Source organism: Peromyscus leucopus, chromosome 10, assembly GCF_004664715.2.
Source record: "Peromyscus leucopus breed LL Stock chromosome 10, UCI_PerLeu_2.1, whole genome shotgun sequence".
Classification (NCBI taxonomy): domain Eukaryota; kingdom Metazoa; phylum Chordata; class Mammalia; order Rodentia; family Cricetidae; genus Peromyscus; species Peromyscus leucopus.
In genome coordinates, this window is record NC_051071.1 from 15,010,182 (window position 1) to 15,082,005 (window position 71,824).

General features: G+C 43.5%; 1 protein-coding gene across 3 annotated transcripts; it reads left to right on the forward strand.

The window, feature by feature from the left end:
• Positions 1–734: 734 nt before the first annotated feature.
• Actr2 (actin related protein 2) lies at positions 735–55,905 on the forward strand. Of its 3 annotated transcripts, none has more exons than XM_037208963.1 (10): positions 735–861; positions 14,860–14,970; positions 17,087–17,101; positions 21,500–21,715; positions 24,203–24,275; positions 36,027–36,162; positions 36,651–36,801; positions 38,855–39,000; positions 45,488–45,620; positions 53,804–55,905. In XM_037208963.1, the coding sequence occupies exons 1-10, from the start codon at positions 814–816 to the stop codon at positions 53,972–53,974; spliced, it is 1,200 nt and encodes a 399-aa protein (XP_037064858.1). In that variant the 5' UTR covers positions 735–813; the 3' UTR covers positions 53,975–55,905. The 3 variants fall into 3 exon arrangements, with proteins under 3 accessions (XP_037064858.1, XP_028740371.1, XP_028740370.1); XM_028884537.2 differs by having other exon boundaries at positions 779–861; positions 36,027–36,161; positions 36,647–36,801; positions 53,804–55,317; XM_028884538.2 differs by lacking the exon at positions 17,087–17,101 and having other exon boundaries at positions 36,027–36,161; positions 36,647–36,801.
• Positions 55,906–71,824: the final 15,919 nt, after the last annotated feature.

A 71,824-nucleotide genomic window follows, 5' to 3' on the forward strand; every position in this document is an offset into this window, starting at 1 on the left:
CGCCACCACCGTCTGGCTAAATGAAAGTCTTACTCTTTTTTCTTTCGTTTTGACAGGGTCTCACTATATAGCTCTAAGCTGGCCCGGAACTCGCTATGTAGACCAGGTTGGCCTCCTGGGATTAAAGCCACCACGCCCGGCTTGGAGTTGTTTGATTTCAAAACTGAGACTCCTAAGTTGCGTGCGTGCACATTTTAGTTTATTTTTTTAAAAAAGAGGTGCGCGTGGCACTTGTCCCAGTTTCTAAGGGAGGCTACCGAGGGTCACGAATTTGAGGCCAGCATCTGGCAACATAGCGAGTTCCTGTTTGAAAAAAAGGAAGTGGGAAGCGGTGAAGCCGAAACAACGAAAGCATCCCGGTGGGCTGCAACCGGAGGTATGGAATAAACGCAAGGTTTGAAACAGGGGTGGGCGTCTCCGCCAAGGCCTAGGGGCAATGACACATCCCGCCTCGGGCCCTCCAGGTGGCTTTCGGTCTCCCCAGCCGGCTGCTCCACCCCTCCCCACGGCACACCTGCGCTCCTTCACCGGCCGGCCTCGACTGCAGGCGGCCAGGCCGCGCCCTGGGTCCCGAGACACCTGGGACCGAGCCACCGCCCCGCACGCCGGGCGCAGCGCCGGAAGCAGAGCGCGGCAAGAGGGCGCGCCAGAGCCGGCCAATGCTCATTGGCCTTCTCGGCTGCCAATCACCACTCGCTCGGCGGAGCGGCGGGCAGACGGAGACTTCCGGCGTGGGAGGAGCGACGGGCCGAGGGCGGGGCCTCGTGGAGGAGGAAGCAGGCCAAGCCGGGCGGCGGCTCTCCAAGGCGAACCATGGACAGCCAGGGCAGGAAGGTGGTGGTGTGCGACAACGGCACTGGGGTAAGAGCCGGCGGGGTGGCCGCGAGTATGTGCGGGGTGCGCGTGGACCCTCGGCTGCGGGGCTGCGCTGCGGGGGCGCGGGCGGGCGAGCGGGCGGGTTCTCGGGGGGCGCTCGCTGGGGGCGCGGGCGGGCGGGCGGACCGGCGGGCGCTCGCCGTAGTCGCGGGTGGGCTGGTGGCCCGGAGCTAGGTGGTCCTCAGTGCACCCGAAAGCGGCGAGGCCGCTCCCCATACGCCCCCGGGCGTCCGCCCCCGCCCCGCGCCCCGAGAACCGTGACCCTGCGTGGGTCTGGGTGGGGGTGGGCCCGGTTCCTGGGTGGTGAGAGGTCTCCATTTCGGAGCCTCGCCTGTGTCCATACAAGACCCAGCGGCCTTCCTCTTCCTGTGTAGCTGAAGATGCCGAATGCGAGGCAGGAAACGGGTTCCGCAGAGAAAAGGGGAAGTGCTGTCAGGCCCTGGGCCGCGGCCCTCGCTCTCGGCTTCCCGGCTGCCCCAGGAGAGTGTGTGGGCTGTCCTTGTCGCCTGTGGTTTGGAGGGACGGTGGGCAGCTCCAGCTTCACCCTTTGCTCTGCATGCAACCCCTCATAGATCGTCGTTTCCGTGGGAAGACCTAGGATCTCTCCAGTTAATTCTAGTGGGAAGTGAATCAGTTCTGGTGCCTCCTCCCTGCCTTCCTCCCCCCCCCCCCCCCCCCCCGTCAGTGCAGGATACAGACCTTAGTCTTAAAGATCCTAAAATTGTCCAAATCAGACTAAAGCGCTGATTTAGAACCTATTTGCAAGTGGTTTCTTTCTGTCCTTGTTTAAAAATGTGTTCGGAGCATCATTTCCCAATTTTGAAGATGGAAATGTTTCTTTTGAATGAATTCTTTGGTGGTTTCTAACTATTTTAGCGTTGCAACAGTTTGTGACTTTTCTCTGCCACAAATGTGACAATACGAATTAAAGATTTTACTTGAACTATCGCTTTGGAAGCCAGGTTGTTGAGGGGGGTAAGGACCTGATACTCACTGCCATTCTACTGCCCTTGATTGAATTTATTACAGACTTTGACAATTGTTGTACAAGCTTCATTTAAGCTAAGTTAAAATTGGACTAGAATAGAATAAGTATTGTAATACAGAGGGACATCCTTACCACTGCTGTGGTGATATGCCTAAGATTTAGAAACATAAAAGTTTTTAAGCAAACCCATTTATGTGTCTTCATTAAAGATATTTATGTTTGCAGACTTCATGTAGGGATACATAAAATGCATTTCATATTCTTTGAGATAAAGGATAAAGCAGTGAGGAAAGTTAGGTAGAGTTTCATAAAGCTTCTAAATTATCAGGAGAAAGATTTTTTAAACAAAGCATGTATTGTTACATTCTATTTAAACTAAATTATAAACATTTAAACTTTTCTAAAATTCTTATTTAAAAAAGTGCTCATTTAAAAAAAATACTACTTTGGGCTGCGTGGTGGTGGTGCCGGCTGCGAATGCTTTTAATCCCAGCTCTTGAGAGGCAGAGGCCGGTGGATCTCTGAGTTTAAGGCCAGCCTGGTCTACAGAGTGAGTTCCAGGATAGCCAAGACTACACAGAGAAACCCTGTCTTGAACACACCCCCCCCCCAAAAAAAAAAAATTGCTATTTGGTACCAGAGAGATGGCTCAGCAGTTAAGAGCACTTGTCAATCTTGCAGAGGACCCAGTTTGATTCCCATCATCTTGCATGGCAGCTTACAGCCTTCTGTAACTCTAGTTCCAGGGCATCCAGTGCCCTCTTCTGGCTTCCGTGGGTACTAGGCACATGTAGGGTACACATGCAAATATGCAAGTAAAACACACATACACCTAAAATAGAAACAAGTCTTTAAAATGCTGTTAAAAGGACTGCCATGCTGGCATAGTCTTTTTATGCCAGCACTTGGGAGGCAGAATGGCTACATAGTGAGACTCCCCTACTTTTTTTAAATCCTGTTCATTTGGGCAAAAAGATCAGTTACTATGGAATAAATGAAGGGAAAAACATTTTATATTTGGTATTACTCTTGTAGTTATTAATAAACTTTATCCATATTTTTTGTAGATATTGATGGCTATGAATGAAAGAGCTTTGATACTCATATCCATTCATATATAGCTCTGACTTAAATCATATCATAGTTAGGAATGTTTGGTGTTTCTAAAAAAAAAAAGTGAGGACTAAGAGCTGCTTAGAATCTGTTTTCTTAACTACTTATTCTTCTGAGTTCTTGGTTTTATTTAGGTACCTGAAGTTACGGTAATGTCTTTACAATTAAATATTAAAGAAGACATTAAGATTTGGGTTTTTTTTTTGTTTTGTTTTTAAATCATGGCAAAGGGGCTAAGCACCTGTCCTTGAAGCCCTAGAACCCACATAAAGCTGGGACCATAATTCCAGTGCTTCTGCCATAAGGTAGGAGACAGAGAAGGGAGAACCTCTAAAAGCTTTTGAACTAGCTGGCGCTGTGTATGCAACAGTGGACAAGAAAAGAGCCAAAGATGAGGGCACGTGTGTGATGTCCTCTGATGTCCACATGTGCACCATAGCATGCATCCACACATGAACCCTCGTGCACACCGTACACTCGAGAAACTAGAGACTGGAGATGTTAGTGCATAAGCTAGAGTGCTTGCCTGATGTTTGAGAAACCTGGGGGTCCATCTCCAGCACCACACAAACCAAATGTGGCATATACCTATAATCCCTGCACATGGGAGGTGGTTGCAGAAGTATCTTAAATCATTAATCAATGGTGGCTTCATTTACCTTTGTATACTTTAGATTTTAAAATGCAATCTATTTGAGAAGTTGTTTTTTTTTTTTTTTTTTTTTTTTTTTTTTAATGATGTTGGGGATTGAACCCAAGGATTTGGACACGGGAAGTAAATGTTCTTTCTGAGGTGTCCCCAACCCTAAAAAGTTAAATAAAAAAAATATTTTTAAAAGATTTGTTATATTTTTGTGTGCATAGGTGTTTTGCCTGCATGTGTGTATGTGCACCATATGTGTGTCTGGTGCCCGAGGGGGTTGGATCCTCTGGTACCAGACTCTTGGATAATTATGAGGCACCTTGTGCGTACTGGGAATCAAACCTAGATCCTTTGCAAGAACAAGTGGTCTTGACTACATATCTCCAGCCAGAAGATATTAAAATTTTAATCCCTCTCACAGACGCATAATTGGATGTTGGAAGTATAGATGTGTTCTTTTGATCACATGCTAAATGCTAGGCCTGCTCTATTTTCCCATTACCTACAACTAGACCCTTGTCTCAGTAGCCCAGAGAAGGAAACCTGCTTTCTAGAATAGGGCTTCTGAAAGTAGCCATTTGGGCAAAAGTCAGGATACCTCTTTACCTGTGAGATTTGATTCCTTTCAAATTGAGTCCAGGTTCCTGGTGTTAATATATGGTGTTACTAAACTTCAATATAAACTCACCAACAGTGACATCATTCCCCAACAAAATGCAGATTTCCCAAGTGACTTCTGTGTTGCTGGCATAATCCTTAATAAAGTTGAATGGTTAGACATAGACATTTATAGTGCTAGAAGAATGTTATATTTAAAATTCACCTTTCTAATTGATTGTCGTCTGTTTTTATCAGGCTTCTGCTAACTTATATGTTGGATTTAGGAATATTTTAAGTAAAAACAAAACAAGAATTTCACTGGGTGGTGGTGGCACACGCCTTTAACCAGGCAGATCTCTGTGAGTTCGAGGCCAGCCTGGTCTACAGAGTGAGATCCAGAACAGGCACCAAAACTACACAGAGAAACCGTCTCGAAAAACCAAAACCAAACAAACAAGAACTTGAGTTTTGCCTTGTGAAAGGCAGTAGTCTTACAGAACAACCATGGCCTCAAATAAGAATGGCCACTGTGAAGTTAAAATATAAGCACCACCAATTATTAAGGGGAAAATACAAAACAAATGAGCTCAAAGGGGAGGTTAGAAATCCCAGTGAGTGTGATAGAGCATGCCTGTAACTCCAGTGCTTGGGGTGGAGAGGCGGAAGGATCAGGAATTCAAGTTCAGCCTGGGCCACATGAGGCCTTGTCTCAAAAGACAAGAAAATCCTGCTGGGTGCCACTTCCAGCTCTTGGGAGACTAAAGCAGGAAAATCCCCAATTCAAGGCTAGCCTGGTCTACATAGTGATACCCTGTCTGCAGGGGCCCAGGAATCATTACATAAGAGGTGGTGGATGGAGGAGCCCAAGGCAGTGGGTGACCACAAGGAAACAGTACTGCTGGACACCAGGACTCAGCAGTGTGATAGCATGCACAAGACTCATGCAAACCAGGCCAGATTCCTGCGTCCCACTCCAGCCAAGCAGACCGACAGACTGTTTTCTCTAATAATATAGCCCCTGAGAAGTCAGCCCCACTCCCATAGAAGGCTATGTACCCAAGTATATTTGGACATACTTGCCTTGGTGGAAAACAAAGACAGAGTTGAGTGGGAAGGGAGGGGGTGTTGACCTGGGGGCAGCACGGTGAATATGGCCAAAACATGTTTACAAAACTCTCAAAAAACTAATAAAATATTTAAAAATAAAATAAAAATGTTTTTGAATCTTTTTGTTAGTTTTGCTTTAGAGGCAGGTTTCTCTGTGTGTAGCCCTGATTGTCCTGGAATTTGCTCTGTAAACCAGGCTGGCCTTGAACTCACAGAGGTCTGCCTGCTTCAGCCTCCTGCCTGCTGGGATTAAAGGCATGTGTCACACTGCCCAGCTTTGAATCTTTTTTAAGGAAAAGGTTGCTTTGATATCAAATGTAGACAGATCTTTTGTTCATTTTGCCTTAAGGAACACTGTGCCTCTTAACTATTTGATGACTCAGGAGGAAGTAGAGAGCCTGCTTAAACCACAGTGCTACAAGGAAGAAACTATATATGGTCAAATCTGTTCTTAACACAGCCTGTTGCACACAGAACTGTCACCAGCCTTAAAATGATGGACATGCAGGAGGAATGTCACTGATTAAAGTGATACCAAAAGAGTAGCATAGAAAAGGATATTTTCTTTGTATTTTGTTATATCATGGCTCTTTAATATATTTTTTTTTTTTAAGTTTAGCTTGCCTATTAATTTTACGTTGCTGAATTGGATTGTTTTCATATTATTGGAGCCTAATGCATTCAAATTTGAAATAATGTGGAACAGTATGGTTTTTACTGTATTGATGGAATGTCTTGTGCCTTTAGAAATGCTGGCACTGGACTCCCAAGACAACATCTGCAGCCACCAAGCTACTGCTTAGGCAGGAAGAGTGGGTAGGTGGCGGTGTCTGTTTTTGAAAGAAGGGTCTGGAGTCTGGGCTGGCCTCCAGCTTGCCACATAGCTGGGGACAGCCTTGAACTTCTGTCCTTCCTCCACCTCTCATGTGCCACTGTGCCTGGTTTATGGGCTGGGAAACCAACTCAAGGCTTAGTGCATGGTAGGTGAGCACTGTGCTGTCTGAGCTACATCCCCACCCCCAGGAATAGTTTCTTACTAAGTATTTACTCCCCCCCCACCCCCTATTTGTAGTAGCTTTAATTTGAAGTCTGATTTTCCTCCTCCCTCTACCTTCCTCCTCCCTCTTCCCTCTTCCCTCCTTCTTCCTCCTCCCGCTTTTGGTAAAGTGGTGATAGTGGTTTAGAATGGTTGTTTCTGCAGTTCAGGGCTCTCATTTTTGTCTTCTGGGGTACTTGGAAAAGGTTTCCTTGCTTAAAGTATATGGAGAACTTGAAGGGCCCTTGAGCTGACCAGCAGGTGAAGGTGCTTGTTGCCAACCTGAGAACCTATAGAGAAGGGGAACAATGTACCAGGGGACTCATGTGTGCACACACAGTTTTTAAAATGTAGTTTAATTTTTTAAAATCATTTTTATTATTTAAAAAATTTTTAATTGTTTTATGTTTATGGGTGTCACTGGCATGCCTGATGCCCATGGAAGTCAAAAGAGGGCATCAGATCACCTGGAATTGTAGTTACAGACAGTTGTGAGCTGCCACATGGGTGCTGGGAATTATTGAACCCTAGTCTTCTAGGAAAAGCAGCTAGTCTTTTCTTTTCTTTTTTTTTTTTTAAATTTTATCTACATTTATTTTATGTTGAATTTATCCCTGTGCCATAAGTTTTTGTATCTTAAGTTTCTTCTTGAATATCTTTTTTCTTTTTTGTTTTTTTGAGACAGGGTTTCTCTGTGTAGCTTTGTGCCTGTCCTGGAACTCACTCTGTAGCCCAGGCAGGCCTCGAACTCACAGAGATCCGCTTGCCTCTGCCTCTGCCTCCTGAGTGCTGGGATTAAAGGCATGTGCCGCCGCCGCCGCCGCCACCGCCGCCGCCGCCGCCACCACCACCACCACCACCACCACCCCCCCCCAGCTCTGGGTTATCTTTTTCTTCTGGCTTTAGAAAATTTGTTTCTTTTCAGTGAGGAGCATTTCAGTTTGACAAAAGGACCTCATGTATGGGTTAATCTGGCCATGAGCTCTGTAGCTAGTGCTTTTAACTCCAGCCCCTAAAAAGAATTTTAAGATATGAACATCTGCACAGTTGTAATCAGAAGACGTTGATGTGACCTGACCCTTTCCTTTGCTATTGTGTATATGTGTGAGTGGCAGGGAGACCAGTCAACCTTAGCATTCTCCTCCCTGTACCAGGATTTACTTTACCCCTTCTCGGGGTCCTCTTCCCTTTGTTGTAGCCTTCCCCTTTGTGTAGATTAGCCTTCTAGTCATACTTGTTTCTTTGGTAGCGCTGGCATTCCAGCCCACTGTCTTGTGCATGCTAAGCAAGCTCTGTACTACTGAGCTGTATCTCTAACCAGCTTCTAATTTTCTTCGAAACTGTTTATACCCATATGAGTGAGCGTTTCATCGTGATTAATGGGGAATTCTGTATCTGTTAATTTTAGGGTTTTGCTGTTGTTTTGATTATCCTTGTTGAAAACCTTGTTGGCCTTGAACTAAGATCTTGCTCCTCAGAGTGCTGTCTCTAAAGGCCTGCACCTCTTTATCTGGCCTTCATTAAGGTTAAACATAAGATTTTTGTATTCAAATAGTATTTTAGTTTTGTACATTCAAAATGTCTGTGGAAATTATGACAGGAGGCTGATGATAATGACAGACTTTATACTAAAATTTATATGGTGGAGATATGATGGGAATATTTTCTGTGAGTTTTTTTTTATTATTTCAGCTTAGTTATCGGTTAAGCTGGGTTTTGACTAGAGGATAGAAATGTTATGATTTAGGAGAATCGTGTGAGAGATTTTATACACACATACACACACACACACACACACACACACACACACATATACACACACACGAGGAGGGGAGTGTAGCTCAAGTTGGCTTAGAACTTGCGGTCTTTCTGCCTCAGCCTCTAGAGTGTTAGGACTACAGGCATGAACTGCCACACCTAGCAGAGGCTATTTCTTTCTTCTGTGGTAATTGTTCCCCCAAGTCTTTCTAGGTCACATTAATCAATAATTTGAGTTGACATATGGGAACATGAAGGAGTGTTCCTGAATTCTATTTAACATTCCTTTGGGATGAACCTTATACTCTGAATTTCATTTCTCAACCACTGTCAGATGAGCAAGGAGAGTATCTGATTACAAGGTCTTCGGACCATACTGACATGTGCCTTCAGAGGTAACCCAAGAGGAATTGTGTTTTTATTTAAGACAGAAATCTTACTATGAATAAAGCTTTGGTTGGCCTGGCACTCGCTGTGTAGCTCAGGCTGGCCTACAAGCATGTGCTGTTATACCAACTTCTACAGTAATATGCTTTTACAAATGTGTAGCTATACCTAAAAAATGCTCAACAGTGAGCTAACTAGGATTAACCTTTGTGAGTATGGAACAAAACATCTAAATAGTATGATTTACTTAGGCTCTGAAAGCATATATAGACAGAGATAATAGGAATTAAGGTGGTGCTAGGGAGCTGAAATTCTTAGTTTTAGACATTTTTCGTAATTACCTTTAATTACTTTAAATTATAATTTTAACATATTTGTGAGGTTCTGTTCAAAAAGACTAAGTTCTGGATAGCAGAATGTTCTAGGCTATTTATAATCAAATAGGATTCATCATTGTTTCCAAAAGGGCTGCTGTAGAGACAGTGAAGGTGTTCGTATTTTGGCAGGATTGATGTAAGCTCACATTACAGGTTTGTAGAGGTCAGAGGACCACAAGCAAGAAGTTCTCTCCTTCCACCTTGTGGGTCCCAGGAATTAAACTCAGGTCATTAGCAAGTGCCCTTACCTTACCCACTGAACCATCTTGTGGGCCAGGACATTGATATATTCTATGCACCTTTGGGAAGGAGAACCCTTACATTCTGCTGGTGGGAATGAAAATTAGTCAAGCTCCTTTGGAAATTGATATGGAGACTCCTCCCAAGACTATGAATACCCACAGCTGAAGAGAGGGACTTACTGGTAAGTCCTTGCCTTGCAAGCATGAGGAGCTGAGTTCAGTCTAGAGCCCATGCTCTAGACTGTAATCCCAGCGCTGTGGAGGCAGAGGCCAGCCAGGCCAGTGAGCCCATCTCAAAGAAGGTGGGTATTTCTGTTTGTTTGTTTGTTTGTTTGTTTGTTTAGTTGTTATTGGCAGGTGGTTTGAGACAGGCTTGCTCTCTGTACAGCTTTGGCTGTCCTGGGACTGACTTTGTAGACAAGGCTGGCTGGCCTCAAACTCAGAGAGATCTGTCTGCCTCTGCCTCCCAAGTGCTGAGATTAAAGGCATGTGCCACTGTGCCTGGCTAAGGTGGACATTTCTGAGGATGACACTGGAGGTTACCCTATGGTTTGCATGTATGTATATGGGCACATGCACACACTTGTTTTCAAAAGATTCAAAATAAAACTAGGCTGGGCAGTGGTGGCACACGCCTTTAATCCCAGCACTGGGAGGCAGAGACAGGCAGATCTCTGAGTTCAAGGCCAGCTAGGGCCATACAGAGAAACCCTGTTTTGAAAAAACTAGGAAAAAAAAAAAAAAAGAAAAAAGAACTAAACTATCAAATGACATAGTTATACCAACTACTCTTGAGTATTTACCCAAATTATGTCATTTGCAGGGAAATGGATGCAACCATAGACCATATTAAGTGAAGAAGACTCGATAAAGACCATGTTTTCTGTCATTTGTGGATCATAGACATTTTAAAATAGATACTCAAAATCATTTTTTTAAAGATTTGTTTATTTATTATATATACACAGTATTATTCTGCCTGCATGCATGCCTGCATGCCAGAAGAGGGCACCAGGTCTCATTATAGATGGTTGTGAGCCACCATGTGGTTGCTGAGAATTGAACTCAGGACCTCTGGAAGAGCAGCCAGTGCTCTTAACCTCTGAGCCATCTCTCCAGCCCCCCAATTCCACCCCCCCCCCGAGACTGTGTAGCTTTGTGCCTGTCCTGGATCTCGCTCTGTAGACCAGGCTGGCCTCGAACTCACAGAGATCCGCCTGGCTCTGCCTCTGAGTGCTGGGATTAAAGGTGTGCGCCACCACTGCCCCGTCATTTTTTTTTTTTAGGGTGTCATGAAAGTAGAGGTGAAACTGAGCCAACAGAGGGCACTAGGAGGAGGAAGAAAAGGGAGAGACGGGGAGGAGGGTGTGGTTTGTGAACCCACGATTACACATTCAGTATATACCAGGATAGTTTCTTCTGTTGATCTTTAGAGTTTTCTTCCGTTGGCTTGAGTTAGAGTGTTAGGATACAGCACAGACTGCCCTTGGACTTGTAAATAATCTTGCCTGAGCTTTCCAGGTGCAAGTGTATGTTGCCAGACCTGGCTTTCTGTCCACCTTTGTACTGTTACTAATGTGCATCACTTCAAGTACTCTTTCACCTTAGTTCTTCTAAAAGTGTATGGTCCCTGATGCCACAGAACAGTAGACTTTCTGTAGGGAATTGATTCACCCCATCCCCCTGTGTATCTCTATCTCCTTCCTCTTCTTTTTTTTACCCCCCCCCCACTCGTGTAGTTGTTCATAATGTAGTATAATATTTGTATATGACCTTAAGTCTATTCCCTAACTCAATGCTGTCATAGTTGTTTATGGTTTTGCGCCAGGGTCTCATGCAGTTCGGGCTGGCCTCAAATTCCATATGTTAAGTTTGGCCAGCTAAGGCTGGCCTTGAACACCTGTCCTACCACCACCTCCAGAGTCCGAGGATTACAGGAGTGTACCATCAGTGCACAGCCCTAACACAACTTAAACCTTGTCTAAAGAGTTATTTCCTAGTGTTTAGGGAGGAGTGGTAAGGTGAAAGGTGCTTTTAGATATGATTTAGACATTTTTATTGTATTTATTTGTGAATGGAGGGGCGTGCACACGCCACAGCATCTATGTAGAGTTCAGAGGACAGCGATGTGGGAGTTGATTCTTTCTACAGTGTGGATTCTGAAGATTGAATTTAGGTCGTCAGGTTGGGCAACAAGTGCATTTACCTCCTAAGGCATCACATTGGTCCTGCTTCAGATATTTTGATCTATGATTAGTTGAGTCCATGGATGGATAGGGAACCCACCAGCTATATTTGTATTTTAAAATAATCATAATCTCATGCTTGTAAATGAACGGTTCTTTCAATACTTACCAGTCATTTAATGTGTACCTCTTATATGTGTACCTCTGTTACAGGCATTCTCAGTAAACACAAAAATCCTTGTAATTTAGCATGCATTGGATGAAGACCGTACTAATGTTGTGGAGATTTTGATAGTATTTCCATTTATTTATTTATTTTTATTTTATGTGCATTGGTGTTTTGCCTGCATGTATGTCTGTGTGAGGGTGTTAGATCTTGGAGTTATAGACAGTTGTGAGCTGCCATGTGGATGCTAGGAATTGAACCCAAGTCCTCTGGAAAAGCAGTGCCCTTAACCACTGAGCCAGCTTTCCAGCCCCCAGCATTTCCTTTTTTTTTTTTTTTTTTTTTTTTTTTTTTTTGTTTTTCGAGACAGGGTTTCTCTGTGTAGTTTTGGTGCCTTTCCTGGAACTCACTCTGTAGACCAGGCTGGCCTCGAACTCACAGAGATCCACCCGCCTCTGCCTCCCGAGTGCTGGGATTAAAGGCGTGCGCCACCACCGCCCGGCCTGCATTTCCTTTCTTCCTGTATATTAGTTATTTTTCTGGTCATTGGACCAGTGCCTCATCAAAGTAACTTAAAAGAGGATGGGCTTCTTTTGGCTCATGGTTTAGAAGGTAATTCTGCCCATGGTGTCAGGAAGGCATGATGGCAGGATCAGTTCCTGTTTATGGCAGAGGGAATGTGAGGTGCTTGCTCATATTTTGGTAGACGAGGAAGTGGGGGGAGAGAGATGTAGCCAGAAGTAGGACTGAGTTCTAACTGCTAAAACCTGCCTCTCATAACCCACTTCCTTCCTGGGTCCTACCTATTAGAATACATGTCTACCTAAAGAGACCACCAGCTGGGGGCCAAGTGTTCAACCGCGTCCTCAAACGTAACGTCCTCCTATCTGAAAGTTTTACTTACCTTTTCCTCGAGACATCTACTTTTCAAACAGTCTTAATGAGCCCCGGCTGACCTGGAAATTGCTGTTGACCAGGGTGGCCTTGAACTTGTAGACCTCCTGTCTGCTTCCTTTGTGCTTAGATTACAAGCGTGCACCGCCATACCTTGGTGCAGTGTCTGCTCTTAAAAAATATATTGAGTGCTGTAGCTCAGAGGTAGAGCATTTGCCTAACATGTCTAAGGTCCTGTATCTCAAAAAAAGGAGGAAGAGATTCCTCATCAGGCATGGTGACACATGCCTGTAATCATAACACATGAATCACCACACCCAGTTTTCCATTTTAGGTTTTAGTGTGGTTTCTAAATCTCCTAAACTACAAAGTTTCTTATGTGTGAAATGAAAGAATCATTAGAATCACTGATGTAGTCCTTGGAGAAGGTCTTACTTGAATATGAAATAGTTACCTGGTATTACTAAATATTAAAATGAAAATAACTAATGACAATTTTACATGTGAAAATACACACGATGTTAGTCCAGATATCATTTTTTTCCCCCCCGGGTTTTTTTTTTTTTTTTTTGGTTTTTGGAAAATGAGGTTGCTTAAATGAGTGGATATTTAAAAGCCTGGTTTCGGGCTGGGGATGTGGTTCAGTGGTAAAACACTTACCTAGCACACACAAGCCCCTCTGTTCTATCCCTAGCACTTTAAAAAAGTAAAACAAATCAGCCTTTTATGGGCTAGAGAAACTGCTCAGCAGTTAAGAGCACTGGTTGCTCCTGTAGAGGACCCAGGTTCAATTCCCAGCACCTCACAGCTGTCTGTAACTCCATTTCCGGGGGAGCTGATACTCTCATACAAACGTACTTGTAGGCAAGATACCAATGCACATGAAATAAAAATACATAAATTTTAAAAGCCTGCTTTCGAATCAGAGCTGCTTTTGTTGTTTGTTTTATTTTTGTTTGTTCCAGACAGGGTTTCTCTGTGTAGCCCTTGGCTGTCCTGGAGCTCACTCTGTAGACCAGGCTGGCCTCCAACTCAGAAGTCCACCTGTCTCTGCTGCTGGAATGCTGGGATTAAAGGTGTGCACCACCACTGCCAGGCTGAATCGAAGCTTTTATTGTGTTCATTTTCTATCATTTCTCCTTTAAAAATTCCTTAGCATTTGTTGAGTGGATGTGTCCATTTCCAGAGACTTCCTGGGTGAGCACTGTGCGCTGAAGCTTCCTTCAGACATCAAGCTCCAGCGTCAATCACTCAGTTTAGCTCCCTGCTTGAGCACCTTACCTTCTGGGGACACTTAGGCCCTAAGGAAGCAATTACCCCAAAACTAAATATGAACTCTGTTCTAAATAGTTTTAAGTCAGCTTGCCATAAGCTAGTCAGCTGAGAGGAGGGAACCTCAATTAAGAAAATGCCTCTAGGTGGGTGGTGGTGGATGCCTTCAATTCTAGCACTCAGAAAGCAGAGTCAGGTGGATCTCTATGAGTTCCAGGCCAGCCTGGTCTACAGAGAGAGTTCCAGGACAGCCAGGGCTACATAGAGAAACCATGTTCGGAAACAAGCAAACAAAAAAGAGAAAAAGAGATGCCTTTTTAAGATTGGGTTGTGGGCAGGCCTGTGGGGCATTTCATAATTAGTAATCGGTGGGGGAGAGCCAGTCCATTGTGGGTGGTGCCACCCGGGGGTGGTTCTGAGGTCTATAAGAAAGCAGGGGAAGCCGGGCGGTGGTGGCACACGCCTTTAATCCCAGCACTCTGGAGGCAGAGGCAGGCGGATCTCTGTGAGTTCGAGGCCAGCCTGGTCTACAGAGTGATTTCCAGGACAGGCTCCAAAAGCTACACAGAGAAACCCTGTCTTGGGGAGAAAAAAAAAAAAAAAAGAAAGAAAGAAAAAAAGAAAAGGAAGTAAGCAGCTGAGCAGCTGAGCAAGCCTTGAGAAACAAGCCCATATTAGCACTCCTCCATGGTCTCTGCATCAGCTCCTGCCTCCAGGTTCCAGTCCTGTTTGAGTTCCTGTCCTGACTTCCCTCAGTGATGGACTGTGATGTGGGAATGTAAGCCACATCAACCCTTTCCTCCCCAAGTTGCTTTGGTCATGGTGTTTGATCACAGCAATAGCAACACTAACTAAGACAAGGTCTGAGAGTACTTGGTACTTGGGAGAACTTAAAGAGATGGCATGAGGAATAGAATGGGTGACCACTTTGGATGGTTTGAAAGCAAAGTGATGTTTTCTGATACTCCTTTTTTTTTTTTTTTTTTTTTTTTGGTTTTTCGAGACAGGGTTTCTCTGCGTAGCTTTGCGCCTTTCCTGGAACTCGCTTTGGAGACCAGGCTGGCCTCGAACTCACAGAGATCCACCTGCCTCTGCCTCCCGAGTGCTGGGGTTAAAGGCGTGCGCCACCACCGCCCGGCCTGATACTCCTTTTAAATCACTGTAGTAAATGCTTGGATACTAACACTAACCCACTCATTTCTGTTTCCTTCCAGTTTGTGAAGTGTGGATATGCAGGCTCTAACTTTCCGGAACACATCTTCCCAGCTTTGGTTGGAAGACCTATTATCAGATCAACCACCAAAGTGGGAAACATTGAAATCAAGGTAATGTTTTATTCATTGTTAAATAACCATGAGGGTGTGTGAGGTGATCGTTGAATTAAATAGTGTAAAGTAAAATGTCAGGAAAAGCAAAGAAGAGAACAGAATTTCTTGTAATTTTAATGTATAGTAACACCTCAACAAAGGCAAAAAAAAACCCTGAAGTTAATTTTATCTTTTTGTTTATGTATAGCATGGTGCCATTATGATATGGAGTATAAAAAACATTAGCTTTAGAATTATGTACAAAATTGATATATATTAGTGCCTATGCCGTCTTAGTGTCTCTGAGACGTGGGGCTTTTCTGACCTCCTACTTTTTTTTTTTTTTTTTTTTTTGGTTTTTCGAGACAGGGTTTCTCTGTGCAGCTTTGCGCCTTTCCTGGAGCTCACTTGGTAGCCCAGGCTGGCCTCGAACTCACAGAGATCCTCCTGGCTCTGCCTCCCAAGTGCTGGGATTAAAGGCGTGCGCCACCAACGCCCGGCCAGTGACCTCCTACTTTTTCATGCAGTCAGTCAGGAAAATCCAGAAGTCTAGGCCTGGTTCCTCTTCTTCCCATTACAGTTGATTTTCATAATGTGCGGGAAGAAACCAGGCAGCTCCTTATTTGGTCTTAACACTTTGTCTTTCCGTAATGGAAGAGGGGACAAGTTGTCATTAGCCAATACTTTACATGAGAGGCTCAACAAATTTTCTTCCACTGAGCTAGAAATCAAGCAGGAGTCACATTATTTTATAAGAAATAGACTAATTAAAAGATCATGAATTGACTACATTCTTAAGATAGATAGGGTCCAGATTATAAAAAACAGTAGAATTTAGGGGCTTTTTTAGTGAGGCTTTTCTTTCTTTCTTTTTTTTAATAGTTAACACTGTTTGGTCCTGTTTGGACAGTCTTTGTCAAGACTCAGGGTGTATATCTTTGGGATATTTGTTTGAGGTACTGAGAAAAGTGATGGATGTAATAGACGATAGAAATAAATTACTGTGTTCTAGGTCTCAACTGTGGGAGCTTGAGAACTGAGTTACATAATAAATAAAAATACACATGGAAACGTAGATTCTGTGGGTTTTTTTTTTTTTTTAAAAAAAAAAAAATAAAAGTGAATTCTGGCCTTTGGTAGGTTTCCAAAACCAAGTAGTTCACTCAGTATGAGACATTTTAGGAAAGGCTTTGCAGGGAAATTTTGTCAGATTCCTTTTTCTCTTTTCATAAATTTTCATTCTGATTGAATTTTATCTTTTTTATTTTTATTTTTTTGGAGACAAGGTCTTACTGTGTATCCTTGGCTGGCCTTGAACTCAGAGAGAGCATGCTTCTGCCTCCAAGTGTAAGATTAAAGGCCTTCATCAGGAAGCCTGGCAGGTTCTGTCTTGAAAGGACTTCAATTTGAAATTCAGCTAGTAATGTGATGAGGGAACACTGAGTGTAAAGAGTGCATTTTACTTAGAGGCTGGCCTTTGAACATTTTTATAGATGATAACATTTTTGAGGTTCAGAGAAATATCACATGTAGCCATTTTTATTCTCCAACACAACAAAAACAGCACATTTCTTCTCACCTGTTTTCTTGCTTTTTAAGGCCAAGTAATAAAAATGAAGTTTTCTTGTGAGACATTTTCCAGGGACTGCTGATAGAGTGTGTCACTGTGTTTTTACTTCTGCTATTTCACGTCTTTAAGGCTTTCCAGTTAAATTGCGTTTCCTTTCACTTGACTGTTAGGGTTTAGATAAACACTCCTGAACTAAACTCTGACCTACTCAGCTAGACCATGTATTGTCCATGTTTTTCTTAATTGAAGTTCTTAAATTCAGTAATGAAGTAAAGAACAGTTTGGAATTCCCGTGCTTAGCGAATTGACTTATATTTATTTGTAAGTCTTGCTAGCTGAAATGTGATGGTAGACTAAGACAGTGGGAATTTAAATCATCTACTTAATTCTCACAGAGTTCATGTGGCCCTGATGTTAACACTGTAAGATATAGTGGCACTGCATCTGACCTCGGCCTAACTGTCTCTGTTGCTTGTGTGTTTAGACCTTTCGGTGGGGATTTTGTGTAGGCCTTTTCTGACTCTCGCTCTACCTTCTCTCTCCTTTCTTGACCTGTTGAAGTAGAGTAACAAAACAATGGTAAGTGAGGTCACACACGTGCTCTGCTTGTTTCCACTTCGCCTTGCTGGGACAGTAGCTGTTGTTTGTGTCCCTTCAGTATTGGGGAGGGGGAAATCCATATTTTTGTTTTAAGTGCTTTAATTTTTTAACCTTTTTCATTTCTTAGTTTGGTAGCAACTAATAAAGTCCTGTACTTTCCTGATTGCATACAATGAATCAAACAAGAACTAATTACTAACATAGTTTTGAATTGTTTTCCTTATTTTTTGTAGATGAATGTTGTTATTAAAATGGAATGTGGTGTGCATAATACAGAAATGAAGTAGCTATGTGATACAGACAGAAAACGGGTGAATTTGTTACATTTGGACACTTAGTTTATTGATTGATGTTCTATATTACCTATTATACTGAATGCATAAATTTGCAGCCAGTATGATAACATATATACATTTGGTAAACTGAATAGAATTTTAATGTATACATGAATCATAAGTGAAAAAAGAAATAAAAGAAAATCTGTTTCTATGTCATCCTTACTGATGAGTAGATTTGACACTATCTGAAAATAAATAAGAAAAAAATAACATACCTCTTGGGCTTTCCCAGAAATAAAAGGCCATGCCCCATACACACAGAGACAAGTAAGTACCTTTGTGTAGTCCCTCCCTTTTATAAAACAAACAAACAAACTAGAGGCTTGCTGGGCCTGTCCCAGACATTTGACTGTGTTATTACATTTTTATATGGTAGTCTTTAAGTCTGGAAATTCTTAATTTTTTTCTGAATAAAAGAGCATGCATTGTTTTAAATACTAAAGAGTTTTTTGTTTTATTTTTGGAAAGGGTGTGCTTGTAGAGAATAGTATAGGCATAATTTAAAAGTTCTTTTAAAATCAGAAATAGAATATCTAATTGGTATTTCAGTATAAAAGTAAAATCTTCCATATGCTGGGTGAAAAGAAAAAACGTATTTTGAGATGTAGCCTGCTCTAACCCTCATACCAACCTCTGCTTCCCTGGTTTCATAGACTTTCCTTCTAGGGATGTAATTGTGGTTTAAAGCTTGTATTTTTCTCTATTTTCTAGTTCAGAGTGACGTTGTTCAAAATTATTCTTGGCAGATATAATCTATACTAAATAACTGGCTTTCACCCAGTGTCTCAGTTACTGTGAGTTTCCAGGGACCAGGTGAGGTTTAGGCTTGAAGTCCAGTGGTGGGCAACAGTAAAAACTTGAGGCTGCTCTGAGCATTTCCTGCTGGTTCTGAAGGGAGGAGGGAACCTAAGAGTCTTCGATTTGTTTGTTTGTTTGTTTGTTTGTTTTGGGGTTTTCTCTATGTAGCCAGCCTTAGCCATCCTGGAACTTGATCTGTCCCAGGCTGGCCTTGAACTCACAGAGATCCTCCTACCTCTGCCATCCTGGGATCAAAGGTGTGCGCCACCACTGCAGAGCTAGGTTATTAGCATTGTTGAAAGTTGAAAGGTTCTAAGGGAGAGTTAATATGTGATCTAGGTTTTGTTTGATTAGTTGGTTAGTTTTTTTCTCAGACAGGGCTTCTCATAGCTTAGGCTGGCATCAAACTTGCTGAGGAGTCCAGGATAGCTGCCTTGAGCTACTGATCTTCCTGCCTCAATCTCAATCTCTCTCTCGTTCTTTGTTTTGAGTTTTGGTTTTGTGAGACAGGGTTTCTCTGTGTAGCCCTGCTGTCCTGGAACTGACTGTAGACCGTGTAGACCAGGCTGGCCTCACTGTCGAGTGCTGGATTCCAAGCTTGTGCCACTGCTCCTGGCTTGTTTGTTTGTTTTGGTCTCCCTATATAGCCCAGGCTGAGCCTGAACTCTGGCATTCTTCATCTTCCTACCTAGGCCTTATAGTGTGTGCCACAATACCTGGCAGTTGATGCTTGTTTGTTTGTTTGTTTGTTTTGAGACAAAGTCTCATATATCTCAAGCTGGCCTTGAACTTCTGATCCTCTTGCCTTTACCTCCCAAGTCCTATGATTGCAGTGTGCCATCATGCCTGATATCAGACCGTGCTGGGGATGGAACCCAGGGCTTTTGTGCATGCTAGGCAAGCACTATACCAACTCTGCAACATCTCTGGCTGTCTGAGGGTTAAAGAAATAATTTTATCAACAAGTTTTTCATTAAGTCCCTTGAATGCATACATTTCCATTTTTAAATGGCCCTTTTTGTTCAGAGGAAACTAAGGATACTCAATGTCAGATTTCCCTTTCAGTTAATAGTTCAAAATATGTGTGGCCCTAGAAGAAGATTCATAAGGCTTTTATTTTGAGTTGCTATAAGCCTCTGTTTTGTTTGTTCGGTTTTTTTTTTTTTTTTAGGCAGGGTTTCTCTGTGTAGCCCTGGCTGTCCTGGAACTTGCTCTGTAGACCAGGCTGGCCTTGAATTCACAGAGAGCCACCTGCCTCTGCCTCCTGAGTGCTAGGATTAAAGATGTGTGCCAACATCACCACCTCAGAGGCAATAAGCCACTCTTCTTAAGAGGAATAAAAGTAAGTATTCTGTTGAAATTTGATCATACTTACTCTGAATTGGTTGAAATAATAGAGATTACCAACCAATTATCGAAATCAGTTGTCTTCTATAATACAATGAAAAATACACTTACCATAGGAGCAAATAAGTAACAGAAATTGGTATGAAATTGTACTTGTTAATAGCCAAAAGTAGCACATATATTTGCAGGTATAGAATTTTTTTCCTCTGTTTTTAATTAAGAAATGTTTAGCAGATGTAGCTACGTTAAACAGGGTTTACAGACCCTGCATGTACCTACCACCTAGAATCCAGTATTAATATCTGTTGTTCTAAACCAAGCAGGCATAGGGCACTGGGGAGGCAGAGGCAGGCGGATCTCAGTATTGTTGAGGCCAGCATGGTGTACACACAGAGTTCCAGAACATCCAGGGCTACATAGAGGGACCTTGTCTCAAAAAACAAAACATTTATTATTTTGATTAACTGCATACCCATTCATCTATCAAAATGCTTGGGTTTTGTTGTTTATTTATTTTGGTTTGGGTTGGTTTTTGTTTGTTTGTGTTTTTGATGTTTCACTGAGTTACAGATACTAGTATACTTCTCCCTAAATACTTCACCATGCTTGCCTTTATCCAGAGTTCACAAGTGTCGATCTTTACAGTTTTTCATTTTCTTCCTGAAGATTCTGAGTAGTTAATAGTCAAGGAACTTAAGTGTTAGTTTGGGGAAATTGACGTTATAAGAAATTCGTTGCAATAGAAAGTTTTAGTGAACTTCTTTCTTTTTGCCATTACTGTGTCTTCCAGAAATCTGGCTTTTAGTTTAAAACTACTCTTCAGGGACATTTCTAGTTCTGGGTTTTTTTTTTTTTTTTTTTTTTTTTCCTTTTTCCCCTAACACTGCAGATTGAACTCCTAGGGCCCTCCACATACGAGGCACATGCCTACCTCTGTGCTTCAGCCCACCCCAAAGGTCATGTATATTTATAAAGCTTCATTTTACATCTTCTCATGTTGGTTTTGTGGTTTCTTTTCTTCATCTCTTCATAATCTGAACTTTTATTATACTAAATAGTAGCTATTTCTGGTACTAATTTTTAATTGGATTCATCAATGTAGAAATAATAATTTGGATTACTGATTTCTAAAACATTTAATATTAAGATCTTGTTTGCTTTGTTATGCATACAAAGTTTTATATTTTTTTTAATGTGGGTCACCTTAAATATGCTCTCATTGGAGACAGGTTGTGAGTGTTGTGCTTCATGAAAGATAGCATTGATTTCCAGTATTATACGTCACGATTAAAAATGTTGCCCATGAGATAACTTTATAGGCGTTGTTTTAATGCATACACATATAGATAGACATTTGTGAAGTCTGTTAATTGGTGTATGTGTGTGTGTGTATGTGATGCATTGTTATAAAGGAATGAAGAATCATTATGATTTTTCATCTACAGTGATATAAATCATTTTGATAGTAGAAAGAAATGTGCTTGTGTGCATTGAGTGTCTTTCAAGTTTTTCCCCCTGATGTGCTATTTCACATATCACAGGACTTATTTTTTGAACATTTGAGCAAAAGAAACAGATGAAACCTCATACAAATCCCTTCAAAATATGAAAATGTGGGGTTTATTTGTGCTAATGTTCTTCTTTTGGAAGCATGTATTAAAGGTAAGGTCAATTTATTGATTTAAATACATAGTCCATAAAATATTGATTAAACATTGTAAGCTGTTCTTGAAAGAAGAGTTTTAACTTGGAATAAAAAACTTGATCTGCAAGTCCAAGAAAAAAATTAAAATTTAGTTATTCCCAAATTTCCTAAAATCCGGGAATAGAATTTTCTAAAGCTTCTTGGTGTAAAACTTGGACTGTTTTAAAGCTTTGCCATCCCGTCTTCTAGGATCTTATGGTTGGGGATGAGGCAAGTGAATTGCGCTCAATGTTGGAAGTTAACTACCCCATGGAGAACGGCATAGTGCGAAATTGGGATGACATGAAACACCTGTGGGACTACACATTTGGACCAGAGAAACTCAATATAGACACCAGAAACTGCAAAATTCTACTCACAGAACCTCCCATGAATCCAACCAAAAACAGAGAGAAGATTGTAGAGGTAAATTTTTGATTGGCTGGATATCCATGTGTATCTCTATGATAAAATGTTAAAAATCAGTATTTTTTTTTCTTCTTGCTCCTGCTAAGGATAAATAAAAGCAGTCATTTCTCCCTAGATCCTGTTTATTTTGCATTTACTACAGATTGAGGGTGGTTCATTTGAAAACTGAAATGTTTTTGATCATGTTTATGATGCTTATGAGAGTTTGAATTTTGGAACATAAATTTTGGATTTTTGGATAAGGGAATTTACCTGGTAAATAGGCAAATATTCCAAATTTTAAATCAGAAATCTCTCTGGTCTCAAGCATTTTGTATAAGGGACGGTTAACGTGTATATGCTAGTAGATGAGAACACTCTCCTCTCCAAAAATTAGGTGATTGTGTAAAATAGTTTATTAGAAAGTAATAGCTCTAATGGAAAAAAAATAGTGAAGTTGTGTGTGTGTGTATTATATATATATATATATATATATATATATATATATATATATATATATATAATTGAGTTCAGGAAAAGAGTTTGGAATTCAAGATAAAAGATTCGAAAGTCTTTGAGATGATGTTTTTCACCAAAGAAGTAAGGAGACAGTGTTGAGAAGGCTGGGGCTGGAGGGAGGAGCCTGCCGAAGAGATTGGAAAGGCTGCTGAAGTAAGGCAGGCAGGCAGGAGAGCCTCGTTACTGACTCCGATGGTGGACTCTGGAGGACTCTGCATTTTGTTTGTAGATGCACACACAGCAGCAGCACTTGTTTACTAAAGGGATGTTGGAATAGAAGGTTAGAAGATGAATCAATTGGTGAAGATGTATTCAAAAGTTGTAAAATTGAAGTTCTGTATGTTCTCATTGCGATCAGTTGTTAAATATCTCAGTATTCAGAGTGATAGTCCTATCAGTCAGTGAGTGCTTACAATGGATGACCACAAGAAATCATTAAAGATTTTCTCATGGGCTATAGTGCTGAGGGATGTCTTTCTGTACACTGTGAATGTATGATGATCCCATTGGCTAATAAATAAGCTGCTTTGGCCTATGGCAGGGGAGCTTAGAGGCAGGCGGGAAATCCAAGGAGAGAAACAGGAAAGAGAAAGGTGGAGTCTGGAGAGATGCCAGCTGCCGCTGAAGGAACAACATGCCAGCAGACCAGTAAAGCCACAGAACACATGGAAAAGCATAGCTGAATAGAAATGGGTTAATTTAAGATATAAGAGCTAGCTAGCAAGAGGCCTGCCATAGTTTGTAAGTAACATTAAACTTCTGAATGGTTATTTTGTAAGTGGCTGCAGGCCCACAGGGCTGGGTGGGACTGGAGAAAACTTTGAACTACATTGTGGAGAACAAGCGCAGTGTGATGAGGGAGGGCCGAGGAAATAGCTCCCTTCAGTGTAATTGAGTGTGAGTTACAACCTGGGCTCAGGGAGAGTCAGTGGGCTGGGCCACTGAGCAGCCTCTGCGTCTTGACAGCCTAGTGTTTTAATTTTTTTTCTTCACCTCATAATTTACTGTTTATTTTATTCCACGGCTAGGGAATCAGACCCAGAGTCTCATTCAAACCAGAAAGAACGCTTCTACTGAATTACATCCCCAGTCCTGTTTCCTTCATTATTTGTTTTTAACTGCCTGGGGGAGGGGTGTAGAACCAGTTTTGACTCAGGTTGGGGGAAATAAGCAGATGATTTCTCTTCTTTTTTTTTCCTCTTCATTATTTATGTAGGTTGTGTTTATGTGTATATGCCCATGCACACTGGAGTGTCCATGAATGGACAGTTTTAGGGGGAGTTGGTTTTTACCTTTTTACCATGTATGTGGGCTCTGGAGATTGAACTCAGGTCATCAGGGCTTTCGAACCTGAGCCATCTTTCTGGTCCCAAAAGGATATGTCATTTAATTTCTTTATTCTGATTTTTGTTTTGTTTTGTTTTTCGAGATAGGGTTTCTCTGTGTAGTTTTAGTGCCTGTCCTGGAACTCACAGAGATCCGTCTGCCTATGCCTCCTGAGTCCTGAGATTAAAGGCATACACTACTATTGCCTAGCAATTCTAATTTTTTTAATATTGATTTTGTGGGGGTGGGGGGCACGAGCGCACAGGCATGAATGAGTGCCACCCAGGCAGGTTTTTGTTTTTGTTTTTGTTTTTGTTTTTGAGAGGTATAAATTTAGGAAATTTTTGTGTGGAGCTTGCTTTCATACTGTTTAGCCATTGTCTACAATATATTCAGAAATCTCTGCTTGTAGCACTTACAAATGCTCCGAGACTTGACTCAGGTGTGTGTATGTGCTTGTAGGCACACACACGTGCATGTGTATCCAAAACTCTGCCCTGATGATTGGAATCGAGGACAACTAGTTAGAATAGATGATTCCTCAGGGTCCTTGGTTGCATCTAATCAGCTAATCTGCCATGTGAGCATGAAGGAAGTATATAAATATGTATAGAGTTTTCTGCATAAACCACTTTCCTGTTTTCCTTCTTCCATTTTCAGGTAATGTTTGAAACTTACCAATTTTCTGGTGTGTATGTAGCCATCCAGGCAGTTCTGACTCTATATGCTCAAGGTAAGTAAAGCTTAACTATTAGGAAAATTAATTCAGCAAACACTGAGGGTGTGTGTGTGTGTGTGTGTGGTGTGTGTGTTGTTTTGTTCTGTTTGTTTTTTGAGACAGGGTATCTCAGTGTAGACCTGGCTGTCTTAGAACTTGCTCTATAGATCAAGCTGGCTTCACCCGCCTCTGCCTCCTGAGCGGTGGGATGCAGAGTGACTCAGTTAAGAGCAGTGACTGCTCTCCCTGAGGACTCAGGTTCTAGTCTTTCATTTGGAGCCATCTATGACTCTAGTTCCTGGGGATCCAGTGCCCTCTTCTGGCCTCCAAGGGCACTGCATGCACCTGATAAACAGACATAACATTCAGCTAAACACTGTTACAGATAAAATAAAAAAAAATCTAAAAAAAAAACAAAAAGGAAAGACTGTTACTTATATAAGATCATACTTCAAAACTTTACAATTGTCTGTCTGTGTCAGTTTGTCATGCATGTGTATACAGGGATGCATGCTTGTGGAGGCCAGAGGTCGACATCAGGTGTCTCTCATTCTCCACTTCCTTTTTTTTTTTTTGGTTTTTGGAGACAGGGTTTCTCTGTGAAACAGTCCTGGCTGGAACTCACTCTGTAGACCAGGCTGACCTCAAACTCACAGAGCTCTGCCTGCCTCTCCACTTCCTTTTTAGAGACCGCATCCTTCCTTAGTTGACCTGGAGTTGACTGACTTGACTGGTTGTAAACCTCCAAGGCCCTCCTGTCTGCACTTCCCGGGGCGGAGGTTACAGCCTTTGCTGCTACACTGTTGTTTTGTGTGGTTGACGGGCTCCAGACTAAGTCCTGGGCTTGTGCAACAAGCACTGTACGCACTGAGCCAGCTGCTGAATGTGAATGCCATGCACACTTCACTTGCTCTGTTAAGTAAGGAGCTAAGCTTAAAGTGACATCAGGTTTTTTGTTGTTGTTGTTTTGTTTTTGTTGTTTTGTTTTTTTTTAAGATTTAGTTATTATGTATACAGCATGTATGACTACAGACCAGAAGAGGGCACCAGATTTCATTACAGATGGTTGGGAGCCACCATGTGGTTGCTGGGAATTGAACTCAGGATCTCTGGAAGAGCAGTCAGTGCTCTTAACCTCTGAGCCATCTCTCTAGCCCACATCAGTTTTTTCAACAGTCTTAAATTTTTATACATTACGAGGGACTAGAGATGGCTTGTCAGTTAAGAGCATTGGTTGCTCTTCCAGAGGACCAGGTTCAATCTCTAGCACCCCTATGGGCTGGCTCCCACCTGTCTGTAACTCCAGTTCTGATGTCCTCTTCTGGCCTCCTTGGGCACTTGCAGGCATGTGATGCACAGACGCACAAGCAGGCAGCACTCATACACAAAATAAAAATAAGTAAATTAAACCTTAATTGAGAATAAACATAGAATTTATCCTCAGAATCGGCTTGAGTTTAAGAAATTTTTTTTGTTGTTGTTTTGTTTTGTTTTTTCAAGACAGGGTTTCTCTGTGTAGCTTTGCACCTTCCTGGATCTCGCTCCATAGACCAGGCTGGCCTTGAACTCACAGAGATCCACCTGCCTCTGCCTCCCGAGTGCTGGGATTAAAGGTGTGCGCCACCACCAGCCAGCCAAGAAATATTTTAAAAGATTAGTGTGCTGGGTAGTTTTATGTCAGCTTGACACATGTTGAAGTCATCTAAGAGGAGGGAAGGGACCTCAGTTAAGAAAATGCTTCTAGAACCGAGCAGTGGTGGTGAATGCCTTCAATCCCAGCACTCAGGACACAGAAGCAGACAGATCTCTGTGAGTTCGAGGCCAGCCTGGTCTACAGAGCTAGTTCCAGGACAGCCAAGGCTACATGGGGGGTTGGGTACCCTGTGTCACAGAAACAAAACAAACAAAAACAAGAAATGATTCTAGAAGATAGGGCTGTATGCAAGCCTAGAGGGCATTTTCTTAATGACTTTCTTTTTCTTAATGCTTGATATGGGTGTGGTGGCAGCCCATTTTGGGTAGTGCCAACCCTGGGCTGGTGGTCCTGGATTCTATAAAAAGGAAGGCTGAGCAAGCCATGGGAGCAAGCCAGTAAACCGCACATTTCCATGACCTCTCCATCAGCTCCTGCCTCCAGGTTCCTACCCTTTTAACAGTTCCTATCGGATTTCCTTTGATGATGAACACTGCTGTGGAAGCCAGATAAACCCTTTTCTTCCCAAGTTGCCTTTTGTCGTGGTATTTCATCACAGCAATAGTAACCCTAACTAAGACAGCATAAAAAACTTAATGGTCATCCAGATGTTCGCACACCTTTAATCTCAGCACATGGGAGGGAGGCAAAGGCTTGTGGGTTGCTATGAGTTCTAGGTGAGCCTCATCTACACAGTGAGCCCAGGCTAGCCAGGACTCCATAGCAAAACTGTGTGTGTGTGTGTGTGTGTGTGTGTGTGTGTGTGTGTGTGTGTGTGAGAAACACACGTACTGATCAGATGCATAATAAGTTGGGTGGGGAGAAGATGTTTTGGAACACGTTCCTAGTTTTTGAGTCAGTTTTAATGAACTGTATTCTCTCTGTTTGTATTTTGTTGTTGTTGTTTTTGAGACAAGGTTTCTCTGTGTAGCTTTGGCTGTCCTGGAACTTAGGCTAGCCTTGAACTCACAGAGATCCACCTGCCTCTGCCTCCCGAGTGCTGGGACTAAAGGCGTGGGAATTAATTTTTAAAGCTATATTTAGTTACCTATTGTAGTATGTCTTGCATTCTACTTAATATAGAAAGTCTATCAAACAGTCAGATAGATACAGTTTCTTTGCTCTTACGGTGGTGGATTACAATCTACTGTAATTTTCATTTGAAGGAAAAAATGTCTGTCAAGTGAAAGAAAGTATTTTCTGGATAAGTCTGCATTTGGACACTTTTACTCTTTGCAAATCTGATTGTCTATTTGTGTGCATGAGCATGTGTGGTGTCGGGGGCAGCTTGGAGGAGTCAGTTCTCTCTCTGCCATGGGAGTCCCAGGGATCAAACTCAGGTCGGCGGGTTTGGCAGCAAGCACTTAGACCCCCTGAGCCACACTTCATTTCCCCTCCCTTCTTCCCTCCATCCATACATCATTTGTAAAATACCACTTTAGAGGGACTGGAGAGATGTCTTAGTGAAAGAACACTGGCTGATCCCAGAGGGTCCAAATTCAGTTCCCAGCACATATGTGGTGACTCACAGCCATCTGTAACTCCAGTTCCAGGGAATCTGACATCTACTTCTGACTTCTACAGGCACCCAGCGCACAAGTAATATACAGACATACATGCAGGCAAAAGACCCATACACATCAAATAAAATTAAAGTGAAAAATTTTTAACAACTTACAAATTACTTTCATATACAGTAATTTTAGAAGGTTTAAAGGGGTTAGTCTGAGTTTGAACCTGTGATTCCATCTTGCGTCAGGAGGCATTACTTTTTGTGTGTCAGTGTTTTGCCTACATATATGTATGTGCCCTATGTGCATGCCTGGTGCCCAGGGAGGCCAGAAGAAGATATTGGATATTGGATCCCCTAGTACTGAAGTTAGAGTTTTGAGCTGCATTATAGGTATTGGACCCCACCCAGGTCCTGCAAGAGCAGTAAGTGTTCTTAATTCCTGAGACATCTCTCTAGCTCCCCTAAAAGAATTTCTAAGAAAACTGATGTTAATATATTTTCCTAGTAAAATTTATGAATTAATCTCGATCCAGTAAGAAGATAACCTTTTTTAAAAGAAGACTCACTTATCATGTATACAGTGTTCTGCCTGCAGGTGTGCCTACGTGCCAGAAGAGAGCACCAGATCTCATTATAGATGATGTGAGCTACCATGTGGGTGCTGGGAATTGAACTCGGGCCCTGGAGGAGTAGCCAGTGCTCTTAACCTCAGTGCCATCTCCAGCCCAAGATAACCTTTCTTTGGTTTTTCGAGGCAGAGTTTTTCTGTGTAGCTGTGGTGCCTGTCCTGGATCTATCTCTCTAGACCAGGCTGGCCTGGAACTCAGAGAGATCCTCCTAGTGCGGGGATTAAAGGCATGTGCCACCATGCCCAGCCAAGATAACTTTTCTTAATTGCTTGTATTTAGCTATTTTTATGTAACTGTTGACTCCTTAATTTTGACAAGCGATAACTCAATAAAATTAATTAATTATAAACCTCACAATCCCACACTCAGGAGGCAAAGGCACTCAGGTGAATCTCTGTGAGTTTGAGGTAGCCTGGTCTACAGAACGAGTTCTAGGAGAGCCAGGGCTACACAGAGAAATCCTGTCTTGAAAAACCAAAATAAGTAAGTAACTAGAAGCCATGCTTCTTCCTAACTAGGTGGTTAGTACTCTCAGGAAAAAAGAATGGAGACATGGCTCAGTAGTTAAGAGCACTTTGCTGCTCTTGCAAAGGACCAGATTTCAGTTCCCAGCTCCGCGGTCGAGCAGCTTATAACCACCTATGACTTTAGCTCCAGAAGAGTGGGTGCCCTCTTCGGGTCACCATAGGCACTGTACTCATGTGCACACACATGCACACACAAACACACATATGCACAAATACATGGTAAAGATAAATTTAATAAGAACAACAACTACTATTACCATTCCAACCTGCAGGAGGGTTTTGAATAAGAAGTGACCTGGTGTTTTAGGAAAATATGTCTATGTGCTTAGTTTAGTCTGGGTGGATAGAAAAGATTGATTGACGTTGGGAAATCGCAGGTCAGAGTTTGAGTGGTCAGAGAAGGCACAGATGAAGGGGCAGGAATTTAAAAGACAGACAGACAGACACACACACACCCAGGGATAGAAGGATCTGGCACTAAGAATCCTGTTCTCTTTTCCCAGTAGACAGTCTTCCGGGCTGGGGCCATAGCACAGTAGGTGACTGCCAACCTTGAAAGCCTGAGACCCGAGTTCAGACCCTCAGCACCCACATAGAAGCCTGAGGACCCGAGTTCAGACCCTCAGCACCCACATAGAAGCCTGAGGACCTGAGTTCAGACCCTCAGCCCCCACAGAGAAGCCTGAGGACCTGAGTTCAGACCCTCAGCCCCACATAGAGCCTGAGGACCTGAGTTCAGACCCTCAGCACCCACAAGAAGCTGAGGACTGAGTTCAGACCTCAGCCCCACAGAGAAGCCTGAAGACCTGAGTTCAGACCTCAGCACACAAGACTGAGGACGAGTTCAGACCTCAGACCGAGTCAGACCTCAGCACCCACATAGAGCCTGAGACCTGAGTTCAGACCCTCAGCACCCACATAGAAGCCTGAGGACCTGAGTTCAGACCCTCAGCACCCACAGAGAAGCCTGAGGACCCGAGTTCAGACCCTCAGCACCCACATAGAAGCCTGAGGACCTGAGTTCAGACCCTCAGCACCCACATAGAAGCCTGAGGACCTGAGTTCAGACCCTCAGCACCCACATAGAAGCCGTGCTCAGCAGCACGTGTCTGTGCTTCCAGCGCCGGGGAGCTCAAGACAGGAGGAGTCTAGGGCTTGTGGGCCAAGTAGTCGTCCTGATCAGTGAGCCGCAGGTTCAGTGAGAGACCCAGTTTCCTCAGATACCCGTGTAACAACCCCACTTCTGATGGATGCGGATTGCTGAGGCTTACTGGCTTCCAAGTTACCAGAGAAAACACCAGGCCAGGTTCAGAAAGAGACCCGTCCTCAAAGGAGTAGTTACCGAGAGATGAAGGAGGACACGGGATGCACATAGATACACACAGAAATAATCAAGCAAATAACTTAAAATATAGTAAGGTGGAGAGCAATTGAGGAAGACAGCCAAATCACTCCTCTGTCTTCTGCAGGTACATGAGATAGCTACATTCCAAAACAGTCTCTTGTCTAAAGAGCAGGACTGAAAGGGAGCAGTATAATAGTTTATGAGGCTATCAGATTAATCAGGGAAAAACAAGTTATATCAAAATGGGAATATTTATAAATTTATTGGTGTTTATCAAAGATAAACAGATATGACAGTGCATGCAGATTTATATAAGATGATATTAAGCATGTTTATAGTAATATGTCCATAGGCGGATTTATGTAAGAAAAAAGGGCAAAATAGATAAAGAAATAAATGAAAGAAGAATTTAGCCGGGTGGTGGGTGCACACCTTTAATCCCAGTACTTGGGAGGTGGGAGGCAGACAGATGCCAGCCTGGTCCACAGAATGAGTTCCAGGATAGCCAGAGCTACACAGAAAAACCCTGTCTAAAAAAAAAAAAAAAAAACAGAAAGAAAGAGAAGTGTAGAAAGACCATTCAGAGATGAGGAAACAATAAAACTAGATTATAGATAATGTATATCCTGTTTAAAAGGAAAACATGAGTTATATCGGGCTGGCCAAATGGCTCACAGGTAAAGAAGTTTCCTACAGAGCCTGGAGATCTGAGTTTTGGCCTACATAAAGGTGGAAAGAGAGATCTGATCCTACAAAATTATCCTCTGCTCTCTACACATGTGCTGTGTATATACACATATATAATATTAATACATAAGAAACTTTTTTTTTTTTATTTTTTTTTTTATTTTTGAGACAGGGTTTCTCTGTGTAGCTTTGCGCCTTTCCTGGAACTCACTTGGTAGCCAGGCTGGCCTTGAACTCACAGAGATCCACCTGCCTCTGCCTCCAAGTGCTGGGATTAAAGGCGTGCGCCACCACGCCGGCATAGTAAGCAGCTTTTTTTTTTGTTTGTTTTTTTAGATTTATTAATTATGTGTTCAGTGTTCTGTCTGCATGTACATCTGCAGGCCAGAAGAGGGCACCAGATCTCATTACAGATGGTTGTGAGCCACCATGTGGTTGCTGGGAATTGAACTCAGGACCTCTGGAAGAGCAGCCACGGCTCTTAACCTCTGAGCCACCTCTCCAGCTAAGAAACTTTTTAGTGTGAGATTTTAGTTTTGTTTTTCTCATTTTTTAAATAGTGTCTCATGTAACCCAGGCTGGTCTTCAACTTCCAGTATAGCCCAGGATGACCTAAAACAACTACTATATTATTTTCAGTTAGGGTCTCACTATGTAGCCTTGGTTAGTCTGGACCTTGCTGTGTAGACCAGGCTGGTCCCATTTGCCTCTGTCTCTGAAGTGCTAGATTAGAGATGTGTGTCAGCACATTCAGCCTGACCTAGAACCTTTCCTCTTTGTCTTCCAGGTGCTGGGATTATAGGCTTTCCCCAATATGCCCAACTAGAGAAGGTTTATTTTCCCTCAGAATTGAATCTTGGCTATTTTTAGACATTTTTTTTCCTCTTTAAAAATTTTATTATTGTTGTAGGCTGGAAAGATGGCTTAGTGGTTAAGAGTACTTGCTACTCTTCCAGAGGACCTGGGTTCAATTCCCTTCACTCATGTTGGGTGGCTCATAATTGCCCATAACTACAGCTTCAGGCATTTTAATGCCCTTTTGTGGCTATGGCAGGTATTTTACTAAAAATTATTATTAGTAGTAATATTTGTATGTGTGGTCGGGGTGGTAGTGGTAATAATGCCATGCTTATGTTTAGAGATCAGAGGACGACTTTGTGGAGTTGGTTTTCTTCTCCCACCTTTATGTGGGGTTCAGAGATTAAACTCAGGTCACCAGAATTGCTTTACAAGGTGTTTTTACTCTTGAGACACTTTGCCAACCCGTTTCTGCTTTTCAGTAGCACAAGCCAGACTTTGTGCACACCTGTTAGGATTTCTTGGCTAGGATGAGACTCGGCCTTAGTAACAATAAAATAAAGTAAATCTTTTCAGTGGCAATTGAGAAACACAACAGCAACTCTCTTCCCTTTGTGCGAGTGGGGGAGACAGGGTTTCTCTGTGTGGTCCTGGCCATTCTGGGGCTCTCTGTAGACCAGGCTGGCCTTGAACTCAAGAGATCCACCTGCCTCTGCCTCAAGTGCTGGGCACCACCTCAAGTGTGTGCCACCATTGCCCAGCTCCCTTGCTCTTTTTGATTGTTGTTGTTGCGTATGGGGTTTGACTGGGATCCTACCAGGCCTTAGACATCTAGGCTCACACTGTTGCTGTGACGTCACCCTAGTGACGTTTCTCTTCTACCATAAGCTTTAGTTAGGGCCGTTCTTCTCCTTCAGGGTCAATAGCTGAGAATGATTGATTGAGGATTGCTAGGTATTAGACATTTCCTCAAGATTACAGGCTTTTTGTTTTGTTTTTTAAATTTTTATTTTTTAAATTACACTCATGATATTCATCAATTACACTCATGATATTAATCACATTTGTGGTATTCATAGATTACATTCACAGTATTCAATATATATATATTATGTATATTATATATATATATATATATATATATAAAATGACATTCGCATTTAAAAAAAATACATATTTTTTTTTAAATGCCGAATGTCATTTATTGAAGAAGGAGAGGTCTTAAATACAGGCTTACAGCACAATGGGAGAACCCCGGAGGGCAGAAGTTCTCATCTGATGTTTTACAATCTTGTATCTAAGCTGTTAACACCCATTATTCAGGATACACAGACAAGGAACTTCCCTTAAGCATTCAGGAGGGTGAAACCTGGCAGGGAATTAGCATTGGAAGGATATCAAGGTCAAGATCCAAGCAAGGCAAAGCAAAACGGGGGCCAGGGCCCTGCAGGTCCCCTTTTATTTAAAAAATGAGCTTCTGACTTGGGTTGCGTGGGACGTTAGCAGGTCACCTTACCCATCATGGAGACGCCTGCCCAGGCCACACAGGTGCTCTGTCTTAGGTTGGTGAGTGCCCCCCAGGCATTACCCGTCTCTGAATACTCATTATCATACCGGCTCAGTCGTGTGTGAGCTGCGTGGTTAATTGCTGCCAAGATCTCAAAGTGGCACTGGGCTTGCAATCTGTGTGTTCGATACAGAAAAGACCAACAGAGGTCCTAACCCCCATAGCCAGTAGGCTAAAGGCAACTGAGCCATTCCCTTCCTTATTGAGCCATACTGTACGTTGGAGTCCTTATAAGATAGTATCCCAAAAGCAACTGGAACTTGAGTTTATAAATTTATAATTTTCAAAGCCAATCGAGATGTATATAACTACTGAATTAAATTTATCATGCCCAATAGAATGAAAGATTAACTAACTATGGTAGCTACTTTTGTTGCCAGGGTCTCCACTGTGCTAGCTGTAGTAAGCAATTATGAAATGGTAATCCCAGAAACAGTAGCATCGGTGTGCGCCATTGTTATACAGCAACAGCAGCAGCAACAATGTCAAATTCTCTTCTGGATTGTGTGGATACCCACTGGCATGGATACAACTCCAGGAACACGAACCGCCAAGGCCTGTTTTTTCTTGATTCCCAGCATGACTTTGGCTGGCCAGCCCTTCTGGAGAATCCAGTCTCATGGCTGCAGTTCCTAGGCTTACATTAATGCTTGCCAAAGCTGGCCATATTGGGCTCTCAATCTCCATTGGCATCAGAAGAGTAGTAGATGACCCATTAGGTCTCTGTCATGTTGGGCTTCAGCAGTAGCCACAGGGCACGTTCAGTGCTCAGGAATCCAAAGAGGAACCTCATTGTTCTGAGGAAAGACATAAACCAAACTCTGGGGCCACACCAACACTAGATTGGGTCTCCTCCACAAGCTAGTAGAAAGATCCTTCCATCGCTCCAGAGGGTGATTTGCAACAGGAGCCCTCCAGTGCTTATCTGCATCAGATCCTCTAGCAGAATCACCGATAAACTCCAGCAGAATCCACGATAAAAAATTTTAAATATATAAAACAAGGGAAAGAATAGAATGTGGAGAGGAATGATGAGTCCCTAGTTCTCCCTTTTTTAACTTTAGTATAAAAAAAAAACTTCTAGTAGTTTGTTTGTTTAATATTTCAAATTTTTCTATTATTTTTTGTTTAAAATTTATTTATTTTTCTATTATCATCTTGATAGAGTATGTATTCTCTTTTTTTTTTTTTTTGGTTTTCCGAGACAGGTTTCTCTGTTTACTTTGTGCTTTCCTGAACTCACTTGGTAGCCAGGCTGCTTGAACTCACAGAGATCCACTGGCTCTGCTCCGATGCTGGATTAAAGTGTGCGCCACCACCGTCCGGCTGAGAGTATGTATTATCTTAATAGTGAGATGTTTCATTGAGGCTTGCTCAGTAATTGAGTGAAACTGAAATTTATTATAAGCCACAGTCGTCTAGGGACCTCCATGCTATAAATATAGCCTCCATGGTTCTGTAGGTTGTGGTCTGATTGTTCTTTATTTTATATCTAGAATCCACTTATGAGTGAGTACATACCATGACTGTCTTTCTAGGTTTGGGTTACCTCACTCAGGATGATTTTTTCTAGTTCCATCCATTTGCCTGCAGATTTCATGCTTTCATTGTTTTTCTCTGCTGAGTAGTACTTCATTGTGTATATGTACCATATTTTTTTCATCCATTCTTCCGTTGACGGGCATCTAGGTTGTTTCCAGGTTCTGGCTATTACAAATAGTGCTGCTATGAACATAGCTGAGCATGTATCTTTATGGTATGAATCAGCATTCCTTGGGTATATGCCCAAGAGTGGGATGGCTGGGTTTTGAGGTAGTCGATTCCTAATTTTCTGAGAATCCGCCATACTGATTTCCACAGTGGTTGTACAAGCTTGCATTCCCACCAACAGTGGGAATCGATTGTTGCTAGTCTTTCCTTTAATGAGTTTTTTTTTTAAGATAGATTTGTTTGTTTGTTTGTTTGTTTGTTTGTTTATTTATTTATTTATTTTGTATGCACATACCAGAAGAGGGCACCAGATCTCATTATAGATGGTTGCTGGGAATTGAACTCAGGACCTCTGAAAGAGCAGTCAGTGCTCTTAACTGCTAAGCTGTATCTCCAGCACCCACCCTGCCGCCTTTTTTTTTCTTTCTTTTCTTTTCTTTTTATGAGATGATCTCTCACCTTGTAGCCCATGTTGGCCTTGTTTTCTTTTTAGGTTTTTGAGATAAATGGCCTGGAATTTTTAGTCCTTCTGTCACAAGCTTCCCGAGAGCTGGGTTTCAGGTATGAGTGAGCTCCCAGGCCTGACTAGATGATTTAGCAGATTTACTTACCATCTTGTAACTTAGTGTAATAGTCACTTTTCACAGTTGTTTCCCTAAATGATTCATTCTACTTTAGAAAGTTTCACTTTGCGGGAATTGGGTAATTAGTTGTAAAGGACACTGTAGCAGGTCTTCCTTCCCAAGCTCTTAAAGAAGCCCTTGATTGAACTAGAAACCTCACAAGGAAAACCCAGGGAAGATGACTTTGGATAATGGCTCTTACCACCAAGCCTGACTACCTGAGGTGGATCCCTTGGTCTCACATAATGAAAGGAGAGAACCAGTCCCCATAAGTTGTCCTCTGACCTCACATGTGCTATAGCATGCCTGTGCCCCTCCTCCACATGTACACCCTGTCCAAATAAGGAAGAATGTAAAGAAAGGCAGTCAGGACAGACGCTTCCATCTGTGATGAGAAATGAAGTGCTGAAGCCAGCACAGTGGTGCGCACACCTTTAGTCCCAGCACTTGGAGGCAGAGGCAGGTGGGTCTCTTGAGCTACAGGGTGAGTTCTGGGACAGCCAGGGCTACGTAAAGAGACCCTCCCTGTCTTGGACAAGAAAAAGCAGAAAAAGAAAGGAAGTACTGGCTCCAAGTCTCACTGACTGATTTTCTGGGGTGGCTTCTCTGCTACATCTGAAACTTCCTGGCCTTGTTTTTTCTGCATTGACGCTCAACACCTGGTTCTTGTGCAGGTTTGTTGACTGGTGTAGTCGTGGACTCTGGAGATGGTGTAACTCATATTTGCCCAGTGTACGAAGGCTTTTCTCTCCCTCACCTTACAAGAAGGCTGGATATTGCTGGGAGGGATATTACCAGGTATCTTATCAAGTAAGTGAAGGAAAATCATAAACACTTGTGGGTTTTGTTTGTTTTTAGTTTGCTTACTGCTTACACAAAAGTCAGTGTCTTAAACAGTCGAGGGCTGGAGAGCTGGCGCTGCAGTCAAGAGCACGTGCTGCCCTTGCAGAGAGACGGTTCTCATTTTGGCCAGCTTTCCACTGCTGTAGCTCCGTGGAATCTAATGCCTTCCTCTGGACCTTTCAGGCACCAGCATTCATATGCACATACCCACACACAGACACAACACACGTAATTTAAAATAATAAGATACTTTAAAAACATTGAGTGTACAAGGTTTCCAGGATCCCCCAGTATTCCATTATTGTCCTTGATGTGGATTCCAGGGATTGCACTCAGGCGGGGACAGCAAGTACCTTTTACCTGCCCTGCATCTTAGTAGCCAGCCGGGGTTTAACTTTACAGTGGAACTTACTCACGTGGATTATTAACTTGCTGCTTTCTTTTTTTTGCTAGCTGCTGCTTTTGTTGCGAGGATATGCCTTCAACCATTCTGCTGATTTTGAGACAGTTCGCATGATTAAAGAAAAACTTTGTTACGTGGGTTACAATATTGAGCAAGAGCAGAAGCTGGCCTTAGAGACCACAGTGTTAGTTGAGTCATATACAGTAAGTATCCTGTGTAAACACATCTGTGGGTTGAAAAGGGCATCTCTGTTTATTAGCCTCACTTAATAGAGTTTTGGTTGTTTGGGTTTTGTTGTTTTGCTCTGTTTGTTGGACATCAAACCGAGGGCCTTGTGTGTGCCCAGCAGATCAGGCCCTGACATTGGTATTTGTAGTTTGGGTTATTGTAATTTGTTTTCATATAACTTTTAAATATCTCCTGCTACATTAAGATTCTGTGATATAATTACTGAAGATACCATGTATTGCAAATTAAAGCAAGAACTAAATTAGAATGTAATTAGAAATGGAGATATTAGTTGAGATTCTAGCATCTTTAGAATATCATTTCTCAACATGCTTTGTGCAGTGTTATTTTTCTGGGATGTTACTTAAGAGTTATACAAAATAGAACACATTATAATTGTGAACTAAATTATGGATATAATTATTATCTCGTTGCTGTATGACTCCTAGCTAGGCCCTTTGATGTGCCAGTATGTATGCAGTGTGACAATCTAGTGTGCCTGTGTCTCAGATTCTTGGGTTTTTCTGAGACAGGATCTTACTATGTATTACCGGTCCTCCTGCCTCTGCCTCCCAAATAGTGGGATTGCAATCGTGCATTCCTACATGAACCTCAGAATTTTGTAGCATGTCATGGAGCTAATAATCTTAGAAATGTATCTTGGGACATGGTCATGCTGTGATTTTTCTCAGACAAGTTCTCACTGGAACCCAAGCTAGGCTGGAACCCAAGCAGGTTTTAGACTTACTTTGAGATCCTTTATGTATTTTGTGAATAGTGCCAACATAGATTCCCATGACTTAACACTTGCTTTGCTGGGGATAGTGGCACATGCACTTGTAGGACTGAGGCAAGAGCACCATGTAAGTAATGAGACCAGCCTCATACAGGCTGCAAGAATAAAGCCAAAATAGCGGGGTGTAGTGAGGCACACCTTTTATCCCAGAACTTGGGAGGCAGAGGCAGGTGATCTCCATGATACAGCCAAGGGTACATAGTGAGACCCTGTCTCAAAAGACAAAAGTGTGTGGGGGGGTCTGTTAGAGACCAGCTGTGGTAGCACATGCCTTTAATTCCCAGTTTTTTGGGGGAGGGGCAGAAGCAGGAGGATCTTTGAGTTTGAGGCCAGTCTAAGTCTACATAGAAGTCCCAGGCTATTCAAGACTACCTAGAGAGACCCCTGTCTCCACCCTTACCCTCCAAAAAAAAGCTAACATTCTAAGGATACAATAAAGCCTACTTTATCACTTCTGACAAGAACCTCCAGTTTTGCCCTGGTGGTTTCTTTCCTGAAGCTTTCCTGACAGATTTTCTAGAGATCCTCATTTTCAGTCTTAAGTGTCTGGAAGGAACTGGTATAAGGTAAACAGTGAGAGAACTAACAATGTGAGACATGGTTTATGTTGGACACTGGTTGAGACAGGAGAGTCGTCATTGAAGGAGTTTGAGGTCGGCCTGGACTAAAAGCAAGACCATCTTAACCCCCACCTTCACCTTCCAGCACCCCCCCCCAAACAAACAAACAAACAAACAAACGCCAGACCTGATGTTGCCCACTTGAGACTTCAGTAATTGCAACATGACTGGATTTGAGGTTCATCTATGTATGTAGTTTAGCCTCAGACTCCTAATAAGAGCCCGGCAGGGTGGTGCCCACCTGTGACCTCAGCACTGGGGAGGTAGAGACAGAAAGGTCATCTGGGCTACATGAGGTCCTGACTCCAGGAAAAAAATGAAAACAAAGTATGTCTTCTTTCTTCCTTAAACAGTTAATGATAGCTTTCAAAAATACAGTCAAGTGTAAAACAAACTAAACGTAGGCTAGAATGAGATGTAAGAAACTTAATGCAGCTGGGTACGTCAGGGAGCATCATCTGAAAAATTTTGTTTGACCTAAGAAAACGTTTTAGGAAAATGTATTGCTTTAGTAATTTGGGTCACAGAACAGAGTATTTAAAAAGTCACTCTCATGGAGAACGCTAGCAAGTAGCGCCGTTTGCCAGCTTGCCCTGGGTTGTTTGTTTCTAGCTCCCGGATGGACGCATCATCAAAGTTGGAGGAGAAAGGTTCGAAGCACCAGAAGCTTTATTCCAGCCTCACTTGATCAACGTGGAGGGGGTCGGTGTTGCCGAGTTACTGTTTAACACAATCCAGGCAGCTGACATCGACACCAGGTACAGTAGACAGCATTTCCAAGTCCTTTATAGGAAGTACCTGGACCACAGAGTTGGCTCAGCACTCAGGAGCACTGGCTCTTCTTCTTCCAGAGGACTCGTGTCAGACTGCTCACAACTGTGACTCACAGCTCTGGCCTCTGGGGGCACCTGTGTTCATGCGCACATAGTGACATACAAACCCTCACACCTCAACATGGTTTAAAATAAGAATACAATCTTTTTTTTTTTTTAAAGAAAGAAATGTGATGTAAATTGAACAAACTTCATTGGGTTTTAGGAGGGGTGTTGTGTTGTTTTTACCTTTAAAAACTGTATTACATTATTTGTCTGTGCACATCACATGCATGTGTGGGCCACCCATGCCATGGTGCTTGGGTGGCAGTTGATTCCCTTCTGCCCTGTGAGCCTCAGGGACCAAACTCATCAGATGTGGCAGCAGGCACTGTCAGAGCTGAACCATCTCTCCACCCCTCACTGTGTTTTTAATAGAGTGGTATGAGTTATATATTGTTTCTCAGAAGACTCTTTAAACATTTTTCAAAGATGCATTTATTTCTCTTTTATGTGTATGAGTGTTGGTCTACATGTATGTATGTGTACCATGTGCTTACCTTGTGTCCGAGGGCATCACATTTCTTGGAACTAGAGCTACAGATGGTTGTAAGCACACCATGTAGGTCCTGGGAACCAAAATCATATCCTCTACAAGAACAAGTGCTTTTAACTGCTGAGCCACCTCTCCAGACCCCACTTTAAAGTTGTTATTTTCATTTATTTATGTGTATTAGTGTTTTACCATGGGAAGTTTCAGGTCCCCTACTGGAGTTACAGACAGTTGTGGACTGCCATGTGGGTACTGGGACTTGAACCCTGGTCCTCTGGAATAGCAGTCAGTGCTCTTAACTGCTGAGCCATCTCTCCAGCTCGTTATTATTATTATTTTTTGTTTGTTTTGTTTGTTTTTCGAGACAGGGTTTCTCTGTGTAGCTTTGCACCTTTCCTGGAACTCGCTTTGGAGACCAGGCTGGCCTTGAACTCACAGAGATCCATCTGCCTCTGCCTCCCGAGTGCTGGGATTAAAGGCGTGTGCCACCACCGCCTGGCCATTATTTTTAAACAATTTAAAATCTACAGAAAAGTGGCAAGTCTGATATAGAATACATGTGTGCCCTTTACCTAATTTTGCTCTGTTGCTAATATTAATGTTATGTATTTGCTGTGTTAATTGCTTCTATTTTTTTTTGAACCATTTGAGAATAGCTTGACTGTATAATTTCTCTTCAGCAGTTTGTATTCTTAAGAAAAGATACACTCATTGTCCAGTGTGTCATTCAAGAGATTGATTATTGATACACTTATCATAATATTTCAATTTGTACAATATTCTATAATATTACAATATTCATAGACTGTCCTGTAGTGTCCCTTGTACAGCTGTCTTCTGTCTGATGACTCATGCATATTTAGTCATTTCTCTTCATTGCTCTTTTTCTAGTCCAGCTCATGGTATTGACATCTTTGCAAAGTTCAGACTAGTTATTTTAGATTTCTTTAAATTTGGGCTTTTATATTTTCTCATAATTCAGGTGTACGGTTTTGACTAGAATACTCTGCATATGGTCTGTCCCGGGGCATCACGTCCAGGAGCGATGTTTCTTATTGATGATATAAATGCTCTTACTGAAGCTTTACTTGAAGTTCACTGTTTCAGTGAATGGTCTACTTGTCCTTTTCCTCAGCACACTCTGCCCCTCTAACATCCATTGATTAATCTTGCCTAAGTTCATTTCTATTACCAGTTACTTTTTTTCCCCTTAACGTATATCTACTTTTTGGATTTAGTTACAGTACTTGACTAGCATACATGAAACCTTGGATTTGATCCACAGCACGACATGTGTTTTAGTTTTACTACATTTTTATTTACTTATTTAGTGGCGGGGGGGGGGCAGGATGCCATGGCACACATGTGGAAGTCAAAGGATAACTTTTTGGAGTTGATTTTTTTTTTTTCCTTCCACTGTTTGGGTCCCAGGAATCAAACTTGGACCATCAGGCTTGGCAAGAGGTACCTTTCCCCACTGAACCATCTCACCAGGCCTTTAAATTTATGTATTTATTTAGTTTCCTTTTCTTTCTTTCTTTTTTAATGCAGGGTCTCACTGTGTAGCTCTCAATTCACAGAGATCCTCCTGCCTCTGTTGGAATTGAAGGCATGTGCCACCATGCCCAGTTTAAATTCGTTTGTGTGTTTGTTTGGTTTGGTTTTTTGAGGCAGGGTTTTTCTGTGTAGCTTTGGAGCCTGTCCTGGAACTCGCTCTGTAGACCAGACTGGCTTCGAACTCATTAAATTTATTTTTTAATTGACAAAAGTTCTATTTATGGTATTGTGGCATGATGTTTTGAATATATATTTTAATTAAGCTAGTATTTATTATTGTACATACAACTTTTGTGATGAGCACACTTAAAATCCAGTGCTTTTGCATATATAATATGTTTGAAATAGAATCTGTGTGTTATGTGCTGGGACTTCTATCTAATCAAAGCTGCATATCTTTGTTCAACATCTCGAATCAGTCACCAGTGCATCGTCCCTGGTAGCCATCATTATACTCTCTGCTGCTGCTGAATTCACATTTTCAGATTCCATATAAATAGGGCCATGCAGTAGTTGCCTTTCTCTGCCTGACTTCATTTAACGTAATTTCTTCCAGGCCTATCTACATTGCTACAAATGACAAGGTTTCCTTTTTTAAGGGAGAGTTACATTCCATTGGATATACCACATATCTGTTTATTCATTCACTTATAATAGTACTCTGGGCTGACTCCATAAACTGACCATTGCGAGTAGAATTGCATGAATGTAGAAGTGCAGGCATCCTCAGCATACTGATTTTTAGTTTTTGAGATATGTATTTACTGGTAGGTTGCTGAATCATTTGATAGTTCCATCTTTAGTTTTGGGGAGAGTTTCTATACTGTTTTCTGTAGTGGTGGTTATAATATAATTTATATTAGGGGTCTTTAAACTTTTCACTTATGATACACCCTCTGTTAGTCAGGGTTCTCTGTGGAGGCCCACAGAGACCCTGGTTTGTGCTGTTTTCCTTTTGACTCAAGGTCAAAGAGTCCAAGCTTGTTACTTCTACCCAAGGCTGCATAATAGGATGTTTTGGCCAAAGGTGTGGTTAGCAGGTGTCTTTTACTTCAAGGCCTAATTACAGGATGCTTTACCGTAAGGCGTGGTCACCTGATGCCTTGAGTACTAAGGAAGTGTTTATACTTAACTGTACTTTGTACTTTGAACCGTGATGTCGTTCAAAGGGGGAGGTCTTTTTGCCCCCCTTGCTTTGGATATTTAAAGACTGTGAGTGATAAACTCGGGTCTGCAATACTGACCCAGAACCCTCCTGAAGGTATCCTGTGTTTCTGTCTTTCTTTATCTAAGTCTATATTTTATAGTTGTCATTTCCCAATTCCACACTCCCTCCTTCAGAACCGTTGGACAGGTTGAGCGGGCAGGACTCGACAGTTCTCTAGAGTAACAGAACTTAGAGACTGACTTACAGGCTGTGCTATAGCTAATTCAACAGTGGCTGCCTTCCAGTTCAAAAATCCAGTAGCTGTTCAGTCCACGAGGTTGAATGTATCAGCTGGAATCCTGAAGAAGTAGGCTCTAATGCCAGTGAAGGAATGAACTTGTTAGTCTAGTTAGTGAGGAGAGAGCAAGAGGCAAAGAATAAGGCTTCCTTTTTCCACACCCTTATGTAGACTTCCAGCAGAAGGTGTGGCCCAGATTAAAGGTGTCTTTTCCCACCTCAAGATCAGGATTAGAAATGGATCTTCCCACTTCACATTAAGCAAAAGTCCCTCACAGGTGTGCCCTGCCATTTTTGAATTTTAGTTAGTTCCTGATATGGTCAAGTTGACAGCCAAGAATAGGCATCATACCCCCCACTTTTTTGCGGGGACAAGCTGAGAGAGGATTTCACTATGTAGCTTTGGATGGCCTGGAACTCATGTAGACTCGGCTGGCCTTGGACTCAAATTCTTAGAGATCTACCTGGCTCTGCCTTCCAAGTGCTTGCATTAAAGGCACATACTACCATAACTATGACCCTTTTTGGGTGGGGGGGCTGAAAATTTTTACATGATTCTCAGTATGTAGGTATATAAAATTGTTATATGGGCAAACGTTTACTGTTAATGAATCATGAAGAAATTCGGTATATATATTATATATATAATTGTTGATGTATTAGAAATGAAAAAAATTCCGTACTAATCAAATGAATGGGCTTATTTGTTTTTATATAAAGAGTTAAATCTTGTGGGGAGAGGTGACTCAGTGGTTAAGAGAACTTGCTGCTCTTATAGAGAACCTAGATTTGATTCCCTGCACCCACATGGTGGCTCACAGCAATGTGTAACTCCAGTTCCAAAGGATCCGGTACCCTCTTCTGACCTCATCAGGGACCAGGCACACATGAAGTACACATACATACATGCAGGAAAAACACTCACACACATAAAGTAAAAATCTTTTTTCTAAGACTTAAATCTTAAGCTGAGTATGGTGTTTCACACCTGTCTAAGGCCAGCTGTAGCTAGCAGAGTCCGTCCATCTTAGACTACACAAGGCCCTGTATAAGAAGGAAGGAAGAGAGGGAAATCAGTCAGTCTTGGCCTGGGATGTGGCTTAGTGGTAGAGCACTTGCCTGGTGTGTACAAGACCCCACATTTTGTCTCCAGTATTACCCTACACAGAACAAAATGCTCACACATACCAGAAGAAGAGATCTTGGCTGAATATTTGATGTTGTAGGATGAAGAACACTGACAGTATTTTTCAGCTGGTCACCGTTTTGATTTTCTAATCATCAGTGATAGCCGGATATGGTATGGATATGGTAGTAGATGTTGAGAGGCTGAGGCAGACAGATCTCAAGTTTGGGGCCAGCATGGCCTTCATAGCAAGCTCCAGCCAAATCAAGGCTCTACAGTGAGGTTCCGTCTCATAAAAACACAACAGGGCTGAGGATCTCTCGGGTAGAGGACTTCCTAGTGGTATGTGAGGTTACTTCAGTCCTCACTACTGCAAGAAACACCCGAACAAAACGGCAGAAATATGTAGAGGCCATTTCAGAAATTATTGGAGATTCTGGGCTAATCGAAGTCAGATTCACTTAATGGTTTTTTTTAAATGAAACTCAAAAGTTAGGAATTCAAACACTAGGTTTTTTTAAATGATTTACTTATTTTTATTTTCTGTGCATTGGTGTTTTCCCTGCATGCATGTCTGTGTCAGGGTGTTGGGTCCCCTGGAACTGGAGTTACAGACAGTTGTGAGCTGCTGCCTTGTGGGTACTAGGAATTGAACCCTGGTCCTTTGGAAAAACAGTTAGTACTCTTAACCACTGAGCTATCTCTCCAGCCCCTAGTTCTTATTTTTATTTTTATTTTATTTTTTGTTGTTTTGTCTTTCAAGACAGAGTTTCTCTGTGTAGCCCTGGCTGTCCTGGAACTCACTGTGTAGACTAGACTGGCCTTGAACCTGGAGCTCTGTCTGCCTCTGCCTCCTGAGTGCTGGTGTTAAAGGTGTGCACCACTGCTGCCCAGCATGACATTGGTTTTTCAAATCAAGCGTTCTAGCCCAGTATAACTAAAAATATACTGATTGTATACTTAATATGCCAAGAAGTGATGGTAGAAAAATCATCTTTGTTTTCTATAACATTTTTCTAAGAACAGAAAGCTGTACATTCCATAGGAATGCATGGTTTTCTATCCTGCCGTGATCTCACATTTGAGCCCAGGTGCTGCCTGACCTGGCTGCGTGTGCACAGCAGGGCAGTCATGTGAGTGTGGAAAGCAGGCCATAGTGAAGTTGCGTGAGGAAGCATGGCCGCGCACTGCCACCAACAGAACACCTCAGATTCGTTGTGTGTTTGCTTTGGAATTAAGTGTCGGTGTTGCACGTCAGGGAACCCGGTACTGCTGTCGAGTTTTTCATGTTATATGACCCTGGGTGGGCTGCAGCTCCGTCTCAGAAGCTGTGGTCTGTTAGGTCCGTGTCAAGGCTCCCCTCCTCTGTACGTCTTCCCTCCTTTCCCAGTTTCTGTGAGTCACTGTTGGAGCAGGTGTGCAGTGGTGGCTCATTGCCATTTGTTTACATTTCTGTGGTGATGGGACATGTCGAGCCTTTTCCTCCTTCCATATGTCACCTGGTACTTACAGTCTTATGTTGTTGTCGTTTGTGACAGGCTTATCTAGCAGAGACTTGAGCTTCTGATCCTCTCCTCTGCCTCAGTGCACCCGGGTTATGCGGTGCTGGGGGTGGAACCAGGGCTTCGTGCTGCTAGGCAGGTGCTCTGCTGCACTACATCCCTACCCCAGCGCTTTAAACAAACAAACAAATAAATAAGCGAGATGCCATTTTCCTAATCGGAAACTGCAAATATCCTCTGTGTCTTCCTAGATCTGAATTTTATAAGCACATTGTGCTTTCTGGAGGCTCAACCATGTATCCTGGTCTGCCATCGAGGTTGGAACGAGAGCTTAAACAGCTTTACTTAGAACGAGTTCTAAAAGGAGATGTGGAAAAACTTTCTGTAAGTATCTATAGTAACTGTTACCATTGTTTAAAACCTTGTAAAGTAACTTGTGGATCTTGACAACCACTAGATGGAGCAAGAAGTCTTATAAACAGATTCCTGTGCAGATAGCCTCTGGAAGACTTGAAGGGCCTCAAGAGAAATTGTCTGTTTGTTGTGTATCTTGTCTCCTCAGTCACATTTGTGTTCCCAGAATCATCACAGCTTTTGAAATGGACTTCCTTGGTAATTGTTGCCATGCACCAGAGTATAATTGCTAGTGGTTCTTTGCCATGCTCTCTCCTAGCTTTGGACTGTGAAGTGTACTGTCTGCAGTATGGGTGCAACCCAGGGTCCTTTAACTGTGGCTTATCCTCTGGTTTGTCTACTATCCTTAGCTACCTGTTTTTGATAAGATTACCCATTTCAGAGGACTGTGTATAGAGACACTGATGCTATAGTGCTCTAAGCATTTCACTCACATTTCTCGAATTTCATCAATTTATATAGAGAATTTAAGATCCACCTCTGGTGACTATTTACTCTGCAAACTTTTGAGAAGAGATTATGAAGCACTATATTCTGTTAAAATCCCACTGAAATCAATTCTGAACATTCTGATCCCCCACCCCTTACACACACACACACACACACACACACACACACACACACACACTTTCATCAGTTCTGCAGAGCTAGGGTTTGGACCCAGGACCACACACGTCCACCAGTAAGCAGTCTAGTACTAAGCCACACTGTACGCCCAGGAAACATTTCTTGAACTCGAGCATTGTGCCAGAGCTGATCTAGGCCATGGGAACAGAACAGTGGTAAACAATGGAAATTGCTGCTGTCAGTTTGAGTAACTTACCAGTAGTAATAATAAATGGTGGTGGTGGTGGGTGTTTAGGAGATAGAAAGTGGTTGTTGTTGGTAACATGGAGTGTGTCCCCTCATACCTGATCTGAAAAGGCCTCTGATGAAGTGCCTTTGAGTCAAAGACCTGTTCCAAGTTAGGGAGTGAGCATTTCTAGTCAGGAATAGTGCAAAGGATCTGAGTTGACAGAAATGTCCCAGTGTGAATGGAACAGAGTAAGCAAGAGAGAGGTAGAAGATGAGTTCAGAAAGCTAGCAAGCAGACAGGTCACTGGTGAAAATGAAAGATCCCGACTAGAAAATGATATAATCTGACGTCCCCTCAAAAGAATCCAGAAGCCCACCCAGTGTGGTGAGGAGGAGCTAAGAGGGTTCAGACTGGAAGCTGAGAGGGAAAAGAGCTGGGAGAGGTTAAAAATAGTAGTTAAGGTGGTTGTCTTCGAGAGTGAATGGAGAGTGGGAATGTACTGGACAGCCAAACAGCATAAAGGACCTAGTTGAGGCTGGGGGCACATTTAAAGCAGGATGTTGAGTTTTTCTACTGTGTTGAGCTGTTGTTGGTTGTTTTTGGTCTTTTGGCTTTTTTCTCTTTTGGGGGACCCAACACCCAGCACTCAAATCACACACGGAGGCTTATTCTTCATTATGAATGCCTGGCCTTAGCTTGGCTTGTTTCTAGCCAGCTTTCCTTAAATTATCCCATCTACCCTTTGCCTCTGGGCTTTTTCTCCATTTCTTACTTCTGTATATCTTACTTTCATTCTTACTCCACAGCTGGCTGGGTGGCTGGCCGGCTGGGTGGCTGGCCCTGAGGTCCTCCTTCTTCTCTGCTACTTCTTCCAGATTTCTCCTATTTCTGCCTGACAGCCCCGCCTATCCTTTCTCCTGCCTTGCCATTGGCCATTCAGTTCTTTATTAGACCATCAGGTGTTTTAGGCAGGCACAGTAACACAGCTTCACAGAGTTAAACAAATGCATCGTAAAAGAATGTGACACACCTTAAAATAATATATTCCCTAACACTGAGCTGTTTGAAAACAGGTTCAGAGTTGATTGTCTGAGTCGGTATTTTGCCAGGTGAATGAAAGTAAGGAGAGAAAAAAGTCACCAAGGATAATGTAAAGAAACTGAAGGAAGAGGGCTAGAGAGATGGGTCAGTGGTTAAGAGCACTTGCTGCTCTTGGAGAAAAGCCAGTTTCGGCTCACAACCTTCCGTAGCTCAAGTTCCAGGGGATCTAGTGCCCCCTTTTGACTGTCGTGAGCACCAGGCATGTACACATAAGTGCATGCAGCCAAAACTCATACATATAAAATAATTTTTCTTTTTCAATTTGAAAAAGAAATGGAGGCACAAGTAAAAAAAAAAAAAAAAAAAAAAAAAAAAAAAGAAAAGAAAAGAAAAGATGGGTAGTGGTGGTGCATGCCTTTAATCCCAGCACTTGGGAGGCAGAGGCAGGAGGATCTCACGGTTTGGGGACAGCCTGGTCTACAGAGTGAGTTCCAGGACAGCCAGGGCTACATGGAGAATTCTGTCTCAACCCCTCCCCCACCAAAGAAAGAAAAAAAAAAGAAGAAAGAAAGAAAGAAAGAAATGGAGACTAGGGCTGGTGAGATGCTTCAGTGCTTCAAGTCCAAAGCCTGGTTCAATCCCTGGAACCAACACATGGTAATGGGAAAGAATTGACCCCCCAAAGGTGTATACGCACGGACATTGTACACACAATCCACGGTAACAGGTAAAGGAGAACAGAAGATGGAGGAGAGCTTGTGCATGTGTCGGTGACGAGTGGGATGGGAAGAGACCGGTCTAGATGTCTGGGGTCTAGAGATGACTGAGGAGGAGTGGGGGACAGTGAGGGCAAGCTCTAGAGCAGCTGTGGGATTGGGAAGAGGGGAGAATAGAAGCTGCATGAAGAAGGAGAGCTGCTGTAGGACGTCCTGGGTGAGGAGGGAGGCATGAGAGAGCAGCAGGCTGCTGAGGGCCCTGCTGGGGAAGCAGGGTCTTCCCTGAGAGCCCTTAGACGTTTCCTTGACAGGGCTGGAAAGATGACTCTATGAAAAGCGGGTACTGTTGCAGAGGACCCAAGTTGGGTTCCCAGCACCCCATCAGGCTTTTGACAACTGCCTATAACTCCAACTCCAGGGGATCAGACGCCCTCTTCTGACTCTATGGGTACTGCAGTCACATATACACACCCACATACAGATACACAATACACATAGTAAAAATTAATTTAAAAAATTTCATCAAAGCACAGTCAGGCTCTTTGTTCACATAGCATTATTCATTGTCAAACATTGTCTGTAACTATCTTACAGCTTCACAGAAGTCTTTGTAGTCAGAGACGTGAAAAGCCCCAAGTGTTTACTCTATGACCCTTGGGAAACCATGTGCACATTGAGCAGTGGTACACATAGCACGGAGGAGGACGAGTAGGAGGCTATTGAGTGCAAGGCTGGCCTGGACTGTAGAGTTAGACTAACCGTTAAAAAAAAAAAGGTAGCCAGGTGATGACACACACTCTTAATCCTGCCAGCACTTGAGGGGCAGAGGTGAGTGATCTCTGTGAGTTTGAGACCAGCCTGGTCTACAAAGCAAGTTTCAGGACAACCAGAGCTGTTACACAGAGAAACCCTGTCTGAGGGAGAAGGGGAAGTGAATAAAACAGAATGATGTTTGTTCTCAGACTTAACTAAAATACTGTTGTTTGCCATGTCACAAATACTTAGATTCTTACATTTTATATATGTGATAGAAACAATTTAGAGTACATGGTTCCATTGTCTCTTTGTGGAGTTTGTGACTCCAAAGGCAGACAGCTTTTCAGGATAGGTATGGAAAGAAACAGCTTGAGATCTGTAGATGTCTGGGGGTCTAGCATTATTTATTATGTGTATGGGCGTTTGCCTGCATGCATGTCTCTGGGGGCCAGAAGAGGGTGTCAGATGCCCTGGAACTGGAGTTAGCATGTGCGTGCTGGGAATTGAATCCAGGTCCTCCAAGCATAGTCAGTGCTCTTAAGCTGCTGAGCTGTCTCTCCAGCCTCAGATTCGAATGCAGTTGTGATTATTTTTTCAACGGATAACTTTTTCTATACAGTAGTAGTCTTCCCTATACATCTTAGATTCCAGAAGTTGAGTCAACTGGGAAATGGGAGTTTTAAGACAAAGTGGTCCAATAGTTTTCCTTTTGAATTCTAGATTAGAAAAATGTGGTTTTTTTTTGTTTTTTTTTTTTTCAGTTAGAGGATATTTTGTGTCACAGTATCACAAGCAAATCACAGCAGTACATTTAGTATAAACATAAATCTCCACCAACACCATCCTTTCATAAGGAATCATCAGGTGTTTTTAGATGAACTTTCAGAGTCTCCCGAATGGCCCATATGCTTCTCTTTGATCTTTCCCTTTGGAGTGGTAAGGTCACTCCTCTTCCCCAGTTTCTGTGACAGCCAGTCAGGAGTCAGTCAGGGGCCTGTGCAGAGGACAGGCTGGTGCTTGTCTTCTCCCCAGAGTGTTGAAAAACAGCACCAAACTGTCAGCTGGAGCTGATACATTGCAGACTGCACAGGTGGCCTGAACAGAAGTCCCCTTGACTTGAAGTGCCTTCTGCTAGTCCTGGGGTGATGTCAGAGCATCTCAAACACAGTCAGGTTCCTATGTTAGAGGCCACGCTTGTGTTGACCCTTAACAGTTCAGATATTAAGGCTTTGCAGAAAGACAACCAGCAAAAGTAAAAGTGTTCTGGTAGTTAGTTATCCCATCCAGATTTACAAATACTTAACAGCTATCAATCTTTAGAAGGCTTAACAGTTTAAGGGACATTTTTCTATGTAGTTCTTCACCTAAAAGACTGGCACAAACCCTTCCTTGACAGCATTGATATGCAGATTAGCCAAAGCCCTCCAGGTCACCCATTGACCCCACTGTTCATTTGCAGACTGATCTGTCCCGACCTGGCTGTCTTTGAAGACATTCTTCGGCTGTTAGAGTGTGGATGGGGTTTCAAGACTGTGCTGGTCTCCCCACATGCCTGCTCTGTTCTTTCTTAGAATCAAATGGTCCTGGGACTTTCATCTAGGATCGTTTTCCAGATTTCCACATCAGCAGACTAAGAGCCTTCAGCAATGTGTCTAGATATAAAATAAAATTATATAGATATAAAATACATTTACATATAGATATAAGATACATTATTTAGCCAGGTGGTGGTGGTGGCGGCACAGACTTTTAATCCCAGCGCTGGGGAGGCTGAGGCAGGTGGATCTCTGAGTTTGAGGCCAGCCTGGTCTACGGAGTAAGTTCCAGGACAGCCAGGGCTACACAGAGAAACACTGTGTGGGGAAGGGGAGGAACCACCCAAATGAACAAACAAAAAACACATTATTTATCTTCATCTACTCCAAAACAAGTTAGCCATCTCAACATTGTAAATTTTAAACGGACCATGCCAAAGTGTCTGTATACAAAGTCAGTTCTAAAATTAATTATTTTAATTTTACATTTTTTGTCTACCAAAAGCAGTTCAGAATTTTTCAAGCACTTGATAAAAAGACATTTATCATTAGGTTATCCTAAATTTTGCAATCAAATTTTTTCTCAACCTGAGCTTCCATACTTAGCATTTGAAAATACCAGAGCCAAATCATTTTTTAAATATTTATTTTATTTTTATGTGTGTGTACCTGGGTATACTTATGTGCACTACATGTGTATAGGAGTCCATGGAGTTTGTGAGCTGCTACTTGGTGCTGGAAATTGAACTCAGGTCTTTAACAAGTGCTCTAACCACTGAGCCATCTCTCCAGATGGAAATCATTTTAAGGAGTAAACTTAAAATTAACATTTCAATTAATATTTTAAATAACCCTGCCAGAGGTAAACTCCAGAAACTAGTCTCTTTTTAAAAATAAATTTTCTGAATTTCTTATATTTTAGCTTTATGAAAATGACCCTCAACCCATTCAGACACTCACACATTTTTTTAAAGCCATGCCAGTCATAATTGTCAGTTCGCAGTAAGTTAATAGGAAGTGCAAGCCTGAGCTTTCTCTTCAGGGACTCCAGGGACAGAGATTGGGTTTTGTCCTGGTATGTCTTAGAAATCTTCCCGAGTTTATAAAAGACTAGTAAACTGCAATTCTCTCTGGTGGTTACCAAGTAATGAAAGCCTCATCTCTGTATTTTAACTGGTTAATGTAAAGAGATACAGTTAGAGCAAAAATAAAACAATGTGCTGGCATTTGTCTTTTTTCTCCCCAGTTACCCTTCTTGTACATCAGTCCTACCTAGAACTGCTTGATTTCCCATGTTGGAAGTGTCTTCATGCCCATGGATGTCCCCACTCCATACTGGGGGGTTCTCAGTACCACACACCCCAGAGGTTTCCTGATTGCTTAGCTTCAAGGTTCCCTTAAAGAGAGCACTCCATTTCCCTGCCTCAGTTTTGCCTGCCTTTCAGATTACCTCAGGGTGTTTCTGAAGTATGAGAAAAGGCAAAACTCGTCATTGATTGATCTGTCCAAACAAAGGGCAGGATACATCTCTTCCATTTTCTGGAGATTTAAGAGCCTTCCCAAACACAGAAATCCCAGACAAGCCCCCAAATTGTTGGCAATAGATAACACATTCTGTGCTCATCTTCCGTAGGCTGGGACTTGCTGACTTCCCATTCTCCATCTCATTGGTTTAGGACACACAGTCTTACCTAATGAATAATTTGGAGCTTGAGACTTGCCCATGTTTTGTGATCATGGGCTTGGTCACATATATATCTGCATAGAACTTTGAGAGTTCTGAGACAAGCAGGTACCTACTGCCAGCTAAGGAAGAGAGGGACCTAGCTCTCCTGCTTATCTGTAACTTTGATAAAACTTTACTTCATATTGAAAATGCATCATAACAGACAGATGTAGTGGCACATGCCTTTAAACCCAGCACTCGGGAGGCAGAATCAGGGAGATCTCTGTGAGTTCGAAGCCAGCCTGGTCTACAGAGTGAATTCCAGGATAGTCAGAGCTATATAGTGAGACCCTGTCTCAAAAAGGGGAGAAAAAAGAAAATGGACCATAGCAATCCATTACAAACCTATCTGGGCATATTTGTGTGAGTTTTGCATATTAGAAAGGAACTGGAAGGTCTGGTGTGGATCTCGGGGGTAGACCACGTGCACTGGTGTGAATGGAGCCTTGAGTTCAATCCTGTCTCAGTTAGGGTTACTGTTGCTGTGATAAAACACCATGACCACAGCAACCTGGAGAGGAGAGAGTTGGCTTGCACACTCTGAGTCATAGTCTACCAAGTGAAGCCAAGGCAGAACTCAGACTGGGCATATACCTGGAGGCAGGAGCTGATGCAGAGGCCATGGAGGGGTGTTGTTTATCAGCTTGTTTATCTGGGGCTTTTTTTGTTTGTTTTGTTGGTTTTTCGAGAAAGGATTTCTCTGTGCAACAGCTGTGGCTGTCCTGGAGCTCACTCTGTAGACCAGGCTGGCCTCAAACTCACAGAGATCTGCCTGCCTCTGCCTCCCGAGTGCTGGGATTAAAAGGGTATGCCACCACCGCCCGGCTGCCATCCTGTTTTTTCTTGTAGAACACACGATCATTAGCCCAAGGGTGCCCGCCCCCCAGCCCCATATCAGTCATTAAGAAATTGTCCATGGCCGGGCGTTGGTGGCGCACGCCTTTAATCCCAGCACTCGGAGCAGAGCAGGCGGATCTCTGTGAGTTCGAGGCCAGCCTGACTACAAGTGAGTCCAGAAAGGCGCAAAGCTAACAGAGAAACCTGTCTCGAAAAACCAAAAAAAAAAAAAAGAAATTGTCCTACAGGTAGGTCTGCCTATAGGCAGGTATTAAGATGGCAGTTTCTCACTTGAGTCTTCCTCCTCTCAGATACTTTAGCTTGTGTCAGGTTGACCTAACCACCCACCCCACACACCGCACCTCCCCCACATCCCCCAACAATCCCCAGTACCCAAGAAAACGGTTCAGTTTTACAGTGTTGCACTGAACCACAGAGTCTAGGTGGTGTTTGACCTGGAAGAACACTGCTCAGAAACTGAAGACAAAGCCTTTTATAATCTTTCTGCTGGTTCTTGGGCTGTTAGCACAGTGATTGGTTGTCCAGTTTATTTAATCTGGATTCTAGTCTTCCTAATCACAAGCTTGGGAGAAATTACTAAATGTTTCTGTGTCTGAGGTGCCAAACTCGGCTGTTGTCTTGTGTGTAGATTGCTGAGAGATTCAAGAATACACATGTGCAGAAGTCTTCCTGAAGCTGAGCATTGTGCACATATATATGATCTCACTCTTCTCTTTCTCCTGTAGAAATTTAAGATCCGAATTGAAGATCCACCACGCAGAAAGCACATGGTATTCTTGGGTGGCGCAGTCCTAGCAGACATCATGAAAGACAAAGACAACTTTTGGATGACCCGACAAGAGTACCAAGAAAAGGGTGTACGTGTGCTGGAGAAACTCGGTGTGACTGTTCGATAAAATGCCAGGCTTGTTCCCATCATGCCTCTAATGCATTCTTCTTTTTCTCTTTTTTTAAAATTTTTTCTTTATTGCCAATCTTTGAACTCATTCAACTCCAGGACTGAAAGAGGCCTCTCTGTCCCCTTTGACTGGAAAGGTCAAGTTTTATTCTGTCTTGGGGAAGCGTTGTTAAATTCTTGTTAATGTGGGTAAATGTGGTTGTTTAATGCAACCACTTCTCTGCAGACAAGGAGGGCAAAGGGTCTCTGCTGCTTTCTTTCTCTCTTTCTAAGTAGGCATTTAGATCATTCCTGGAGGTTTTCTATTTTTTGCTTTATTGCTCTAACGCTGCTAGTTTTAGTTTTAGCACTGTAGGTGGTATGTCTTCATTAGCATAAGAAAAAACTTTCACATGAGCTTTTACATATTCTGGGTGGGGGTGGTAAGGGATGGGTGGGCAGCCCTGAGCCCTTTAGGGCATTTCCTCTGTAGTGGTAGCTTTCAGCAGTCAGCCGCTGCCACTCTTATGTACCCTGAAGCTTGTCCTGTTAACATCTTCGGGAAATAGTAAGCTCAGAACTAAGGTGTTTGGGGTAGGTTCTGTGTGGTAGAACAAATGGGTGGTCTTTCTGTTGTGGATTTTGAGGGTTTTCTGCTTCTGGGTATGCGTGATGAACCTCAGTTACAGTACTCTTGACTTGGTAGGTTTCTTCTTCTGGTCTGCCTGAACTGTTTCCATAGGATAGGAAAAAAGCAAGCTTAATATTTCATTACCATGAGGCTTTGGAATTAGTTACTTATGTCAGCCTATCATCACCTGGGAGTATATTTCCTAAACTATCAGTGAGAAAGTAACATTTTAAACAACATGCCTTTGTTAAGTCAAACGACACATAGAAAACTACTCAAGGGCTGGTGTTTTCTAAATGCTGTTGTTTATTCTGGAAGTGTTGAGGACATGAGGCTAAGTACCATTCCTGAGAGTTGTACTTTGATGTACCTGGTCAGTGCTTCTGACAGCTCTGCACAGAATTGATTACTGGCGGTTGTTGTATTAACAGTAACAGCGGGATTGGTTGCCAGTAGTTTCTGGTTTGGTGTTTTTTTTTTTTAATGAGACCTGGAACTAAAATTTTAGCAACAACAATAGAAAATTTACCAGGAGTCAGCTCTCTTTGTACTGAAGACTAACCATGACCGCCAGCCACTTCCCAGCCATCTTTTGTTCTTGAGGAAGAGTGGTTGGGATTTTGGATATGTTTGCAGACCTGTCAGAAAATCCTGTTTACGAGTCCTGTTGGTATTTTTGTTATCTCAAGAAATAACAGATAGTACCTAGATGTGAGGTCTTTCTGACATTACAAAATGAAATGGCGAGCTGTTGCATTACACTCAATACAAAATGATGATTCTGGGAGAAATATTTTCCTTCATTTCAAAATATTCTTTACTAATCATGATGGATTTGAAAAAATGGCCTTTTCCCTCTTTTTCTTTCCTTTTTGGATGCTTAAAATCAGAATTTTTAGTGGATTTTTTGAGATAACTTTACAATTAGTTTATAAAATCAGCAGCAAAAGGAAGTTAGTCTTAATTATGCAGCTTCTGTGATATTAAGTATTTTTTGCCTGTTTTACCTCAATTTGAACAAATAGGAGAAGTCTGTGTGCATGCTGGACATGCTCTGTACACACAACAGCCCACCAGTGCCGGCTGGTCGGTGTTGGGTGCATGACTCAGAGTCACTTTGGAATTTCTAAGCGTTCCTAAAAATCATGTCGTCAGTTCCCCAGTCTTGGGAGTCCTGGGCCCATTGCAGGACACCTACTGTATACAGGACTGGTACAATGACTATTGAGTGCAGAAAAGTGATCGACTCTTGGCTTTGAGCATGATTTTAAATATAGGGGTAGAAAACAGGGAAGAGTAGAGCGGAGTCCTAAATAAAACAGTGAAAGAGCAGTATCATTTGTACCTTGAATGTAGAATTTGTTTTTATTTCATAATTCTGCTAGCAAACATGACTGTTAAAAATGATGTATTTATATATGTAATAATTTAGAAATTCCATTTTATAGTTTTCCTATTCTAAGGTGAAATAATGAATTTAATAATTTGGGAGTTGGAACATACTGTATTCTGTTGGAGGTGTCAGGTTTGAGTCCTTCAAAAATTAAAAAAAAAATCTGTTTTTTAAAAGATCTGATTTTTAGCTCTTGAAACCCATTGTCACTTAGATTTCCAATGCTAATTAAATTTCTTTTTTTATTTTTAAATTAAAATCACCAATGCCTTGAGAGATTTCTTAGAAAATATGGTATTGGATGTTAACTTTCACAGTTCTGAGCACTGTTAGTATCTATCTGGCAAGTATTTGAGAGATCAATGGAAAGTTAAATATTCTAAATTTAACACAAATATACTTCTTTTTGATTAAGAAAATAAAATCAGATTTTTCAAAGTAATTTGAATTTTGTCTTTGTTTTTCCTTTTAATAGTTTTTCTCTTTAATTTTATTACTTTTATTTGTACTTTCAGTTTTGCTGTGCAAGATGGGTTAGAACTTTAAACCCAAGTTAGTCCAGGGTCATTCATTGTTCCCATCCATTGCTGTTTGTTTGTTTGTTTTATCTTATTTGAGGTGGAGGGTTGAGGCTGGTGTTGTAGCCCAGGCAGATCTGGAACTAGCGTGTAGCAAAGGAAGATTTGAACTCTTGATTCTCCTGCCTCTTCAAGTGCTGGGATTATAGGTGTGCACCCTGATGCCCAGCTCTGGTTCAGTTTTGATTGACAAAACTCATTATTTCTAGTGAGGTTTTTTTGTTTTGTTTTTTAACTTATTACTGATTTATTTATTTATTTATTTATTTATTTATTGTGAGGCCAGGTTTCTGTGTAGTCCTGGCTGCCCTAGAACTGGCTGTGTAGACCAGGCTAGCCTGACTCAGAGATACGCCTGCCTCTGCCTCTGGAGTACTGGGATTAAAGGTATATACCATTACTCCCAGCCCTTCTACTAGGGTTTTTAGATAAAAGAGAATGAATTAGAGCTACATTAGAATTTGTTCTGTATTGTTTTCTTCTAAGAACTTGTTTATTTCCCAAGAGATTGCAGGGTGCTTTTGCAGAATCAATTCTAGATAGACTCATATGTAACATAATTCTGTATGGACATTGTGGCTGATCTGTGTGAAGATTTTTAGGCATCTATTTTGTTTTTAATTTTTTTCCTTTATTTTCATCTTACATGTATGGGTATTTTGCCTGTGTGTATGTGTGTGCACCATGTGTGTATGGTACCCTTGGAGGCCAGAAGAGGGCATTAGATCTCCCTGGAACTAGAGTTATAAGTCATTAATGAGCCACAATGTAGGTGCTAGGAATCCAGCCTTGATCATCTAAAAGAGCAGTCAGTGCTCCTGGCCACTGAATTGTCTCTCTTGAACAGGTACATTGTTTTTGACAAAGTAATTAAAGCAGGAAGAAAACTAATAAGTGATCTTTTCTTGAGTTTACGTTGGCCTTGAGCATGAGGGCTAGGGAATTGGTATCAGTGTTTTTGTTTCTCTTATAAACTGTATGTTTAAGATTCATTGTCCTTTCATGGCCAAGGCCATTAAGGCATCCTGAGGGTTGTGTCTGGTGCCTTATCCTGTCTTGAGTTGCCAAATAATGTGGTATCTATTGTCCTTAGTGAAAGAATATTCCTATCGTTTTGTGGTGTTGATATTGATGGAGTGAATATCTTTGTACTCCTCATTTTTTTTCTCCACCCATAAAAATTCAGTTTATTAACTGTTGCTAATTTTAATTAATTTATTTTTAAGACAAGGTCTCTGTTTTAGTGTTCTATTGCTATGAAGAGACACCATGACCAAGGCAACTTTTATTAAAGAAAGCATTTAATTGGGAGCTTGTGTATACTTCCAAAGGGTTATAGTCCATGATGATCATGGCAGGGAGCATGGCAGCAGGCAGACATGTAGCTGAAAGCTTATATCTTGTTCCACAGACAGGCAAAGAAAAATAGCCTGGCATGGGCTTTTGAAACCTCAAAGCCCATCCCAAGTGACACACCTCCAACAAGGCCACACCTCCTAATCCTTCCCAAACAATACCACTAATTGGGGACCAAGCATTCAAATATATGAGTCTATGAGGCCCATTCTCACTCAGATAATCACATTCTACTTCCTGCTCCCATAGGCTTGTAGCCATGTCATAGTGCAAAATTCATTCAGTCCAGCTTAAACAGTCAACACTGTTTGAAAGTCCAGTCTCTCTGAGACTCAAGGCAATCTTCTAACTGTAATCCCTATAAAATGAAAATAAAAAAGCAGATCACATACTTGCAACATATGATGGCACAGAATATACATTACCATTCCATGGGGCATAGTGAGGAAATACTGGACCAAAGCAAGAATAAAAACCCAATCAAGCAAACTCTAAATCTTCAACCCCATGTCTGATGTTACAGGCTTATTATTAGATGGCTCTTCCCTTACAGCTTTGCTGACTGCAGCACACTTCTCTCTCTCGGGCTGGTTCCATGCCCTGTCTGCAGCTCTCCTTCACAGGGATCCCACAGCTCTAGCATCTCCAGCATCCTGGGGTCTTCGACACAATCCAGGCTTCATCTTCAATCATTGTCCCCTTTGGACCTCCATGCCATGACTCCCTTGCCACACACCTGGCTTCAGTCAGTAGCTTTCAACCACAGAGGAGAAGACTCTACAACTCTCCATCTGTGTTCTTAAATCCAGAACTTCTGGCCAAAGCTGCCAAGTTTTGCTGTTTGCCAGAGCTGGAACACAGTGCCCCCCCCCAAAAAAAAAATTTACATTTGCATAAGCTTCCACTTGTTGATGGTTTCCCTTGCTGCATGAGCTTTACCCCTTCCTAGCTGGAAGCTTGGCTGGGTGGGTGTTAGCCCTGAGGTCACCACTCCCTATTCCTTAGCATCAGGCTTGTCTTTCAGCTTCCATGTCCTTGAGCAAAGGACTTGGCTCCAACATTACATTATTCCTGCTTTTTTTCTCCTCAAACTCTGTGTTTTGTATTTCTCTTTGGCCTGCTAGCTCTTTTTCACTGTGGCTCTACATAAGAATGAGCACCAGCTGGGGGGCGGCGGCGCACGCCTTTAATCCCAGCGCTCGGGAGGCAGAGCCAGTCGGATCTCTGTGAGTTCGAGGCCAGCCTGGGCTACAGAGCGAGATCCAGGACAGGCTCCAAAGCTACACAGAGAAACCCTGTCTCAGAAAACCAAAACAAACCAGAAAAGCGCACTAGAGCCATACGGCACAGTCAGCACCAGGCTGTCTTGAAACCTCTCCCGACAAAGACATTAATCTAAAACTTGCCGGTTTAGCTTCAGGCAGATTCTTAGGACAAGGGCAGATGTAGCTACACTCTTCCTAACATGTCACAAGAATGGTTTGTAGCCCAGCTAATATTTATATTGTTTCCCCTGAAACCTCTTGAGCTGGGCCTACGTAGTTCAACTTTCCCTTGGCAGTACTGTCGTTCTAGTTCTGACTAGGATGACCTTTTAAGCCCCACTTACAGCGGTCAACCACTTCTCGAGTCCAGAGTCCCAAAGTCCTCCATATTCCTCCGACAACAGTGTGGTCAGCCCTGTCACAGCAACAGGCCTGATCTAGACGGTCTCATACTCACTGTGTAGTTGAGGATAACCTTGAACTTCTGATCTTGCTTTCATTCCCCTAGTGCTGGGAGCATAGGCAAGTGCCACTATGCCTAATTATTTTATGCAGTGCTAAGGGATTGAGTCCAGGCTCGGTGCATGCTAGGCAAGCACTCTGCCATCTGCCCCCTGCCCCGTCCTCTGAGCTCCCATAATGGCTGTTTGCAGGTTCTTGGTGTCTTACTCAAAGGGTGGATGTCAGTGCTCACAGATTGTAGTGTATCCAGGAAACTTCAGATCAGATCAATGTGCTGCAGAAGAAGAGCAGGAGGCACATGCATGAGAAAGTACTTTGCTTCCCCACCCCCCAAAGTGTTTGGGGCTTCCACAGGTTTATTTGCTGTTTGTTTTACTTTTTTCAAGACAGGGTTTCTCTGTGTGCCCACTGACTGTCATGAAACTTGCTCTGTAGACCAGGCTGGCCTCAAACTCAGAGACCTGTCTGCCTCAGCCTTCCCAGTACTGGGGTGAGAGGGGTGCGCTACCACCCCAGGCCTGGTGTCTTAGGGTTTCCGTTGTTGTGAAGAGACACCATGACAGTCACATGGCAACTTTTTGGTTTGGTTTGTTTTTCCAGACAGAGTTTCTCGATCTGACAGTCCTGGCTGTCCTGGAACTCACTCTGTAGACCAGGCTGGCCTCAAACTCACAGAGATCCGCCTGCCTCTGCCTCCCGAGTGCTGGGATTAAAGGTGTGCGCCACCACCACCCGGCCACCTGGCAACTCTTACAAAGGAAAACATTTAATTGTAGTGGCTTACATTTTCAGAGTCCATTATTGTAATGGCAGGAAGCAAGGCATGAGAATCCTTACATCCTGATCCAAAGGCAATAGGAAGTGGACTGTCTCACTGGGTGTGGCTTGAGCATAGATGAGACCTCAAAGCCCGCCCCCACAGGGACACACTTCCTCTAACAAGGCCACACCTCCTAATAGTGCCACTCCCTTTGGGGGCCATTTTCTTTCAAACCACTACACCTGGGGTTTCCTTTTATGGGCTTAAGAGAAGTTTGGTTGCCAAGAGACATAGTTAGGTGGCTCTACTTTGACAGATTCAGTCATAACTTTTTCTGCTATGCATGTCCTTCCCAAAATGCACCTAAAGTGCCCAATTATGTAAAAGCATAAAAATGGTAAATATAATTCTCCCTAAACATTCACTTAGAGGATACAGCTTGCCTTATTGTGCTTAAACCCCAAACCAGCTCAGGTCAAATTGGCCCTGCTACCCGGATGTATCGGGTATATGTTTACATAGAACATGTTTAAGTAATGATTGTTAACAGGAGAAATTACTCTTGCTTAAAGTGAAGTGTTTGTGGAGCTTGAAGTAGGTGGGTGTTGGAAAACCTCACCCCTAAGCCTGCCTTCAGTAACCTAGAGACTGGATGTCACCATCAGCTGCCAAAACTGAACCCATTTCCACTGTCGCCACAAGTGCCCATCCTCCCATGCACATGCGCTGTACATACCCTTATAACTAGCCAGTGCCTTCTCTTCCCGCCCTCTTCCCCTTCCACCCTCGCTCAGAGATGGCCTCTGCGTACCCCCACCCCCAATAAACCTCTCAAGTGAAATCTGTTGCATGGTGTGATTTTTTTTTTTTCTTTTGTGGCATTCTCCAGCTCTCCAAGGTACCTTCCACCACTTAAACCGTAACATTGGTGACGAGTCTCAGTAGGATATCCTGGTGCCTGTGCACTCCCCTCTCGGGTCTAAGCCACCCTGGATCCCTCTTTGTCCCCAGTCCACCTGCAACAGACTCACTGTCCAGCTCACCAGTGGCAGGGAACCCCATCCAGTACCAGCAATTGGTATGATTTCCCTCTCGGTTTAAATGTTTCCCTGAACCTGAGGGAATGGCCGCTGAGTGTCTGGTCCCCTGGTATTTTTGGAGGCAGGGGTGCCCCCAGCCATGGTCTTAAAGGCTGCAGTTACCCCTCTTCAATGGTACCCACCTCTGACCATTTCCCTTGGGTGAGGTTTCATTTTGAACACGTTTTTAGCATTCTGGCTTCATTCAAAAGTCCTGGTACCGGGCATCTGTACCTCTTCAGGCTTTTAGCTGTGACCCTTGAACTGTGAGGTAACAACCCACCATTCGGTTTGTACCTTCTTCATTCAGTCCTCCCTGGGTCCTTGGGATACCTTGGACCTCTCCTCTAGCTCATCCATGGGAACTGCATCTTTGACCAAACCTCAGACCTCTACACCCAGCACCTGACTGAAGGGCCTCTGAACTTACCCACCACTGAATTTACCCACCACTCAACTTACCCACCACTCAACTTACCCACCACTCAACTTAGCCACCACTGAAGTTGAATCTGGCCTCGGTACCCCTTAGACAGTCAATCAAATGGCAGCCCAGCTGCATCCTAGATCCGACATTGTTAGGGACCTCTACAGCTCCTGCCAGCGATTGGGGAAATGGAGGGAGGTTCCCTGTGTCCAAGCTTTCTCTTATCTTCGCTCCAAGCCTTCCCTCTCTTCCCCCACTTAGCTTTCTATGAAGTCTGAACAAGACGATTCTTCCACCGCTCTTGACCCTGCTAATGAGGCCTCAACCCACAGCTCCTCCCACCTCCCTTAGTCTCCTCCTCTCCTGCTCCAGGTCACTCTACCCAGCCTACTCTGGCACCCACTTTCACCCCACCAGCAGCCTTCAGTCCCCCTGCCGTTCACTCCTGCTCTGCAGTTGAATCCCCCTCTCTCTCCCTACCAGGTCTCACCCGGCCTCCGTTGTCCCTTTGCAGGAGGGACAGCCAGGGTGGACAGCCTGGTCACGGTACACATACCCTTTTCATTAAGTGAACTCTATCAAATGGAAAAAAACTGGGGCCTTAGACCTCTGACTCCTCTACTTTCATTAAAGAATTCCACTATATCACCCAGTTCTGTGGTCTCACCTTCCATGACATATTTGATTCTAACTGACAACCCACTTCGTGAAGAGCACAGGTAAGTTTGGTAACAGGCTAGAGCACATGCAGATGAAATCCACCAAACCAAGCACATCTGGCCTGGGCAGAGGCGGTCCTGGACTGGAATTCCTGATGGGACTGCAATGCCTCAGGAGGCGGTCTGGCTGGAGATGAGTTTATAACTTGCCTCCTGGCTGATCTCTGTAAGGCTGCACTTAAACTGGTGAACTATGGGAAACTCCAAGAGGTCATCCAGGACAACATGGAAACCCATCTCAAGTTCAAGAACGCCTCACAAAGGCCCTCTTACAGTCTGCACCCCAAAAACTCAGAGGGTTTCTTTGACATTAGGGACACGCTTAAGGACTTGGAGAGAGGACCTCCTCGCCCCACAGGCTGGCCTTTCAGGTGTACCGTGGGAGAGATGAAAAGGCCTGTGAACAGAACTGCCAAATGCTGGCCACGGCCATTCGACCAGCTTCAGCGACCGCCTGGGCTCCCCGGCCTCCTGAGGCACAAGGACCACTGGTCCCTGCTTTACACATGGTCAGGAGGGTCTCCGCCTGGACCTGCCCTAACCCATGCAGGCCATCCCAGTCATGTCCAAAGTGCCATCAAGAGGGACATGGGGCTGTTGACTGCCCCTGTGCCCGTCATGGCATGGGGACATCAGACCCAGATCGTCCACTAGCCGACCACGTAGGCCCGGCCATGGATGATTAAAGCAGCCCTCAGCCCAACCACTGTCGTCTCTGATAGGGAGCCCCAGGTAGTCATTACAGTGTCAGGGTGGTCCATCTCCTTCCTCCTGGACACCAGGGCCACTTACTGGTCCTGATGGACTTTTGGGGACCCACCTCTCCCTCTCATTTCCCTATTGTTGGGGTAGGTAAATGGTCTTACCAACCTTGCCAGACCCCACCACTCAATTATATTTTCAGAGGTATTCCACTCATTCCTTCCTGGTGGAGTCAACCTGTCCCACCCCCTTACTGAGAGGGGATCTTCTGGCGAAGGAACCTCTGTTTGGTTCATTACTCCCATTCGCCTGGTCCCAAGTTCACCAGCAGCCCAGCCCCTCTCCTGCTCCTAGCCACTCAACCTGCTGCTTCCAACACATCATTTACTTGGCCAGCCTCCCAGGTGGACCCCCAAGTCTGGGATACCCCAAACCCCTCTAGCTAAACACCATTCCCCTGTTGTCATCAATTACAGGACTCTACCCGGCACATCACCCAAGCCCACTCGCTCCAGGGCCTCAGGGGAGTTAAGCCTATCATCTCTGATCTCCTAAGGAAAAAAACTACTTTGCCCTACCTCTTCCTCCTTGAACACCCTATACTTGCAGTTAAAAAGCCCAATGGGGGGCTGGAGAGATGGCTCAGAGGTTAAGAGCACCGACTGCTCTTCCAAAGGTCCTGAGTTCAATTCCCAGCAACCACATGGTGGCTCACAACCATCTGTAATGAGATCTGGTGCCCTCTTCTGGCCCTCAGGGGTGCATGCAAGCAGAACACTGTATACATAATAAATAAATAAATCTTAAAAAAAAAAAAAAAGCCCAGTGGGACCTACTGCCTGGTTCAAGATCTGCAGCTCGGCAGTTCTGCAGTGGTCCCACTCTGCCCTGTTGTGGCTAACCCTTACATGCTCCTTTCCACTATCCCCCCCCCCATCCCATTTTTCAGACCTGAACCTCAAGGATACTTTCTCCATTTCCCTCGACACCCAGTCACAAAACATCTTTGCCTTCACCTGGACTGACCCTGACACCTACATCTCTACCCATCTCACCTGGACTGTCTTACCCCAGGGGTTCCGGGACAGCCCACACCTATTTGGCCAGGCCCTGGCTTCTGACCTACTCTGTCTCTTCCCAAATACAAATTCATATAGTATGTAAACAACCTCCTCTGAAGTCTGTTCCAAACTAACACCTCTGCTCTTCTAAATTTCTTGTTCATCCGGGGCTATAGAATTTCACCTTCCAAGGTCCGACTGTCCACTCTTCAGGTCACCTCCTTGGGACTAACCATTACCCCAACCCACAAAGCCATTTCCTTGGGTAGAAACCACCTAATCTAGTCCTTCTCAGTCCTCTCCACCAAAGAGATTTTAGCATCCTAGGACTAACTGGCTTCTTATATTCCTGGATCCCCTGTTTTCCCTCCTTTTCCACCCCCTATATGAAGCAGCCCTTGCCTCCTCACATGGACACCTTCTTACACCCATTATCAAGCCCTTTAAGAAGGTCCAGCAAAAGCTGGGCGGTGGTGGCGCACGCCTTTAATCCCAGCACTCGGGAGGCAGAGGCAGGCGGATCTCTGTGAGTTCGAGTCCAGCCTGGGCTACCAAGTGAGTTCCAGGAAAGGCTCAAAGTTACACAGAGAAACCCTGTCTCGAAAAACCAAAAAAAAAAGAAGGGTCCAGCAAGCCCTTCTCTAGGCCCTGGCACTACACCTCCAGACCTAACCCATCCCCTCTCTCTCTGTGTAACAGAAAAAGAAGGATATGCCCTCAGGGTCCTGGCCCACCAACTGGGACCTTCCTTTGCACTTGTAGCATACCTGTCCAAAGAAACTAGACCTCACCACCCAGGGATGGGCACCTTCCATACATATATTAGCAGCTGCTGAGCACATTCGAGAATCCAAAAACCTAACCTTTGGGTCACCCACCACTGTCTTCTCCCCCCACAACCTGTCCCACCCCTTAACTTATAAAGTCTTAGACTTGACCTTCCTGGGTTCTCTCTCTCCAGGTGGCGCTAGTGGAAGAAGCCACACTTACTTTCCAATCTTTCACACCCTCAATATCTCAAATCTTCTTCCCCAACCAAACACAGACCACTCCCCATCTCGTTCTTGCATTGAAACCCTAGAGGAACTACTGCCCCATCCCTGGCACATGCCAGGTGGCACATTGCCTCAGGCCGTCTATCCCTGGTGCACAGACAGCAGCTTCTTTTTAATATGAGGGAGCCTGAAAAGCAGGCTGTGCCATAGTGTCAGGCACTGAGGTGGTTGAGGCACAGGCCCTTCCTGACCACACCACCAATCAACAGGCTGAACTAATAGCTCTCACCCGTGCCTTCCAATTGGCATAGGGGCAATCCCTAAACGTCTCCACAGACTCCAAATATGCTTTTCATATCCTCCTGTCCCACGCTGCCATGTGGAAAGAGCTCGGATTACTTAAAAGGAGGACCAGAAACCAACTGAGACCAAATCATGGCTATGCTAAAAGCCTCCCATCTCCCCACAGCTATAGGAATTCTGCCAGTCCCGCTAGACTGACAATTCCGTCATCTCTGAGGGAAATAACCAAGCTGACAAGGTGGGTAGAGCAGCAGCCCTCGGAGGCCCAGTCTATCTTACTCACTGCAGGACATCCTACACTACAACCCACAACCACTGTCACCCCCTGACACAACAAATTCTGTCCTATCGGCAGCCAAGCCCACCTGCAGCCCACCCTTGAGGATTTGCATTTATTTTTTTAGATTTATTTATGTATTATGTATACAGAGTTCTGCCTGTATGTATGCCTACATGCCAGAAGAGGGCATCAGATCTCAGTGTAGATGGTTGGGAGCCATGGTGTGGTTAGTAGGAATTGAACTCAGGACCTCTGGAAGAGCAGCCAGTGCTCTTAACCTCTGAGCCATCTCTCCAGCACCAGGATTTGCATTTCTTAAGGGCTTTTGCTGCCTCTTGTAAAATCTGTCAAATGTCAGGCCCCAACTGAAGATACCACATTCTCCCTTTTCCTACCCACCAGGCCAATGACTCCCTCTCGGGAACTGACTGGCAACTTGACTTTACCCACATGCCCACAGTCAAAGGCATTAGGTACCTTCTGATCTTGGTGGACACATTATCAGAGTGGATAGAGGCATTTCCCATCACCAACAAAAGGGCTCAGACAGTCTCCGACCTCCTCCTCTGGGAGATCATTTCCCACTTTGGAATCCCCTCTTCCCTCCATTCAGACAGTGGCCCTGAATTCACCTCCCAGGTTTCCCAAATCCTATCTATTTAAAACCCTGCTTGGCATTTCCATATCCCATACCATCCCCAATCCTCAGGAGAATGAACTAACCACTCCTTTAAAAATGCCCTTTTCAGAGCTGGAGAGAGGACCTGGGTTCAATTCCCAGCACCCATATGGCAGCTCACAACTGTCTGTAACTCAAGTTCCAGTGGATCCAACTCCCTCACAAAGACATGCAGGTCAAACACCAATGCGAATAAAAAAAATTTTTTTAATTAAAAAAAAAAAAAACCTGGATTGGTCCTGCCACTGGCTGGACAGTGGTGGCGCACGCCTTTAATCCCAGCAGAGGCAGGCAGATCTCTGTGAGTTCAAGGCCAGCCTGGTCTATAGAGTGAGTTCCAGGACATACTCCAAAGCTACACAGAAAATGTCTTAATGTCTCAGGGAAAGAACAAAAAAGAAAGAAAGACCCTGCCACTGGCTCTTCTCAGGCTCTGGGCTCTCCCCAAGCAACCTCTTTCCATCTCGCCATTGGAGCTCACCTATGGACGACTGGTTTTGATGCCCCCCCCACCTCACCTCTCCCTGAGCAATACACACTCCCTTACTCTGTCATCTCCGCTCTCTCCTGTGGAACTTTACTGCCTACCCTGGCCAAGCAGCACCTCCTGTCTGTCCCCATCAGCATCGGAAATCAGGTCCTTCCGCACTCTGGACCAACATCCCTCACCCCTTACCCCTAAATGGCAGGGTCCCTTCGAGGTAATACTTGTAAGCCCACAGCCACTAAGCCTGAGTGTCTTCTTCAGTGGGTTCACCTATCCCACCCCAAGCCCTTTATTCCTCCTCCTCCTCAAGAAAATTTCCCTTCCTACACATCAACCCCAACAGGGCCTTGCTCCCTTAAGTTTCAGAGGACACCAAGGTCAACCACCTTGTCCCCAGTTTCAGAGGAAAAGGCCTCACCCTGGCAGCCATGCTCGACTACTGGATTGGACATAGACTTTCTCCCTTCCCTCTTGTCCGACTCTGTCCAGGGTAACTCTCATATATGAGATTCAAGAAACCCTCACTTATAACAAGCAGTCCCTCCAAATAGGGTTGGGAAGTTGTTCCATAGCAGGCTGTGAGGAACCAATTAGAATTCCCGTCACCCCTCCTCCATTTCCTTACCTTTTCACTTGCTTCTCTGTGCCCAGACAGAAGACTATCGTGAAGAGTGGCCACACAGGTGTGGAGGCTGCCCATACTGGCCTTGCCAATGCCACCTGCCACACGTGTATCATCGCTCTGATTCCCTCCTCTTCCAACACGATGGGGCCCTTTACCTCTGCGTCTGGGACCCATGAAATCCCAGGTGGTAAATGGGCATTGTTGGTAAACTACCATTTCTTCAACCCCCGGCTGGCACCCAGTAGCATGATTAAAATCCAAAGGAAATATATCCCTATTACTCAACCCCTGGAAATAGGGGGAGTGGAGGGCGGGGGTGAGTCAACATTCCTCAAGGTCATAACCTCTTTGACATTCCCTCTCCTAAATAACACACCCCTGTCACTTCATCTCCTGCTTCAGACTCTGACCTCGGCCTGCTGGCTCCTTAATGTCACCCCACCTGGCCACTTTGGAGATCGCTGACTGTGTGTTCCTCCTGGGCCTAGCTCACAGCTGCCCCTTACAGTCTCTCCATTCACCAACTGCCCCGAGCCCGGCGTTGCCACGACACCTTACCTTTTTCATATCACCCTCTTTGGCAAGGCAAACTGCTTTAAGTCACCTGGGACACATTTTGTAGGTGCGTGAAATCTCTTAGACTACAACAAAACCTTCACCCTCCACACCCCACCTCAGCCCCAGTGCCCTACGGTCCATAACACCTTGAGTCTTTGTGGTACCCAAGTCTCCCATTGCCTACCTGCTAGTTGGCGAGGACTTTGTGAACCCACATTGGGGGTGACACATGGAGAAGAGCTCCTGGCAATTCTGGCTGGGGCCTCCAGAGCCACCCACATAATAAAAGGGGGGTTCCACGCTTGCTCCTTCTGGCTGATGCAGGAATAACTGAGGTGTCGCCGCCAGGACAGCAGGGCTAACCCGTCCCTGACTCGATTGTCTCATCGGTCTTCTTCCCAGTTCATCCAGGACCTGCAGCGGGTCCCATCATCACCCTTCAAGGACAAATGGACTCCTTGGCAGCACTGGTACTCCAGAACCAAAACCAACCAGGACTAGCTCTTCCTACAAATGAAAAAGGTGCTCTTTGCCTCTTCCTCCAAGACGAGTGCTGCTTCTCTGTCAACCAGTCTGGTACAGTAAAAAACAAAATCCGACTTGATGCCCCCAGCCCCTGGACCTTTGAGAGTTCCATATGGTAGTGGACACTTCCCTTCCTGACCCTCTCTTTCTCATGTTCCTGCTTTTACTAACTGCACCCTGCTTTATCAGTTTCTTCTCTGTTTTTCCAGTGACAAAATTAAAAAAAAAAATCTAACCAAACAATTATTTAGTTATTGTTACAGGCCTGCCAACTGCTAGCCACAGAGCGGGAGGCTCATGACCACCAGATATGCCCTGACAGTGAGGATCAGCAGTGCCACGAAGATGCGGCTATCCCCAGACAACAGGGAGCAGTCATGTCCCCCATGCCTGCCACACCTAAATATTTCCTCACCTTCTATAATAAATATGAGGGAGGGATGTTGGAAAACCCCACCCATAGGCCTACCTTCAGCAACCTAGCAACAGCAGTCCCCAAAGGCAACACATTGCCACTGTCATGAGTTGTGTGTCCTCTCTATGAATGTGTGCTATACCCCTCATAAATAGCCCATGCCTTCTCTTCCCGCTCTCTTTCCCCCCTTCTCCTCTCACTCAGAGGTGGCCCCTGCATACCTCTCTCCCCCAATAAACCTCTCAAGTGAGATTTGTTGCATGGTGTGACTTTGTGGCATTCCATGGCTCCAATCTGCCAAGTACCTTCACTGCTTGAATCGTAACACCGAGGGTCTAACTTTGCTAACAGGTTAATAAGTAAGTACATTGGAATGGGATACATGTACACAGTACCTGCAGGTACAGGTCTCAGTCTTCCATGTGCATTATTAAAAGAAAGGTATGTGCATAATCCAAGCAAGTGGAGTCCCAGGTTGCTAAACTATTTTCCCACGCTTGCATGCCTTATGATGGTTTATTTTGGAAGATGAGTTGGAATTGAGGCAGATACTTCTCACATTTAGAATTCCATGCTTGCATTGGAAGCATGAAGCCATAGGTTCAGTCCCTGGTTCAGCAAAAATAAAGTTTCATTTCATTTCTACAACCTGGAATTTCTCTGCCTTCTGTTACCTAAAGAATGTTTATTGACTTAAAAGACTGTTTCTTCACTATATCTTCACAAGGAAAAAACAGAAAAATTTGCCTTCACAGTGCCTACTTATAATAATTCTCATCCTGTTAAGAGATATCACTGGAAGGTTCTCCCACAGCGAATGATGAACACCTCCACCCTGTGCCAGTATTTTGTACAACAGCCGTTGGAAGTAATACGTAAGCAATTTCCTCAATCTATGGTTTACCATTACATGGACACTAGCTGATTCAAATGCAGATACTTTAGAAAGACTGTATGAAGAAGTAAAGAAAAATTTGCCTTGTTGGGGATTACAGATCGCTCCTGAAAAAATACAAAGAGGAAATTCTATTGATTATTAAGGATATAAAATAGGTCTATAAAAAAACTAGACCCCAAAGCGGGCGGCAGCGGCGGCGGCGGCGGCGGCGGAGGCGCACGCCTTATCCAGCACTCGGAGGCAGAGGCAGGTGATCTTTGTGAGTTCGAGCAGCTGGCTACAATGAGTTCAGGAAAGCAAAATACACAGAGAAATGTTCGAAAAAACAAAACAAAACAAAACAAACAAACAAACAAAAAAAAAAACTAGACCCCAAAAGGCACAAATTAGGAAAGATCGATTACGGATTCTTAATGACTTTCAAAGATTGCTAGGAGACATTTCCAATCTATGGCCCACTATTGGGGTAAAAAAATCATAAACTGAGTAATTTGTTCAAAGCTGTAGATGGTGACAAGGACTGAAATAGTCCAAGAGAATTATCAGCTGAAACTGAGAGAGAATTGGCTTCGGTGGAAAAGAAATTACAGGAAGGACATGTGGATCATGTGGATTCTGGTCATTTTACCCCCTACACATTCCCCTACAGGAATATTAATACAGAGAGAAGATGTTATATTGGAATAGATATTTCTGCCAAATAAACATAGTAAGAAATTAAAGACATGTGGGAAAGACTTCTGATTTGATTTTAAAAGGAAAATTAAGACTTTGTCAATTAGCAGGAATGGATCCAGCCGAAATTGTAGTACCTTTAACTAATGAAATCGACAAATTATGGGCAGAATAAGAGCCAGAAACGGGGAAGAACGCTGTGAACCGCTGACTTCTGGACTGTTGAGCTCAGTGTTTGCTCACTTCCCTTCCAGCGCGGATGGGAAGGGGTTCACAAGGCCCCACTGCTAGCTGAGGAGCCGTTGAAATGGATGGCTGGGGGAGAGAGGGTCAGTTTTCTTTAGGGGTGTTGCCCTGGTGGGTCACCCATATGTTAGTGGATAGACCCGTACCCACAGATGCTCAACGTTTTCCGTCAGTGCGGCAGTGTGGGCGTACCCATCGGTGCACTGGAAATCCTCTGCAAAGGTCCTTACCATGCACTGTTAAGGGAGTGAGAAAACCCTCTCTTTCAGTGTGCGGTTTTCATCTGCGGCTGCTACTGACCCTCAGATACAGAGAGCCAGCTGTACAGTAGCATCAATAACTATAGACCACGAACATGTTTTTACCATATTTTATATGTATTAGGTGTTAAATATGTATGAAAAGTTGGGCTTGGGGATTTAGCTCAGTGGTAGAGTGCTTGCCTAGCAAGTGCAAGGCCCTGGGTTCAGTCCTCAGCTCTGGAAAAAAAATTTTTTTTAAATGTATGAAAAGTAACCAGCTGCGGCTGTGCACATGAACCAGGTGCCTATTTTCAGTTGGGACCCTTCTCTGAAGATCAGTTTAATGGCTCCTCCGGATAAAAAGAAGTAATTTTTCTCTTCTGAACCTATTTATATGGCCCACACAAATGAGCTCTGAGTCTGTCCAAATAGTGTGTGTATTTTCATGCTGAGTGTGTTTTCTTAGGGGGTATTGTTTGTTAGTAGTGTCAGGGTCTCTCTGCTAGCC

Bases quoted from the DNA above. Each gene is read 5' to 3' on its own strand.
- Actr2 (XM_028884537.2), top strand. From the start codon at position 814: ATGGACAGCCAGGGCAGGAAGGTGGTGGTGTGCGACAACGGCACTGGG. The intron at 21,716-24,202 runs GTAAATTTTTGA...TTCCATTTTCAG, and splicing joins ACAGAGAGAAGATTGTAGAG to GTAATGTTTGAAACTTACCA. The intron at 36,802-38,854 runs GTAAGTATCCTG...GTTTGTTTCTAG, and splicing joins TGTTAGTTGAGTCATATACA to CTCCCGGATGGACGCATCAT.